Source organism: Salvelinus namaycush, chromosome 17 (assembly GCF_016432855.1).
Source record: "Salvelinus namaycush isolate Seneca chromosome 17, SaNama_1.0, whole genome shotgun sequence".
In the NCBI taxonomy this organism is placed as follows: domain Eukaryota; kingdom Metazoa; phylum Chordata; class Actinopteri; order Salmoniformes; family Salmonidae; genus Salvelinus; species Salvelinus namaycush.
The window spans coordinates 12,796,601-12,867,227 of NC_052323.1; the positions used below are offsets into that span (position 1 = coordinate 12,796,601).

Sequence of the window (70,627 nt, forward strand, 5' to 3'; positions counted from 1 at the left end):
GGTTGGTGAGCGGACCCCAGACCTCACAACCATAAAGGGCAATGGGCTCTATGACTGATTCAAGTATTTTTAGCCAGATCCTAATTGGTATGTTGAAATTTATGTTCCTTTTGATGGCATAGAAGGCCCTTCTTGCCTTGTCTCTCAGATCGTTCACAGCTTTGTGGAAGTTACCTGTGGTGCTGATGTTTAGGCCGAGGTATGTATAGTTTTTTGTGTGCTCTAGGGCAACGGTGTCTAGATGGAATTTGTGGTCCTGGTGACTGGACCTTTTTTGGAACACCATTATTTTGGTCTTACTGAGATTTACTGTCAGGGCCCAGGTCTGACAGAATCTGTGCAGAAGATCTAGGTGCTGCTGTAGGCCCTCCTTGGTTGGTGACAGAAGCACCAGATCATCAGCAAACAGTAGACATTTGACTTCGGATTCTAGTAGGGTGAGACCGGGTGCTGCAGACTGTTCTAGTGCCCGCGCCAATTCGTTGATATATATGTTGAAGAGGGTGGGGCTTAAGCTGCATCCCTGTCTCACCCCACGACCCTGTGTGAAGAAATGTGTGTGTTTTTTGCCAATTTTAACCGCACACTTGTTGTTTGTGTACATGGATTTTATAATGTCGTATGTTTTACCCCCAACACCACTTTCCATCAATTTGTATAGCAGACCCTCATGCCAAATTGAGTCGAAGGCTTTTTTGAAATCAACAAAGCATGAGAAGACTTTGCCTTTGTTTTGGTTTGTTTGGTTGTCAATTAGGGTGTGTAGGGTGAATACATGGTCTGTTGTACGGTAATTTGGTAAAAAGCCAATTTGACATTTGCTCAGTACATTGTTTTCATTGAGGAAATGTACGAGTCTGCTGTTAATGATAATGCAGAGGATTTTCCCAAGGTTACTGTTGACGCATATTCCACGGTAGTTATTGGGGTCAAATTTGTCTCCACTTTTGTGGATTGGGGTGATCAGTCCTTGGTTCCAAATATTGGGGAAGATGCCAGAGCTAAGGACGATGTTAAAGAGTTTTAGTATAGCCAATTGGAATTTGTTGTCTGTATATTTGATCATTTCATTAAGGATACCATCAACACCACAGGCCTTTTTGGGTTGGAGGGTTTTTATTTTGTCCTGTAACTCATTCAAGGTAATTGGAGAATCCAGTGGGTTCTGGTAGTCTTTAATAGTTGATTCTAGGATTTGTATTTGATCATGTATATGTTTTTGCTCTTTATTCTTTGTTATAGAGCCAAAAAGATTGGAGAAGTGGTTTACCCATACATCTCCATTTTGGATAGATAATTCTTCGTGTTGTTGTTTGTTTAGTGTTTTCCAATTTTCCCAGAATTGGTTAGAGTCTATGGAGTCTTCAATTACATTGAGCTGATTTCTGATGTGCTGTTCCTTCTTTTTCCGTAGTGTATTTCTGTATTGTTTTAGTGATTCACCATAGTGAAGGCGTAGACTCAGGTTTTCCGGGTCTCTATGTTTTTGGTTGGACAGGTTTCTCAATTTATTTCTTAGATTTTTGCATTCTTTATCAAACCATTTGTCATTGTTGTTCATTTTCTTCGGTTTTCTATTTGAGATTTTTAGATTTGATAGGGAAGCTGAGAGGTCAAATATACTGTTAAGATTTTCTACTGCCAAGTTTACACCTTCACTATTGCAGTGGAACATTTTACCCAGGAAGTTGTCTAAAAGGGATTGAATTTGCTGTTGCCTAATTGTTTTTTGGTAGGTTTCCAAACTGCATTCCTTCCATCTATAGCATTTCTTAATGTTACTCAGTTCCTTTAGCTTTGATGCCTCATGATTGAGTATTGCTCTGTTCAAGTAGACTGTGATTTTGCTGTGGTCTGATAGGGGTGTCTCTCTCCATCTACTCTCTATCTCTCTCTCTCCATCTACTCTCTATCTCTCTCTCTCCATCTACTCTGTATCTCTTCATCTACTCTCTCTCTCTATCTCCATCTACTCTCTATCTCTCTCTCCATCTACACTCTCTCTCCCTCCATCTACTCTATATCTCTTCATCTACTCTCTCTCTCTATCTCCATCTACTCTCTATCTCTCTCTCCATCTACTCTCTATCTCCACCTACTCTCTATCTCTCTCTACATCTACTCTCTATCTCCATCTACTCTATATCTCTTCATCTACTCTCTCTCTCTCTCTCCATCTACTCTCTCTATCTCCATCTACTCTCTATCTCTCTCTCTCCATCTACACACTCTCTCCCTCCATCTACTCTATATCTCTTCATCTACTCTCTCTCTCTATCTCCATCTACTCTCTATCTCTCTCTCCATCTACTCTCTATCTCCATCTACTCTATATCTCTTCATCTACTCTCTCTCTCTCATCTACTCTCTCTATCTCCATCTACTCTCCATCTACTCTCCATCTACACTTTATCTCTCTCTCTCTCTCTCCATCTACTCTCTATCTCTAAATCTACTCTCTCATCTACTCTCTCTCTCATCTACTCTCTATCTCTCCATCTACTCTCTCTATCTCTCTCTCTCCATCTACACTATATCTCTTCATCTACTCTCTCTCCATCTCCATCTACTCTCTATCTCTCTCTCCATCTACTCTCTATCTCCATCTACTCTCTATCTCTAAATCTACTCTCTCTCTCTCTATCTACTCTCTATATCTCCATCTACGCTGTATCTATCTCTCTCCATCTACTCTCTATCTCTAAATCTACTCTCTATCTCTCTCTCTCTCTCTCCATCTACTCTATCTATCTCCATCTACTCTATATCTCTCCATCTACTCTCCATCTACTCTCCATCTACTCTCTCTCTCTCCATCTACTCTCCATCTACTCTCTCTCTCTCCATCTACACTTTATCTCTCTCTCTCTCTCTCTCCATCTACTCTCTATCTCTAAATCTACTCTCTCATCTACTCTCTCTCTCATCTACTCTCTATCTCTAAATCTACTCTCTCTCCATCTACTCTCTCTATTTCCATCTACGCTGTATCTATCTCTCTCCATCTACTCTCTATCTCTAAATCTACTCTCTATCTCTCTCTCTCTCTATCTACTCTATCTATCTCCATCTACTCTCTCTCTCTCTCTCTCTCTCCATCTACACTTTATCTCTCTCTCTCCATCTACTCTCTATCTCTAAATCTACTCTCTCTCTCCATCTACTCTCTCTCTCTCCATCTACTCTCTATCTCTAAATCTACTCTATCTCTCTCTCTCCATCTACTCTCTCTATCTCCATCTACTCTATATCTCTCCATCTACTCTCTCTCTCTCAATTCAATTTCAATTCAATTCAATTCAATTCAAGGGGCTTTATTGGCATGGGAAACATGTGTTAACATTGCCAAAGCAAGTGAGGTAGATATTATACAAAAGTGAAATAAACAATACAAATTAACAGTAAACATTACACATACAGAAGTTTCAAAACAATAAAGACATTACAAATGTTATATTATATATATACAGTGTTGTAACAATGTACAAATGGTTAAAGCACACAAGTTAAAATAAATAAGCATAAATATGGGTTGTATTTACAATGGTGTTTGTTCTTCACTGGTTGCCCTTTTCTTGTGGCAACAGGTCACAAATCTTGCTGCTGTGATGGCACACTGTGGAATTTCTCCCAGTAGATATGGGAGTTTATCAAAATTGGATTTGTTTTCAAATTCTTTGTGGATCTGTGTAATCTGAGGGAAATATGTCTCTCTAATATGGTCATACATTGGGCAGGAGGTTAGGAAGTGCAGCTCAGTTTCCACCTCATTTTGTGGGCAGTGTGCACATAGCCTGTCTTCTCTTGAGAGCCATGTCTGCCTACGGCGGCCTTTCTCAATAGCAAGGCTATGCTCACTGAGTCTGTACATAGTCAAAGCTTTCCTTAAGTTTGGGTCAGTCACAGTGGTCAGGTATTCTGCCACTGTGTACTCTCTGTTTAGGGCCAAATAGCATTCTAGTTTGCTCTGTTTTTTTGTTAATTCTTTCCAATGTGTCAAGTAATTATCTTTTTGTTTTCTCATGATTTGGTTGGGTCTAATTGTGCTGTTGTCCTGGGGCTCTGTGGGGTGTGTTTGTGTTTGTGAACAGAGCCCTAGGACCAGCTTGCTTAGGGGACTCTTCTCCAGGTTCATCTCTCTGTAGGTGATGGCTTTGTTATGGAAGGTTTGGGAATCGCTTCCTTTTAGGTGGTTGTAGAATTTAACGGCTCTTTTCTGGATTTTGATAATTAGTGGGTATCGGCCTAATTCTGCTCTGCATGCATTATTTGGTGTTCTACGTTGTACACGGAGGATATTTTTGCAGAATTCTGCATGCAGAGTCTCAATTTGGTGTTTGTCCCATTTTGTGAAATCTTGGTTGGTGAGCGGACCCCAGACCTCACAACCATAAAGGGCAATGGGCTCTATGACTGATTCAAGTATTTTTAGCCAGATCCTAATTGGTATGTTGAAATTTATGTTCCTTTTGATGGCATAGAAGGCCCTTCTTGCCTTGTCTCTCAGATCGTTCACAGCTTTGTGGAAGTTACCTGTGGTGCTGATGTTTAGGCCTATTTGCCCTTCTCTCTCTCTCTCTCTCCATCTACACTTTATCTCTCTCTCTCCATCTACTCTCTATCTCTAAATCTACTCTCTCTCTCATCTACTCTCTCTCTCTAAATCTACTCTCTATCTCTCTCTCTCTCCATCTACTCTCTCTATCTCCATCTACTCTCCGTCTCTCCATCTCTGACTTCCCCTCATATCAGTAAATCCAGTACTGATATCTAACTCTCTCTTCATCCTTGACTATCCCACCATCTCTCTTTGTCCATCTTCTGCATTGTTTCACATTCCTCTCAATCAATGTGTATAAGTGTCACTGAAAAGGAATAAACTTGCAGTGCACTGCTGGTTTTAACTAACCTCAGTCATACTATTCCTAGCCTATGGAATTACCAAAGTGTGAAATCTGAAGTGACCCAGTAGACTAAAATAGAAAATATCCATAATTCAATATATTTAATAACGTGTTGATGTATGTTGACATGTTCTATTGCTTCTCTGTTGACACCATCAGTTGATCAACTTACAATGAGGACTGAAATAATCCATGAGCTTCACAAAAACATGAACCAATTATCATTAAATAATGTGTGAGAAGGCATAGCCATACAAAAGCCATCCCCTCCCCCTCCTCTTCCACCTGCTCCCTCCCTTTCCCTCTCTCTCGTTGCTGAGACCGCTGCACGCCAGGCTCGCCGACATGCTGTGGAAAACCAGCGAATACAGAGAGGTAATTCTGCCAGTGCGTTGCTAGGGCAACACCACCATCCCTTAGACTCGACCTGGTTCAGCCACACTCTCATAGCTAATGAGACACAACATCTGTGTTAGCCAATAGCATGAGACCACTTTTTTGAAAATCAAAACAATAGCCCATTATTATTTCAACCACACTGCATTAGAACACAGACTATGGGAACAGGGAAGGAACATTCGTCCCTGGTTGCGTTCCAAGCCCCATGTAAATAATGAATGGCAGCTCCCTAGTGAAGCCAAGCAGCGCACCCCAACCTACCCGGCTGGCTAGCGGTGCGCCAGAGGCGGGCAGCTCTCTCTCTCCCAGCCACAGGCACAGCCTCAGCAGCGCACGGCCCACATAATCAGTTACCACCACGGAGAGCCGGCCTTCAGACACATACTCATTCAGACAAACAAGGAGGTGGAATGGGTTCACACTCCAAAATATGTCGCTTAAAGCTTACTTCATTATTCAATGTTTTAAATGTTTTACTGCATCCGGGATAGTGTACACAGATGTTTCGTCTTAACATCCTTCTTCAGTGTGTAGGTACGATGTTCTTCAATTCAAAACAGTATTTGTGAAGAACAACAGATGGGCAGCAGGTGCTTCTAATTGGGGTTGTCACTCATCTGCCAATCAGAGACGCGGCCCCTCTGGTATACCTGTTTACACATTTGTCACAAAAGAATACAGAATTATAGGGCATGGGAGCGGGCACGAAGGGCCCCTCACAAATCAATGGCCCCAGGTGTCCGCTCACTCATACTCATTCACTGACGGGCACGCACACACACACCACTGTTGTCTTACAAAGCTACATGCCACATGATAAGACAGGCTAATAACCCATCTAATTAAAACAACACAACAGCCAAATTATTCAGTTGACATGACTAAAGGGCACAGCTAGATTGTTAGTAACCAAAACAACTTGACTGTCTGGAAAAGGGGCTGATATGATAGTGTCATAGGTTTCAAGGCTGCGTTAAATCTCCAGTAGACTCTCTTTCTGAAGGGGACGTAGCCCCACATAAGGATTATGAAAAGCCTTTGATTGCTGAAATAGCTCCATTCAAGGCAACAACACAAGCTGAAGAGGGAAATGCATGGACCAAGGCCCTGTAAATAAGGCTCAACGTACGGCTCTATGAGTATGAGGCTGAAGTTAGCCCCATCCACTGATCTACGGTCAGCATTATATTTTACCTACTTATAGTCTAAATAGTTCTCGGTCACGTGTTGGCCTGAGCATGTTCACTAATCTATGAATTACATGGATATTTTCCCTTGTTTCATTAACAAGTATCAACATTGTATCAATACAATACCAAGCCCAGGCTGACCCTCCTGAACAAGCAGACTGGAACCACCATATATACCTGAGAAAACAATCCTCTTTCCTGCTCACCTCTAACCATATAGGATCAGACCAGCCTACCTATCCAAAGTGAGTTGTTCAGTTAAAACAGATGGGGAAGTAATGGCTGTCGAGTGACATGTCCAACTAAATAAAGTCCTATACTCCATTGAGTCTCATGTTACAGCATGACAGCCGTGTCACCAACATATTACATAGGCCCGTCCACTCAGTTACACAGTCAGCTAGTTGAGACATCCATGACAGGACAAAACGGGCTATATTAGGCCACCCATAGCAGATTTTAATATATTTTAGATTGATGACCTCCTTACCTCTCCAGAAGCTCTCCTCCTGTGGTCAGGTACCACTAGAGTATTCCCATTGCTGCCCGGGACTATAGTAGAACCTATACTCATTCTGGGTCCAACTAACATGTACCGTTTGTCTCCGGATCTGTACTGGATGCTGTGACACAGTGTCCCGTCGTAATTCACATCTTGTAAATACTTGGAGGAATCGTCTGGGGGGTTGGAGCACTGCATTACAATCAACACGATGATACTGATGATAAAAAGTGCTGAAACTGAGCCCAAAGTGATGATCAAATAAAATGTAACGCTGTTCTCCTCCTCGTCTTTTACTGCGCTTTTAACATCAGAAGCTGCAAAAGCCTCTTTGGGCTCCACAACGTTGATAATCACAGTAGCTGTTGCTGAGAGTGAAACGTTCCCATTGTCTTTTACCAGTATGACCAGTTTATGCTCAGCCTCGTCGGTCTCTGTGAATGACCGAAGTGTCCTTATCTGTCCTGTATAACGGTCCAAAGCAAAGAGACTGTGGTCAGTAACTTCCTGCAGTGAAAATAATAACCAGCCGTTATATCCTATATCAGCGTCATAGGCTCTCACTTTAGTCACCAAATGGCCTGCGTTCACATTGCTGGGAATCTCCTCCACACCTCCAGTGGAACCGTTAGCGCTGACTGGATACAAGATCACTGGAGCGTTGTCGTTCTGATCCAGAATGAACACGTTTATTGTGACGTTGCTGCTTAGTGACGGAGTTCCAGAGTCTGTAGCTACAACTTGGAATTGGAATGTTTTTAAAGTTTCAAAGTCAAACCTTTTTAGCGCCAAAATGTTTCCATTTTCTGAATTTATGTTGAGAAAAGATGCCCATTTGTTCACGTCACCACCGTCTCTGAGAATATGATATGAAATAATAGTGTTTTCATTTATGTCACGATCAGATGCACTCACGGAAAATAGTGAGGCGCCTGGGTGGTTATTCTCAGTGACATAGAAAGTATAGGGGCTCAGTGAAAACTCTGGACTGTTATCATTCACATCTGATACTACAACACTAATAGTCTTTACAGATGACAGGGACGGCTGGCCTGCGTCTTTAGCAACGATTGTTAGATCATATTGAGATACTTTCTCTCTATCTAGTGGTGACTTGGTGACTACAGAGTACATGTTGTCATGTAGAGATGGCAATAGTGTGAAAGGTACGTCTTCCAATACATGGCAGAGAACTTTCCCATTGAGACCAGAGTCCAAATCAGTAACACTAATCAGTGCCACCATGGTTCCGGGCCTAGAATCTTCGGGAATTGCCTTAGAAAATGATGTTACCTCAATCTCAGGTGCATTGTCGTTGAGGTCAACGATTTTAATTTTTACGCTTTTGTCTATTGTCAGAGGAAGTTGTCCTTGATCTGATGCCTGTATATCAACCAGATAGCTATCCCTTTCCTCAAAATCTATTTGCCCTTTTACAGTTATTTCACCTGTAATGGTGTCCACATCAAAAAGTTTCCTTAAATTGCTGTTGACGTCATTGCCAAATGAGTAAATTACATTCCCATTCTGGCCACTATCTAAATCGGTGGCATTTACCTTTATGACCATAGTTCCCAAAGGAGCGTTTTCATTTACACTTACAGAATATATATCTTTAGTGAACATAGGAGTATTGTCATTAACATCCAGTACATCCACTGATATTTCGAGAGTTCCAGATCTGGGTGGTTTTCCACCATCAATGGCAGTGAGGAGTAATTTATGGCTTCTTACAGCCTCTCTATCTAGTGGCTTCTGTAAAACCAAAAACGGAATTTTACCGTCCTCACCTCGATCTTTAACTTCCAAACGAAAATGGTCATTATGACTCAGTGTATATTGTTGAACGGAGAACGGACCTTCATCTGGGTCACGCGCTGCTTGTAGCTGAAATCGCGCCCCCGGTAACCTGGACTCTGAAATCTCTAATCGTTTCTCTTTCTCGGGAAAGCTGGGAGAATGGTCGTTAACGTCTAACACCTCCACTGAGACATAATGGATCTCCAGCGGGTTCTCTAGAACAGTTTTCATGTTGATCAAACACACGCTGCTCCGTTCACACACCTCCTCTCGGTCTATTTTTCGGTTCACAGACAAGATGCCATCATTCTGGTTTAGCTGGAAAAGGGGCTCGGTCGACCCGGACACGATTCGAAATCCCCTCTCCTTCAAGGTACTCGGATCTATTCCCAAATCCTTAGCTATATTCCCCACGACAGTTCCTTCCTTAAGCTCTTCAGAGATGGAGTATCTTATCTGTGCAGATGCCACGGTCCAAAACAGAACCAAAGCAACCATGAAGACGACACTCTGCCGTCGCTCCCGCCATGCCCCGCATCCTCTTTGTTCCATGTTTTTAAGGTTAAAGAGAAATCCAGAGCAGTTTCACTACGCCTCTGCCGGCAACGTCATCTTATTCACTGCACTCCCAAATATAATCACAGCTCGGTATCTTACAATAGGTTAGCATTGAAAGGTTTCAAATGACAATTTATCCTCGAAGCTCACGGCTGTAGTCTGCTAGCGACGAAATACCAAACCAGCTATAAAGGGAGGACTCAAAAGTATGACCGATAGAGTTATTTCATAACCCTTCTTCTACTTGCGCACTGACACCATGCGTTTCAGCCTCATATTGCAGGATTGCGTATAATTAGACCCTTTACGATATTTTACTACACGAATACCGAGTGCTATTTCGAAACAAAACATTGTAAACGAAAAAACAACATTACAAACCATTGTACTGGTTAGGCAAAGATGGGACATGCATGGGGAACATCCTTATGACACGTCAGGGTGTGTATGTTGGTTGATGTTTAGAAGTTTGGAACAAGTGTCCTACATAGAACTACATGGTTTGGACTATGTCAATAAAGACTGAAAAGGCTTCTTCTATAGCCTAAGTGAAACTACAAAGTGTCTTTAACCATCTGAAGAGAGTTTTGTCACAACGAAGATGCCGAATGTACTCCACCAGTTTTCAGAACCATGGACAGCGGAAGTCCCTAGTACAGCGTCTTTTGACGAGAAAAACCCCGTGGGACAGCGCCCTCTGAGGTATACACAATATTTCTAATCGACCGATTCAGATAATAACACAAACAAATGCACGCTTTTGCCACATACAATAATGGCTATCATATGTGCCACCCCATAGACAACTCATACATTCAGTCCCTGGGGCACGGATCCTGTAACCATCAGAAATAGTACTTCGATTGAAAAAACTGAGAACTAACGAGTAGTTAGTTACTCATGACAATGTGGTCAACTTCTTACCTCTCCAGAAGCTCTCCTCCTGTGGTCAGGTACCACTAGAGTATTCCCATTGCTACCCGGGACTATAGTAGAACCTATACTCATTCTGGGTCCAACTAACATGTACCGTTTGTCTCCGGATCTGTACTGGATGCTGTGGCACAGTGTCCCGTCGTAATTCACATCTTGTAAATACTTGGAGGAATCGTCTGGGGTATTGGAGCACTGCATTACAATCAACACGAAGATACTGATGATAAAAAGTGCTGAAACTGACCCCAAAGTGATGATCAAATAAAATGTAACGCTGTTCTCCTCCTCGTCTTTTACTGCGCTTTTAACATCAGAAGCTGCAAAAGCCTCTTTGGGCTCCACAACGTTGATAATCACAGTAGCTGTTGCTGAGAGTGAAACGTTCCCATTGTCTTTTACCAGTATGACCAGTTTATGCTCAGCCTCGTCGGTCTCTGTGAATGACCGAAGTGTCCTTATCTGTCCTGTATAGCGGTCCAAAGCAAAGAGACTGTGGTCAGTAACTTCCTGCATTGAAAATAATAACCAGCCGTTGTATCCTATATCAGCGTCATAGGCTCTCACTTTAGTCACCAAATGGCCTGCGTTCATGTTGCGGGGAATCTCCTCCACACCTTCAGTGGAACTGTTAGTGCTGACTGGATACAAGATCACTGGAGCGTTGTCGTTCTGATCCAGAATGAACACATTCACTGTGACGTTGCTGCTTAGTGACGGAGTTCCAGAGTCTGTAGCTACAACTTGGAATTTGAATGTTTTTAAAGTTTCAAAGTCAAAGCTTTTTAGCGCCAAGACGTTTCCATTTTCTGAATTTATGTTGAGGAAAGATGCCCATTTGTTATCGTCACCACCGTCTCTCATAATATGATATGAAATAATTGCGTTTTCATTTATGTCACGATCTGAAGCACTCACACAAAATACTGAGGCGCCTGGGTGGTTATTCTCAGTGACATAGAAAGTATAGGGGCTCAGTGAAAACTCTGGACTGTTATCATTCACATCTGATACTACAACACTAATAGTCTTTACAGATGACAGAGACGGCTGGCCTGCGTCTTTAGCAACGATTGTTAGATCATATTCAGACTGTTTTTCCCTATCCAGTGGTGACTTGGTGACTACCGAATACATGTTATCCTGTGAAGACGGCGTTAGAGTGAACGGGACGCCATCGCTTATAGAACAGAGAAGTTTCCCATTGAGACCAGAGTCCTCATCACTGACACTGATTAGTGCTACAGTGGTACCGGGTCTAGAATCCTCGGGGATTGCGTTAGAAAAGGACGTCACCTCTATCTCGGGTGCATTATCATTCAGGTCAACGATCTTTACTGTTACGCTTTTGTCTGCTGTCAGGGGTGCAGATCCCTTATCCGATGCCTGTATATCAATCTCATAGCTGTCCTCTATTTCAAAATCGATCCATTCTTTGACAATTATCTCACCTGAAATAGCATCTACTTCAAAAAGTTCACGTAACTTACTGTTCACATTACTACCAAAATAATAAATGATTTCACCGTTTGAACCCTCGTCCAAATCCGTAGCGTTGACTTGTATGACTGTTGTGCCAATAGGAGAATTTTCATTTAGCGTCACAGAGTATGATTCTTTAGTGAAAACAGGCATATTGTCATTAACATCTAAAACGTCCACTAATATTTCTAAAGTACCAGACTTGGGAGGTTTGTCTCCATCAATGGCTGTGAGCAGTAATTTATGCCTTTTCAAAGCTTCTCTATCTAGTGGTTTCTGGAGATTTAGAATAGGGATTTTACCATCCTTTCCACGGTCTTTAACTTCTAAACGGAAATGATCGTTGTGGCTGAGTTTATATTGTTGAACAGAATATATTCCACCGTCTGGGTCCCGGGCAGGTTGTAGCTGAAATCGCGCCCCTGGTAAGGCTGACTCAAATATCTCTAACCGTTTCTCTTTCTCGGGAAAGCTGGGAGAATGGTCGTTAACATCTAACACCTCCACTGAGACATAATGGATCTCCAGCGGGTTCTCTAGAACAGTTTTCATGTTGATCAAACACACGCTGCTCCGTTCACACACCTCCTCTCGGTCTATTTTTCGGTTCACATACAAGATGCCGTCATTCTGGTTTAGCTGGAAAAGGGGCTCGGTCGAGCCCGACACGATTCGAAATCCCCTCTCCTTCAAGGTACTCAGATCTATTCCCAAATCCTTAGCTATATTCCCCACGACAGTTCCTTCCTTAAGCTCTTCAGAGATGGAGTATCTTATCTGAGCTGAAGCTCCGATCCAAAAGAGAACCAAAGCAACCATGAAGACGACCCACTGCCGTCGCTGCCTCCATGCCCTGAATCCTCTTTGTTCCATGATTTCCAGATAAGTAAAAACTGTACACAGTACTTCCGCTATGCCTCAATCTGGGGAAACGCTCTATCCATTACATTCGTGACTATAACATCAGCTAATTATCCAAAGTTATATTTATTCTGGCAATTTAAGATATTATTCTCCCCACGATGCTGCATGACTGAATTCCTCCATCAACTGAATAATCTACGAAACCAACAAGGGGGCGGACTCAAAATATGACGGGAGGAAATGTGTCAGGAGTGTTATTCTAGTTGGGTACTGACACCTTGCGATACTACGTCACATTACAATATCAGTTAAGAGTTTACATTTTTATATTTCAATACTGAAAACTACCTTGGCACAATACACATTTGACAAAACGTTACTGCAAAAGGTGTAAATATATGGGAATTCTGGTTGAATATGACATATCATGATGTCTTTACAAGAACTAAACCGTTATTCAAGAATGCAACAAGTGACACACAAGGAAATTAAATTGAGAAAGATTTATAGAGAAAGAAGAGAGTTTATATGTCATCACCTTTTGTCAAGCTTTCATCAAATAGTGCTTTGAAGTGCCCAGCGTTTCAGCACCACTGTGGCGAACAGCGCCCAGTGAGCAGCGGCTGTAAATGAATGAGCAACTTCTGTTGTGAGATCATGTGAGAAGATACAACCCCTCGTACGTCAAAACAACACAGGCCTATTTAAAATACTCACAAATGGCTAAAAATGTTACTCGAAAATCAGGCTCAATAGAGGGTACGTGATGACAGTGAAATACAAGGTTGTTTTCAACTTCTTACCTCTCCAGAAGCTCTCCTCCTGTGGTCAGGTACCACTAGAGTATTCCCATTGCTGCCCGGGACTATAGTAGAACCTATACTCATTCTGGGTCCAACTAACATGTACCGTTTGTCTCCGGATCTGTACTGAATGCTGTGGCACAGTGTCCCGTCGTAATTCACATCTTGTAAATACTTGGAGGAATCGTCTGGGGTATTGGAGCACTGCATTACAATCAACACGAAGATACTGATGATAAAAAGTGCTGAAACTGACCCCAAAGTGATGATCAAATAAAATGTAACGCTGTTCTCCTCCTCGTCTTTTACTGCGCTTTTAACATCAGAAGCTGCAAAAGCCTCTTCGGGCTCCACAACGTTGATAATCACAGTAGCTGTTGCTGAGAGTGAAACGTTCCCATTGTCTTTCACCAGTATGACCAGTTTATGCTCAGCCTCGTCGGTCTCTGTGAATGACCGAAGTGTCCTTATCTGTCCTGTATAGCGGTCCAAAGCAAAGAGACTGTGGTCAGTAACTTCCTGCATTGAAAATAATAACCAGCCGTTATATCCTATATCAGCGTCATAGGCTCTCACTTTAGTCACCAAATGGCCTGCGTTCACATTGCGAGGAATCTCCTCCACACCTCCAGCGGAACCGTTAGCGCTGACTGGATACAAGATCACTGGAGCGTTGTCGTTCTGATCCAGAATGAACACGTTTATTGTGACGTTGCTGCTTAGTGACGGAGTTCCAGAGTCTGTAGCTACAACTTGGAATTTGAATGTTTTTAAAGTTTCAAAGTCAAAGCTTTTTAGCGCCAAAATGTTTCCATTTTCTGAATTTATGTTGAGGAAAGATGCCCATTTATTATCGTCACCACCGTCTCTCAGAATATGATATGAAATAATTGCGTTTTCATTTATGTCACGATCAGATGCACTGACACAAAATACTGAGGCGCCTGGGTGGTTATTCTCAGTGACATAGAAAGTATAGGGGCTCAGTGAAAACTCTGGACTGTTATCATTCACATCTGATACTACAACACTAAAAGTCTTTACAGATGACAGGGACGGCTGGCCTGCGTCTTTAGCAACGATTGTTAGATCATATTCGGGCTGTTTTTCCCTATCCAGTGGTGACTTGGTGACTACAGAGTACATGCTTTCTTGTAAAGATGGCGTTAATTTGAAAGGGTTGTCCTCAGTTAGAGAGCAGACAACTTTCCCATTGAGACCAGAGTCCAAATCATTAACACTGATTAGTGCTACAGTGGTACCGGGTCTAGAATCCTCTGATATTGAGTTTGAGAATGATGTCACTTCAATCTCAGGTGCATTATCGTTGACATCCACAATTTTAATAATTACAGTTTTGTCTGTTGTCAAAGTAGCTGCCCCTTTGTCTGACGCTTGTATATCGATCTCATACTTGTTATTTTCTTCAAAATCAATAAGTCCTGTGACAATTATTTCGCCAGTAATCGGGTCTAAATCAAAACATTCCAGGACCTCCCCTTCCACGTCATTACCAAATGAATAGACAACTTCCCCATTAGAACCCTCGTCCAGATCAGTGGCGTTGACCTGTATGACTGTTGTTCCTATATTAGCGTTTTCATTCAGAAATACAGAGTAAGCATCTTCAGTAAAAACTGGGGGGTTATCATTGACATCGGAAACATCTACAGTTATTCTCATGTCTCCAGATCTTGGAGGTTTTCCTCCATCAATAGCTGTGAGCAGCAGTATATGGCTCTTTACAGCCTCTCTATCTAGTGGTTTCTGTAAAATAAGACTAGGGGTTTTACGGTCCTCACCTCGATCTTTAACCTCTAAACGGAAATGATCATTTTGATTTAGTTTATATTGTTGAACGGAATATATCCCACCGTCTGGGTCACGAGCTGCTTGTAGCTGAAATCGCGCCCCTGGTAACGCAGATTCTGAAATCTCTAACCGTTTCTCTTTCTCGGGAAAAGTGGGAGAATGGTCGTTAACATCTAACACTTCCACTGAGACATAATGGATCTCCAGCGGGTTCTCTAGAACGGTTTTCAGGTTGATCAAACACACGCTGCTCCGTTCACACACCTCCTCTCGGTCTATTTTTCGGTTCACGTACAAGATGCCATCATTCTGGTTTAGCTGGAAAAGGGGCTCGTTCGAGCCAGACACGATTCGAAATCCCCTCTCCTTCAAGCTGCTCAGATCTATTCCCAAATCCTTAGCTATATTCCCCACGACAGTTCCTTCCTTAAGGTCTTCAGAGATGGAGTATCCTATCTGAGCTGAAGCTCCGATCCAAAAGAAAATCAAAGCAACCATGTAGGTGACCCACTGCCGTGGCTCGCGCCATGCCCTGCATCCTCTTTGTTCCATGTTTTAGAATAAATAACGAGAATTCACAGCACTTCCACTATTCCTTCATTGGTGACAGTTGTCCATCCATTATATTATCAAATATGACAAATGTTCATGATCCAATAGTGTTTTAAGAATGTCCATTTTAAACCTTATTCTCACCACGATCCTGCATAACTGCATTCCTCTAGCGACTGAATCATCTAAGCAGCAAGTGGGCGGAGTCAAAAGCATTATGGTAATTGTTTCTATCAAGATCGTTATTGTAGTTGGGTACTGACATCATGCGATTCTACCTGACATTACACTATCGTTGAAACTCAGTAATGGAATCTTGACACGATACATATCAGATAAAACTTTACTGCAAAAGTTGTATTGAATTTTTTTTATAAGTCGGTATACACGTTACAAACCATTATGTACAATGCTTATTTTTGCTAACATAAAGCAACATTTCCCCTACTCATGTATGCAACAAGTGTCTGACATGGAAATAAGATTGAAGAAGAATAAAATGTCCACTATAAGAGCATGTATACGTCGTCACTTTCACCAGTTAAAGAGCACATTGAACTGGACAGCGTTTCAGCACCACAGTGGTGGACAGCGACCTGTCCTGAGAGCAGAGTCACTTTCAGCGATCATTTAACAGCTAATAAACCTCTTTAGCCTACTTAAAAACCTAAAATGGTCCATGCATTCATACATAGCCCTTTCTTGGTCAATGAAATACCAGACAGAAATTCTAACAAACAGAATGAGAATAGTACGCCATTATCAAACTCATGCATACGCTCTCAGCATTGCAATGGTCAGTAGGAGAATTCTGAACAGGTCGTTTTCAACTTCTTACCTCTCCAGAAGCACTCCTCCTGTGGTCGGGTGCCACTAGAGTATTCCCATTGCTGCCCGGGAATATAGTAGAACCTATACTCATTCTGGGTCCAACTAACATGTACCGTTTGTCTCCGGATCTGTACTGGATGCTGTGACACAGTGTCCCGTCATAATTCACATCTTGTAAATACTTGGAGGAATCGTCTGGGGGGTTGGAGCACTGCATTACAATCAACACGATGATACTGATGATAAAAAGTGCTGAAACTGAGCCCAAAGTGATGATCAAATAAAATGTAACGCTGTTCTCCTCCTCGTCTTTTACTGCGCTTTTACCATCAGAAGCTGCAAAAGCCTCTTTGGGCTCCACAACGTTGATAATCACAGTAGCTGTTGCTGAGAGTGAAACGTTCCCATTGTCTTTTACCAGTATGACCAGTTTATGCTCAGCCTCGTCGGTCTCTGTGAATGACCGAAGTGTCCTTATCTGTCCTGTATAACGGTCCAAAGCAAAGAGACTGTGGTCAGTAACTTCCTGCAGTGAAAATAATAACCAGCCGTTATATCCTATATCAGCGTCATAGGCTCTCACTTTAGTCACCAAATGGCCTGCGTTCATATGGCGGGGAATCTCCTCCACACCTTCAGCAGAACCGTTAGCGCTGACTGGATACAAGATCACTGGAGCGTTGTCGTTCTGATCCAGAATGAACACGTTTATTGTGACGTTGCTGCTTAGTGACGGAGTTCCAGAGTCTGTAGCTACAACTTGGAATTTGAATGTTTTGAGGGTTTCAAAATCAAAGCTTTTAAGCGCAACAATGTTCCCATTTTCTGAATTTAGGTTGAGGAAAGATGCCCATTTGTTCTCCTCGCCACTGTCTCTAAGAATATGATATGAAATAAAGGCGTTTTCATCTATGTCACGATCTGAAGCACTCACGGAAAATACTGAGGCGCCTGGGTGGTTATTCTCAGTGACATAGAAAGTATAGGGGCTCAGTGAAAACTCTGGACTGTTATCATTCACATCTGATACTACAACACTAATAGTCTTTACAGATGACAGGGGCGGCTGGCCTGCGTCTTTAGCAACGATTGTTAGATCATATTGAGATACTTTCTCTCTATCCAGTGGTGACTTGGTGACTACAGAATACATGTTATCCTGTAAAGACGACAATAGCTTGAAAGGCAAGTCTTCCATTACAGAACATAAAACTTTCCCATTAAGACCAGAGTCTAAATCATTAACACTTATTAGTGCTACAGTGGTTCCGGGTCTGGAATCTTCGGGGATTGCCTTGGAAAATGATGTCACTTCTATCTCTGGCGCATTATCGTTCACGTCAATAATCTTTACAATTACGCTTTTGTCTGTTGCCAATGGAACGGGTCCCTTATCAGATGCCTGTATATCAATGTCATAAATATTGTTTACCTCATAATCTATCAGACCTTTTACGGTTAGTTCACCAGTATTCGGATCCAATCCAAATAGTCGCAGTATCTTGTCATCTACACCATTACCAAATGAATATATAATTTCACCGTTTGCATCTTCGTCCAAATCGGTTGCTTTTACCTGAATGACAGTTGCACCGACAGGAGAATTTTCACCAAGCATTACAGAGTATACGTCTTTAGTGAAGACAGGTGAGTTATCATTAACATCCAATACCTCAACGATTATTTCGATAGTCCCAGACCTCGCTGGTTTTCCTCCATCAATGGCTGTAAGCAGTAATCTATGATTCTTAGCAGACTCCCTATCTAACTGCTTTTGTAAAATCAAAATAGGCATTTTACGGTCCTCACCTCTATCTTTAACTTCCAAACGAAAATGATCATTGTTACTCAGTTTATATTGTTGAACAGAATATGGGCCACTATCTGGGTCACGCGCCGCTTGTAGCTGAAAACGCGCCCCAGGTAACGCTGACTCAAACATCTCTAACCGTTTCTCTTTCTCGGGAAAGCTGGGAGAATGGTCGTTAACATCTAACACCTCCACCGCGACATAATGGATCTCCAGCGGGTTCTCTAGAACGGTTTTCAGGTTGATCAAACACACCGTGATCCGATCGCACACCTCCTCTCGGTCTATTTTTCGGGTCACATACAAGATACCGTCATTCTGGTTTAGCTGGAAAAGGGGCTCGGTCGAGCCAGACACGATTCGAAAACCCCTTTCCTTCAAGGTGCTCAGATCTATTCCCAAATCTTTAGCTATATTCCCCACGACAGTTCCTTCCTTAAGCTCTTCAGAGATGGAATATCTTATCTGGGCTGAAGCTCCGATCCAAAAGAAAATCAAAGCAACCATGTAGGTGACCGACGGCTGTCGCTCGCGCCATGCCCTGCATCCTCTATGTTCCATGTTTTAGAATAAATAACTAGAATCAACAGAATTTCACTATTTCTCAATTTGTGTCAGTTGTCTGTCCATTATATTATCAAATATGACCAATGGTGACTATCCAGTAGTGTTTTAAGAATGTACATTTAGATCGTATCCTCCCCACGATGCTACATGACTGTATTCCTCCAGTGATTGAATAAGCTACGCAGCAAGGGGGCGGACTCAAAAGTATGACGAGGTGAAATCTACCAGGAGCAGAATTCTAGTTGTGTACTGACACCCAGGGACGAAAATCTGATATCAACTTTGGAGGGGACAATTACATGAAAGTTTCTCAAGAGCAATTCCTGAGGGGGACACCAAAAGTAGTGCTGAAACAAATAGCCTACGTTGTAATATGTTAAATGTATATTGAGGAACCATAATCACTACTACTGGATAATTGATAGGTGCAGTAGTAAACTGAAGGGTTGTCCCAACTTGTTCAAATGTTTAAATCATAATAATTCTACTAATAAAAACAGTTATAGACGAGTTCCTTATCAGTCCAGTATGTATGCAGGTATTTGTATTTACAACCAAGGTCAGTAGGTGGTAATGGTACTGTACACTGTATGGGTGTAGTTTTCATAAATACAATGAACATGGTGTGATCTCATCTAAGACTCTCCATTGAGAACCATCACAAAGTTGGTCTCCGTATTGAATTGACCTTTAAATTTGACTTTTTCTGATACATTTATATAGTCATTAAATATGTGCCACTGGCCTGAGTCAACTACAATAGCTTTACAAGAACAAAAAGATACAAACAAGTACAGTTCTAAAAGCGAAATAACTACTTCAATGAATAACCCAAATAAATCAACCAAAATATATTTCAAAAATACTTATTTATTGTTCAGTCAGTGTCTCAACTCTTCAAACAGCAGCTATGGACAAGTATGTCACAAAAAGTATACAATTTTAAATTGCCTCTCCACTGCTGCTACAGGGGTATTTGTTGCGAAAGAAATGCAACTGCACTGAAAGAGAATCTATGTTCACCTCAGGGTACTGATCTAGAGACTCATCCAACTCCCCCGTGAGAAGCGCTCTTTCCAACTTTTGCAGGACGTTTAGACTGTCCCGGTCAAAACGGTCGCCAAACTGAACCTCCACACCATCCAACACTTAAAAAAATTCTGCCCTATAGTGATCCACTGCTTTGCCAGCAAATCGTCTTGAGTGTGTCTCAATGAATTCAATAGAGTCAATCAATGTTGTTGCTTTCTCATACAGTTCAAGGTAGCTTTCGTAATTTCTGCTGTTTACCCCACGCACTGGATAACTGGGGACTGATTGGATTTAGCTGGTGTGCTGTTACAGTTACAAAGTGGCGGTGGGTTTGGCAGTTTTGATGTGCTGTGAATTTTTCAATGGCTTTTCTCCAGTTCCTAAATCCTGCACTAATGAAGGCAGCATCCGCTCTTTGGCCAAAAGATGGCTGGCTTGAAAACCCTTGGTTACAGTGAAAACACAACACTCCTTTAATTGATGGATTATAATGTAGCCAGGGGAAATCACGAAACCATCTCTCTTGAAACGTCAACACTCTGTTGGCAAGAGTATGCAGATCTATAAATTGTGGGTGTGGCTGATATGGTTTTGTGCCATCACTGAGATAACTGGACAATGCTGTGCCACTGTTACCTATACTGGTGCTGCTGGCAACAAGGTTGACACCTGGTCCTGCCATGGCTGTGACACTGTCCTCTGAAGTCTCTCTCCCTGGCTCTTTCCCTTTCACCACCCTCACTGATTCAGTCTGTCTCCTAGAAAAGAAATAAGGTGTTTGCCGTACTCGTAACTACGGTACCCAAAACAACACAATTAATCACAACAGCAATACCATTGCCTTAAACAAATCTTAGTTCAGTCACCAGGTTAAGTTGAGAGTGGGGGTATCCATGGCGTTGTCCAATTATGTCCCTATTTTACAAGTCTAAAAAAGAGAGAACCTTTCATAATGTTGCCAAACAAAGACTCAACAAACTTACCTGAGACTCCCTGTCTCTGCCAGTCTGTCCCTGCCAGTCTGTCTCTGCCAGTCTGTCCCTGCCCATCTGTCCCCAGCTCTGCTGTCTGTGTGCCATCTGTTGCCTGCTCTGCCTAATGACATCATTGTGAAACATTTCCATTAGCATTTCACTTCTTTCTTATGAACATTTTACCAACTAGTCTTTGAGATATTAGGCTACTAGGGTTCTTACTTTGCGTTTTGGTGTACTGAAAAATACTCTGATGTCCGTCTTTTTTCTGCCATTTTTCTACCTGGCTGGCTGGCCACGCACGCACACACACACACACACACACACACACACACACACACACACACACACACACACACACACACACACAGTGTGCAGGTTATTAACAGTAGGAGATGGGCTTCTATCATCTATCATTCTAGATGGGCTTCGATCTAAAAGGGAGCTAGCTAGTCAGCTAGCAAATGTGAAACTGATTGCAGTGACAAGGGTTGACAGCTGTATGAGTTCACAATTTACACAACATATGCTGCAACCTTTTGACATTTGAATATAGTTTGTTTTATATTGGCTGGCTTCCAACAATAGCTGAATTTGCAGAGCTAGCGAGCACCAATTCCGTTTCTGTGGTGTTTGCTATTATCAGGTGCTTCAAAGTCCCCTAGCGACAATTTAGCTTTTGCAACGAGACCATTAAAGATATTTAAGACAATGGTAGAAGAGAGTGTAGTTCTGTTCAGTTTGGAGTTCAGTTTATCGCTAACCTGATCACAGGGACTCCGAAGCACTACAGCTGCATGCTGATCTTGGAATAAACTGACGATATCAGAGATTCCATCTTTGACGACGCCACATAAATGGAATAGGTACTAGCTTGCTAGCTAATGTTTGCTTTAGTTTGCGCGCTAGCTCTGCAAATTCAGCTATTGTGTGTGTGAACCCTGCCAACATAAAACAGCATCGCTATGGTGCGATTGACTGGATTAACCTCACGTTAGTTATGTGCATTGAGTGCTTTTCAGACGGTAGACACGAACCCTCTGTTACCTTGCCAGCTAAGGAACACTACATTGCATTGCTAGCTTCTCTCATTGACTCAAATTCAAATAGCTGCAAACACTGGTTGATGTTACTGTAGCTAGCTAGCAAACAGCAGCTAACCGCTAGCTAACATAGAGAGTGACCTTTAATTTAATGCAGCAAAAATTAAGACTGGTGAAGGTTATAAATGTGTTTTCTTGTATTGAGTGGTAGAAGTAAAGAAATGTCTAACATATCCTTTGTTTGAACTACTTACTGGAGGTCAGCCACCAACAACAGACACTGTCAGATTCCCACACATGCACAGTACCTGCATCATGTGCCACTGCTGGGGGGGGGGGGGGGGGGGGGGGGGGGGGGCAGAGGATCAAACCATTGTAAGGCAAAGGGAGGGAGGTCGCAATCTTTTGAAACTTAAAAACGCGCTATTAAGTGTCTATAATCAGCACAAGTGCTTTCATTGCGTATTATTAATATTATTGAAATTACATGGTTATGTTTACAGTGATATATTGGGGGGGACAAATCATATTTTCCCAGGATGGGGGAAGGGCGTGTTATATCAGTAAAAACATTATCAGTGAAGCAACATCTCAAGACATCAGCTAGGAAGTTAAAGCTTGGTCACAAATGGGTCTTCCAAATGGACATTGACCCCAAGCATACTTCCAAAGTTGTGGCAAAATGGCTTAAGGACAACAAAGTCAAGGTATTGGAGTGGCCATCACAAAGCCCTGACCTCAATCCCATAGAAAAGTTGTGGGCAGACCTGAAAAAGTGTGTGCGAGCACGGAGGCCTACAACCCTGGCTCAGTTACACCAGCTCTGTCAGGAGGAATGGGCCAAAATTCACACAACTTATTGTGGGAAGCTTGTGAAAGGCTACCCGAAACGTGTGACACAAGTTAAACAATTTAAAGGCAATGCTACCAAATACTAATTGAGTGTATGTAATGTTTACTAGGATTAAATGTCAGAAATTGTGAAAAACGAAGTTTAAATGTATTTGGCTAAGGTGTATGTAAACTTCCGACTTCAACTGTATCTTCTTACCTCTCCAGAAGCTCTCCTCCTGTGTTCAGGTATCACTAGAGTATTCCCATTGCTGCCCGGGACTATAGTAGAACCTATACTCATTCTGGGTCCAACTAACATGTACCGTTTGTCTCCGGATCTGTACTGGATGCTGTGGCACAGTGTCCCGTCGTAATTCACATCTTGTAAATACTTGGAGGAATCGTCTGGGGTATTGGAGCACTGCATTACAATCAACACGAAGATACTGATGATAAAAAGTGCTGAAACTGACCCCAAAGTGATGATCAAATAAAATGTAACGCTGTTCTCCTCCTCGTCTTTTACTGCGCTTTTAACATCAGAAGCTGCAAAAGCCTCTTTGGGCTCCACAACGTTGATAATCACAGTAGCAGTTGCTGAGAGTGAAACGTTCCCATTGTCTTTTACCAGTATGACCAGTTTATGCGTAGTCTCGTCGGTCTCTGTGAATGACCGAAGTGTCCTTATCTGTCCTGTATAGCGGTCCAAGGCAAAGAGACTGTGGTCAGTAACTTCCTGAATTGAAAATAATAACCAGCCGTTATATCCTATATCAGCGTCATAGGCTCTCACTTTAGTCACCAAATGGCCTGCGTTCATATTGCGGGGAATCTCCTCCACACCTCCAGTGGAACCGTTAGCGCTGACTGGATACAGGATCACTGGAGCGTTGTCGTTCTGATCCAGAATGAACACGTTTATTGTGACGTTGCTGCTTAGTGACGGAGTTCCAGAGTCTGTAGCTACAACTTGGAATTGGAATGTTTTTAAAGTTTCAAAGTCAAAGCTTTTTAGCGCCAAAATGTTTCCATTTTCTGAATTTATGTTGAGGAAAGATGCCCATTTGTTCTCGTCACCACCGTCTCTAAGAATATAATATGAAATAAGAGCGTTTTCATCTATGTCACGATCTGAAGCACTTACGTAAAATACCGAGGCACCTGGGTCGTTATTCTCAGTGATATATAAAGTATAGGAGCTTAATGTAAACTCTGGACTGTTATCATTCACATCTGATATAACTACGCTTATAGTCTTTACAGATGACAGGGGCGGCTGGCCTGCGTCTTTAGCAACTATTGTTAGATCATATTGTGATAATTTCTCTCGATCCAGTGATGACTTGGTGACTACAGAATACATGTTGTCCTGTAAAGACGGCATTAATGTAAATGGTATGTCCTCAACTAAAGAGCAGATCACTTTGCCATTAAGACCAGAGTCTAAATCATTAACACTGATCAGTGCTACAGTGGTACCTGGTCTAGAATCCTCGGGGATTGCGTTCGAAAAAGACGTCACCTCGATCTCAGGTGCATTATCGTTGAGGTCAATAATCTTTACTGTTATGCTTTTGTCAGTTGTCAGAGGGGCAGATCCTTTATCAGATGCCATTATGTCAATCTCATAGCTGTCTTGTAGCTCGAAATCGACAACTTCTTTCACAACTATCTCACCCGTATTCGTATTTACATCGAAAAGTTTACGTATCTTGTTTTTTACCATTTTACCGAAAAAGTAAAGGACCTCGGCATTCGAACCCTCGTCTAAATCCGTGGCATTTACTTGCACGACTGTCGTGCCTATTGGAGAATTTTCATTCAATGTCACTGAGTATAACTCTTTGACAAAAACGGGCATATTATCATTTACATCTAAAACATCAATAAATATTTCCACAGTCCCAGACCTGGGAGGTTTTCCTCCATCAATGGCTGTGAGTAGTAATGTATGTGTTTTCATAGCTTCTCTATCTAGGGGCTTTAGTAGATTTACAACAGGAATTTTACCTTCCCTTCCTCGATCTTTAACCTCCAAACGAAAATGGTCATTATGACTGAGTTTATATTGCTCAACCGAGTACTGGCCACCATCTGGATCAACGGCAGCTTGCAGCTGAAATCGTGCACCAGGTAAAGCGGACTCGTATATTTCTAACCGATTCTCTTTCTCGGGAAAGCTGGGAGAATGGTCGTTAACGTCTAACACCTCCACTGAGACATAATGGATCTCCAGCGGGTTCTCTAGAACGGTTTTCATGTTGATCAAACACACGCTGCTCCGTTCACACACCTCCTCTCGGTCTATTTTTCGGTTCACAGACAAGATGCCATCATTCTGGTTTAGCTGGAAAAGGGGCTCGTTCGAGCCCGACACGATTCGAAATCCCCTCTCCTTCAAGGTACTCAGATCTATTCCCAAATCCTTAGCTATATTCCCCAGGACAGTTCCTTCCTTAAGCTCTTCAGAGATGGAGTATCTTATCTGTGCAGAAGCTCCGCTCCAAAACAGAACCAAAGCAACCATGAAGACGACCCACTGCCGTCTCTCCCGCCATGCCCCGCATCCTCTTTGTTCCATGTTTTCAAGACAAATAGCCCTAATCCACAGCACTTCCACTATTCCTTCATTTGTGACCGTTGTCTTTCCAGTTTTTGCGTCAAATACCAAAACGAATAAACAAACAATAGTCTTATTTATGTCAATTCCAGATCTTATTCTTTCCACGAACCTGCACGACTGTATAACTCCAGGGACCGATCAAACCTACCAAACCAGCCAGGAGGAGGGCTCAAAAGCATGACGATAGTATTTCTACCAGAAGCGCTATAGTTTGGTACTGACACCATGCGATTCTAACTCGCATTGCGCTGTTGTTTAATAATGTTAGGCCTACTTTTACTAGTCCAACCCACCCAGAATGCTATATTGGCACAACGCATGGGGTAGAAAGGTCAGTGCAAGGTTAGAATAAAAATTGTCAAAGGCTCCAGTCACCCAGGTCATAGACTGTTCTCTCTGCTACCACACAGAAAGAGGTATGGGGCGACAAGTCTAGGTCCATTCATCAAATGTCCACCCGGACTATTTACATTGCCACCCCCTTTGTTTTTACACTGCTACTCACTGTTTATTATCTATGCATAGTCACTTTACTTAGATGTACAAATTACCTCGACCAAGCCTGTACCCCGCACATTGACTCGGTACCGGTACCCCCTGTATATAGGCTCTTTATTGTTATTTTATTGTGTTACTTTTAATTAAATGTTTTACTTTAGTTAATTTAGTAAATATTTTCTTAACTCTTTTTCTTGATCTGCATTGTGGGTTAAGGGCTTGCAAGTAAGAATGTCACGGTAAGGTCGGCAACTGTTGTATTCTGCGCATGTGACAAATACAATTTGATTTGATTTGATTTTGATGAATGGACTCGGCAGACCCATAATTCATATGTCTTAAAGGTTCCGTTAAATAAAATGTACTGAAGCATGCAACAAGTCTCCCATATTTAAATAAATAAAGCTATTTATGCTGTCCTTTTTGGGGGACAACACTTCATTATGCAAACAGCGTATTGAATTCCTAGAGATAGATAGAGGACTGTTTTATATATCTGTGCCATTATAGCTTCTGTGACAGCATGGGCAGCGCCATTGAGGCTACAACCTATAGGAAACCCCAGCTAGTTGACTACTTTGGCTACTTCAAAATGGCGGAAGCATGGTGGAAGCACTAAATGGTGCTGCCCATGCTAAAACGGCCGTTTGGCCTATAGAGGCCTCTATAATTCTCTATGGTTGAATAGCCCAACGTTTCAGCACCACCGTGGTGGACAGTGCCCTGCCTGCCCTGAGCGGCAAATCCTGAGTGTGGTGGTGGGGAATAAGCAGGTTAACTTCCACGTGCCAAGCTCTCAGATCATGTTACAGACACAACCCTCTGATTTAAAACATCATATTTGACCAACTCACACATAACCCTTTTAGTCAATGAAATATTAAATACATACAAATACAATGATAGCGTATATAATTCTCCAACTCAAGCATACTATCAGTACTACATGTCAATGGTCAGGTGTAAGAGCATTGTGAACTATAAATTCGTTTTCATCTCCTTACCTCTCCAGAAGCTCTCCTCCTGTGTTCAGGTACCACTAGAGTATTCCCATTGCTTCCCGGGACAATAGTAGAACCTATACTCATTCTGGGTCCAACTAACATGTACCGTTTGTCTCCGGATCTGTACTGGATGCTGTGGCACAGTGTCCCGTCGTAATTCACATCTTGTAAATACTTGGAGGAATCGTCTGGGGTATTGGAGCACTGCATTATAATCAACACGAAGATACTGATGATAAAAAGTGCTGAAACTGACCCCAAAGTGATGATCAAATAAAATGTAACGCTGTTCTCCTCCTCATCTTTCCCTGCGCTTTTAACATCAGAAGATGCAAAAGCCTCTTTGGGCACCACAACGTTGATAATCACAGTAGCTGTTGCTGAGAGTGAAACGTTCCCATTGTCTTTTACCAGTATGACCAGTTTATGCTCAGCCTCGTCGGTCTCTGTGAATGACCGAAGTGTCCTTATCTGTCCTGTATAGCGGTCCAAGGCAAAGAGACTGTGGTCAGTAACTTCCTGCAGTGAAAATAATAACCAGCCGTTATATCCTATATCAGCGTCATAGGCTCTCACTTTAGATACCAAATGTCCTGCGTTCACATTGCGGGGAATCTCCTCCACACCTTCAGCGGAACCATTAGCGCTGACTGGATACAAGATCACTGGAGCGTTGTCGTTCTGATCCAGAATTAACACGTTTATTGTGACGTTGCTGCTTAGTGACGGAGTTCCAGAGTCTGTAGCTACAACTTGGAATTGGAATGTTTTGAGTGTTTCAAAGTCAAAGCTTTTTAGCGCCAGTATGTGTCCATTTTCAGGATTTATGTTGAGGAAAGATGACAATTTATTCTCCTCTACACCGTTTCTCAGAATTTGATATGAAATAATTGCGTTTTCATTTATGTCACGATCAGATGCACTCACGCGAAATAGTGAGGCGCCTGGGTGGTTATTCTCAGTGACATAGAAAGTATAGGGGCTCAGTGAAAACTCTGGACTGTTGTCATTCACATCTGATACTACAACACTAATAGTCTTTACAGATGACAGGGACGGCTGGCCTGCGTCTTTGGCTACTATTGTAACATCATATTCAGAATGTTTTTCCCTATCCAGGGGTGACATGGTGACCACAGAGTAAATATTATCCTGTAGTGATGGCATTAGTTTGAAAGTTGTGTCTTCCATCACAGTGCAGAGAACTTTCCCGTTGAGACCAGAGTCCAAATCATTAACACTGATTAGCGCGACTGTGGTTCCAGGTCTAGAATCCTCGGCGATTGCTCTTGAAAATGATGTCACCTCAATCTCAGGAGCGTTGTCATTGAGGTCAACTATCCTTATTACTACGCTTTTATCTGATGTCATTGGTGCAAGTCCTTTATCCGATGCCTGTATGTCGAGTTCGTACTTGTCTTTTTCTTCAAAATCTATCAGTCCTCTCACAATGATTTCACCTGTTACTGGGTTCAGATCAAAGAGTTTGCGTAATTTACTATTCACGCTATTGCCAAACGAGTACATTACTAAACCGTTTGGTCCCTCGTCCAAATCGGTGGCGTTTACCTGTACAATTGTTGTGCCAACAATAGTATTTTCATTCACCAATACAGAGTAAGCATCTTTTGTATAGACAGGGGGGTTATCATTGATATCCAGTACATCTACAGTTATTCTCATGTCTCCAGATCTTGGAGGTTTTCCTCCATCAATAGCTGTGAGCAGCAGTATATGGCTCTTTACAGCCTCTCTATCCAGTGGTTTTTTTAATATTAATATCGGGATTTTGCCATCATCACCTCGGTCTTTAACTTCCAAACGGAAATGATCGTTGTGACTGAGTTTATACTGTTGAACTGAGTATTGTCCACCATCAGTGTCGAGCGCAGCCTGGAGCTGAAATCGCGCCCCTGGTAAGGCTGACTCAAATATCTCTAACCGTTTCTCTTTCTCGGGAAAGCTGGGAGAATGGTCGTTAACGTCTAACACCTCCACTGAGACATAATGGATCTCCAGCGGGTTCTCTAGAACGGTTTTCATGTTGATCAAACACACGCTGCTCCGTTCACACACCTCCTCTCGGTCTATTTTTCGGTTCACATACAAGATGCCGTCATTCTGGTTTACCTGGAAAAGGGGCTCCGTCGAGCCAGACACGATTCGAAATCCCCTCTCCTTCAAGGTGCTCAGATCTATTCCCAAATCCTTAGCTATATTCCCCACGACAGTTCCTTCCTTAAGCTCTTCAGAGATGGAGTATCTTATCTGTGCAGAAGCTCCGCTCCAAAAGACAACCAAAGCAACCATTGCCCAAAGCCTCCGTCTTTGCTCCCAGCGTGCTCCATGTCCTCTTTGTTCCATTTTTGTATATATTTAGTCCAAAAAGAATCCACAGCACGCGACACTATGCCTATATTATTAAGGAAACCTTACCCATTGGATTCCCAAATAGGATCATAGCTCATTATTCTAAAAAAGCATTTTAGTTCCGTTCAAGTGTGTATGAAATATCTTCTTGTTGCTTACGACTCTTGTCAGCTAGCTACTGAATGATAAACCAACTAAGGGGTGGATGCAAAAGTGTGACGTGAGCGTTGCTTTCAAGAGCGTTATTCTAGTAAAGCACTGACACCATGCGATGCTACCACACATTGATTGCATGGTTGTGTAAAGGACATTGGCTACTCCAGCACCAGAAGCATGTTTGGCACAAACATACAGAGACAGACAATCATAAATATACACCGTGTGTAGGCAAATGTAGGCTAATATTATCTACCCAGCAACTGATACAGATTTACAAAAATATCAAATGAAGCATGTTACTTTATCTGCACGGTATATGTTCTCCTGCAGAGCTGCGAGACATCCGAGCGTTTCAGAACCACGCTAATGGACAGCGACACACCACGAGACGCTACGCTGCGTCCAAAAAACACAGCTCTATGGCGAAACAACTTTGAATTCCTTTTAGATTGATTTAGCATGTCCCACACATACTATTCTAGAGCAGAAATATGGTATAAAAAGGACACTTGATGAATTACAAAACAGAAATGCAAGACGATTCCCTCCAGACTGTCGTGCATTACAGTACTAAAACAAATACACCAGAACACAAACCTAAACAGCAAAGCAAGTTAAAAAATGCCCAAGATAGTATGATTGTATTGAGACACTCAATGCACTGTACAGTTCAGTCTACATGGTTTATGAGGACCATGTACGATGTACGTGACTTGTATAAAAACGTATTAATCTCCTTACCTCTCCAGAAGCTCTCCTCCTGTGGTCAGGTACCACTAGAGTATTCCCATTGCTGCCCGGGACTATAGTAGAACCTATACTCATTCTGGGTCCAACTAACATGTACCGTTTGTCTCCGGATCTGTACTGGATGCTGTGGCACAGTGTCCCGTCGTAATTCACATCTTGTAAATACTTGGAGGGATCGTCTGGGGCTTTGGAGCACTGCATTACAATCAACACGATGATACTGATGATAAAAAGTGCTGAAACTGACCCCAAAGTGATGATCAAATAAAATGTAACGCTGTTCTCCTCCTCGTCTTTTACTGCGCTTTTAACATCAGAAGCTGCAAAAGCCTCTTTGGGCTCCACAACGTTGATAATCACAGTAGCAGTTGCTGAGAGTGAAACGTTCCCATTGTCTTTTACCAGTATGACCAGTTTATGCTCAGCCTCGTCGGTCTCTGTGAATGACCGAAGTGTCCTTATCTGTCCTGTATAACGGTCCAAAGCAAAGAGACTGTGGTCAGTAACTTCCTGCAGTGAAAATAATAACCAGCCGTTATATCCTATATCAGCGTCATAGGCTCTCACTTTAGTCACCAAATGGCCTGCGTTCACATTGCGGGGAATCTCCTCCACACCTTCAGTGGAACCGTTAGCGCTGACTGGATACAAGATCACTGGAGCGTTGTCGTTCTGATCCAGAATGAACACATTCACTGTGACGTTGCTGCTTAATGACGGAGTTCCAGAGTCTGTAGCTACAACTTGGAATTGGAATGTTTTAAGTGTTTCAAAGTCAAAGCTTTTTAGCGCGTAAATGCTACCATCATCAGAATTAATATTTAGGTAGGATATAGTAGGAGCGTCGCCATCACTTTTCCAAATGTTATAAGACACACGAGCGTTGTCATCTTGGTCTCTATCTGAGGCACTCATGGAAAACACAGACGCGTGTGGAGCATTGTTTTCCGGTACATAAAAAGTATACTGACTCCGAGAAAACACAGGACTGTTATCATTAACGTCTGAAATATGGACTGTGATGGTTTTGTGGGAAGACAGTGATGGGACTCCTTTATCTGTAGAAGTTATAGTCACTGTGTACACAGGCTCTGACTCTTTGTCCAATCTGCTTTTAGTAATCAACGAATACATATTTTTCTGAAAGGACGGTTTTAATTCGAAAGGGATGTTGTCTGAGATTGTACATATAACTAAGCCGTTTTCACCAGAGTCCATATCAAACACGCTGATAAGAGCTACCGCTGTACCGGGTCGTGCATCCTCGGGGACTTGGCTTGATAGGGACGTCACGTCCATCTCAGGTGCGTTGTCATTTACATCTTTCACGTTAATAACAACACTACAGTGACCAGTTAATGTAACTGGACCTTTGTCAGAGGCCTGCATGTCAATTTCATAAACACTCTGCTCTTCAAAGTCTATTAATCCTTTTACAGTGATCTCACCTGTAACATCATCTATCTCGAATAAATCGAACGCTTTGTTTTTAAGACTGTTATCAAAAGTGTATATAACCTGTCCGTTGGCGCCATCATCTATATCCGTGGCGTGTAATCTTAGAACTGAGGCACCTACGGGAGGATTTTCATATAAAGTTACCGTATACACCTGTCTGTCAAAGACTGGTGCGTTGTCATTGACATCAATCACATGTATTGTTACATTGACTGTGCCAGATCTAGCTGTCTCACCTCCGTCAAACGCAGTCAAAATCAGTCGAATTTCAGGTTTCTGCTCTCTGTCTAGCGTCTTTTTCAAAATCAGAAAAGGAATTTTATCTTCACCGCGAGTTTTAACATCTAAGTCAAAGTTATCGTTTTGACTGAGAGTGTACTTACAGAGACTATTTGCTCCAACATCAGGGTCACGCGCAGCGTCAAGAGGAAAACGCGTTCCTTGGAGCACAGCATTCTCTGCAATCTCTAAGCGTTTCTCCTTTTCTGGAAAAATGGGAGAATGGTCATTTATATCCGTAATTTCAACCTCAACATAATGTATTTCCATTGGATTTTCGGCGACGGTTTTTAGGTTGATTAAACACACACTGATTTTCTCACACAGCTCCTCCCTGTCGATGTTTCTGTTCACATACAACACGCCATTATCTTGGTTTATCTGCAAAAGACCTTCCTTAGAGCCAGATACAATCCGAAACCTTCGCTCCGCCAGTATATCCACACTGAACCCCAAATCCTTTGCTACATCTCCCACATAAGAACCTTCTTTCGACTCCTCCGCGATAGAATAGCGTATTTGACAATAAGCTCCACGGGAAAAGCACAACAAAAATACAAACGACAGCATCGCCCAGTGAGGCGCCTCTCTTCTCTGTCCGTCTATCATTTTGACAAGCCCTGTTATTTTGGAACCATTACAGTCCGCTTCATCCAGAAAAATCAAGGTGCCAAGTTCATCCACGAAAAAGATTCAAGCAAGTATCCATGCGGATAGTATTCTCAATTCCAGAAAGCAAGTGCCCATTTCACTCGACCCGGATGATTTTTAATGAGGCAACACGACACAGGGAGGGATTCAAACAAAAGGCATGTTTCTAACACTGAAAAGCAGCGACACCCTGCGCATTAGGAGAATGGGTTTCATGCGCAGCAACTCAAACCGAAACATAAATATGTGACATGTCAAATAACACTTTAAACTGAAAAGTGTTTCAGAGCAATTGTCGTGGACAGCGACCACTTTCAAATGTGGTGGTGACTCCTGATCCTCTGATTTCAAGGACAGACCCTGTGAGAGGTGGAGGTTTGTTAAAACGCCAAAGCCATACTCCGAAAAAAAACATATTAGACCCACTCAAACAAGACCCCGTAGTTCAATTAAATATATGAACTTACAAAAAAAATGGGACAATAATCTATGCGATTTCTATACAATTACAGAGACATACATGTCTTACCTCTCCAGAAGCTCTCCTCCTGTGGTCAGGTACCACTAGAGTATTCCCATTGCTGCCCGGGAATATAGTTGAACCTATACTCATTCTGGGTCCAACTAACATGTACCGTTTGTCTCCGGATCTGTACTGGATGCTGTGGCACAGTGTCCCGTCGTAATTCACATCTTGTAAATACTTGGAGGAATCGTCTGGGGTATTGGAGCACTGCATTACAATCAACACGAAGATACTGATGATAAAAAGTGCTGAAACTGACCCCAAAGTGATGATCAAATAAAATGTAACGCTGTTCTCCTCCTCGTCTTTTACTGCGCTTTTAACATCAGAAGCTGCAAAAGCCTCTTCGGGCTCCACAACGTTGATAATCACAGTAGCTGTTGCTGAGAGTGAAACGTTCCCATTGTCTTTTACCAGTATGACCAGTTTATGCTCAGCCTCGTCTGTCTCTGTGAATGACCGAAGTGTCCTTATCTGTCCTGTATAACGGTCCAAAGCAAAGAGGCTGTGGTCAGTAACTTCCTGCAGTGAAAATAATAACCAGCCGTTATATCCTATATCAGCGTCATAGGCTCTCACTTTAGTCACCAAATGGCCTGCGTTCATATTGCGGGGAATCTCCTCCACACCTTCAGTGGAACCGTTAGCGCTGACTGGATACAATATCACTGGAGCGTTGTCGTTCTGATCCAGAATGAACACGTTTATTGTGACGTTGCTGCTTAGTGACGGAGTTCCAGAGTCTGTAGCTACAACTTGGAATTTGAATGTTTTTAAAGTTTCAAAGTCAAAGCTTTTTAGAGCAGAAATATGTCCATTGTCAGAATTGATATTCAGGAAAGATGTCATATCATTTTGTGTCCCTTCGCCTCTAACAATGTGATATGAAATGGCTACATTTTCATTAAAGTCTTTATCAGAGGCGCTTACAGAGAATATGGACGCACCGGGGACGTTATTTTCCACTAAGTACAGCTCAATAGGGTTTTGAGAGAATTCTGGGCTGTTATCGTTCACATCTGATATCTGGACGCTCAGAGTTTTGAATGTGGACAGGGGAGGCTGACCACAGTCAGTGGCTGTTATTGTGATGTCATAATTGGACACAAACTCTCTGTCTAATCGTTGTTTGGTCACTAAAGAGTACATATTATCCTGAAATGAAGGTTTTAACTCAAAGGGTACATCTCCTAACAGACTACACAACACTTTTCCATTAATACCGGAGTCTTTATCAGTAACGCTTATGAGAGAAATAACAGTTCCTGGTTTGGAATCTTCAGAGACCATATTGGAAAGGGATGTTACCTCTATCTCGGGATTGTTATCATTCACATCAAGTATTTTTATGATAACCCCGCATTCGACAGTCCATGGAGGCTGACCTCTGTCTGATGCTTGCACACTAAGTTTGTACACCTCGGTGTCATCAAAGTCTACCTGGGCCTTAACTGTAATTTCACCTGTAACGCTATCCAATTCAAACACGTCATAAACTTTGCTTTTAAGGTTTCTGCCAAGAGAGTATTCAACAACACGGTTTAACCCTTCATCTAGATCAGTAGCATTTACTTTTACAACGATGGTACCAATAGGGGCGTTTTCTTGTAAAGTTACAGAATATGTGTCTTGACTAAAAACAGGCTTGTTATCATTTACGTCAAGAACAGTAACGGTTATATTTAGAGATCCTGATTTTGGCGGATTCCCTCCATCGATAGCAGTTAAAACCAATGAGTGGTTGATTCTGTTCTCCCTATCTAGAGATTTCTGTAATATTAAAAATGGTATTTTGTCCTCATCGCTATCTTTTATCTCAATGTCGAAAAAATGATTCTGACTTAATTTGTAAAAACGTACAGAGTTTACACCTATGTCCGGATCACGAGCAGTCGGAATTTGTAAGCGAGTTCCCGGAGGGACATGTTCTGCTATTTCAAAATGCTGCTCATTTTCTGTGAACATAGGTGAATGGTCATTGACATCTTTGATTTCTAACTGAACATAATGTATTTCTAGAGGATTCTCAACTACAATCTTCAGGTTCATCAAGCACACGCCAGTGCCATCACAGAGCTCCTCTCTGTCGATATTCTTATGAACATACAAGACGCCATTGTTCTGATTTATGTGGAAAAGAGCGTCCTTCGATCCAGAAACGATACGAAACCGTCTCTCCACCAAACTACTGACGTCAAGACCCAAATCCTTAGCAACATTTCCAACAACGGCTCCCTCTTCCACCTCCTCTGGAATAGAGTACCTTATCTGAGCCGAAACCTGCTCCACGAAGCACAGCAGCAAAGAGAAACGCAGAGCAACACACCAGTACTCCCATCTGCGCCTTTGTCCTCCGTCTCCCATCGTTAAACAATCAAACCCAGTTGTCAATGAGAAATTACAATCCTAATGATCAGATGGAAAAGTCGTAATGATCCATACCGAATCCAATGGTTCAGCAAACGGAAAAAAATTAAATAGTCTTTGTCTGAAATAGCACGCCTTGATTTGATGTCCCCAAGACTCTCCATGTATCTGTGGGGAACTAAACAGCACAGATAGGGGCAGGGCCTAGTATAACAGTACCAGAAAGTATCCTTGTGTTATACTGACACACTGCGGACCGATCTACCGTTTACCATGAGTACATACGGCTCGAGAACGATAGTACCTTTCTGTATTAGGATCAGCAAATTATCCACCACTATATTACAGTTACAGGCGTGTGACGAGGAAGGGTTTAGTGGGAGTAAAATGAAAAGGACTGGGACTAAATGAATGTAGAGGTCTACAGATGTAAAAGACAGGCATAGTACATACACGATTGCAAAGAAAAACAATGATCTTGTAAATCAGCACCACAGGGGTGGACAGCAATTGCATGAACGAGTTCAGTTCTCCATTACGCACAGAAAAGCAGTTTGTAGACAGGGGAATTACACTCACGTGTCATGTTGGGACCTAGTTTGTGACTAATCAGTCAACGTTTTCAAATGTCAGCATATCTCATGCCCATATAAACAAAAAACTATTTCAAGAGACTTATCACCAATTCAGCGCCATCAAGGTAGATAGCAAGCGCTAAATCTTCAGTCATACATTTCATTACGCACGATAAATACATTCAAATAACCAGCAATACGCTTTCAAAGTTTAATGCTCAAAGACAGTTCTTACCTCTCCAGAAGCTCTCCTCCTGTGGTCAGGTACCACTAGAGTATCCCCATTGCTGCCCGGGACTAATGTAGAACCTATACTCATTCTGGGTCCAACTAACATGTACCGTTTGTCTCCGGATCTGTACTGGATACTGTGGCACAGTGTCCCGTCGTAATTCACATCTTGTAAATACTTGGAGGGATCGTATGGGGTATTGGAGCACTGCATTACAATCAACACGATGAAACTGATGAGAAAAAGTGCTGAAACTGACCCCAAAGTGATGATCAAATAAAATGTAACGCTGTTCTCCTCCTCGTCTTTTACTGCGCTTTTAACATCAGAAGCTGCAAAAGCCTCTTTGGGCTCCACAACGTTGATAATCACAGTAGCAGTTGCTGAGAGTGAAACGTTCCCATTGTCTTTTACCAGTATGACCAGTTTATGCGTAGTCTCGTCGGTCTCTGTGAATGACCGAAGTGTCCTTATCTGTCCTGTATAGCGGTCCAAAGCAAAGAGACTGTGGTCAGTAACTTCCTGCAGTGAAAATAATAACCAGCCGTTATATCCTATATCAGCGTCATAGGCTCTCACTTTAGTCACCAAATGGCCTGCGTTCACATTGCTGGGAATCTCCTCCACACCTTCAGCGGAACCGTTAGCGCTGACTGGATACAAGATCACTGGAGCGTTGTCGTTCTGATCCAGAATGAACACGTTTATTGTGACGTTGCTGCTTAGTGACGGAGTTCCAGAGTCTGTAGCTACAACTTGGAATTGGAATGTTTTTAACGTTTCAAAGTCAAAGCTTTTCAGTGCGGAAATAAGTCCATTATCAGAATTGATATTCAGCAAAGATGCCATGGCATTCTGTGTCCCTTCACCTCTAACAATGTGATATGAAATCGCAGCATTTTCATTCAAGTCTTTATCTGCGGCGCTTACAGAAAATATTGACGCACCACGTCCGTTATTCTCCACTAAATACAGCTCAAGGGGGTTTTGGGAGAATTCTGGACTATTATCGTTCACATCTGATATCTGGACGGTCAGAGTTTTGAATGTGGACAGGGGAGGCTGACCACAGTCAGTGGCTGTTATTGTGATGTCATAATGGGACACAAGTTCCCGATCTAAACGCTGTTTCGTAACAAAAGAGTACATGTTATCTTGAAATGAAGGTTTCAATTCAAAAGGTACATCTTCTGACAGAATGCAAATGACTTTACCGTTAATGCCGGAGTCTTTGTCAGTTACACTTATGAGAGAAATAACAGTCTGTGGTTTGGAATCTTCAGAGACCTTATTCGAAAGAGATGTTACCTCTATCTCGGGTTTGTTATCATTTACATCAAGTATTTTTATGATAACCCTACATTCTGTCCTCATAGGGGGCTGTCCTTTATCTGATGCCATAACATCAGCTCTGTAAACTTCAGTATCCTCAAAGTCGACATTACCCTTCACTGATATTTCACCGGTATTGGAATCTAAGCTAAAAGTATCATATACTTTTCTTTTTAGGTTTTTCACGAATGAATATATAATTTCAGAATAGACACCGTCGTCCAAATCGGTAGCATTAACTTTAGCAACAATTGTTCCAACTGCACCGTTTTCCTGTATTGTCACAGAATAAACGTCCTGGCTGAAAATAGGTCTGTTGTCATTGTTATCAAGAACAGTGATTGAAATGTTGACATGCCCTGACCTTGGCGGGCTACCGCCATCGATGGCGGTTAAAACTAAAATATGTTTGCTTTCACGTTCCCTATCGAGAGGTTTATGTAATTTCAAAACAGGGATTTTTCCTTCTTCTCCAGTGTCCCGCAGCTCCAGATCAAAATATTCAGTATGGCTTAATTTATATAAACGAACGGAATTCATTCCGGAATCTGGATCACGTGCTGCCTGTAACTGGAAACCTGTGCCTGGCATAGTAGATTCTGCTATTTCCAAATTCTGGTCTTTCTCTGAGAAACTGGGTGAATGGTCGTTCACATCACTTATCTCTATCCCTACATAATGTATTTCTAAAGGATTCTCAACAACGATTTTCAGGTTTATCATGCACGCACTATTGCCATCACAGAGCTCCTCTCTGTCGATATTCTTATGAACATACAATACGCCATTGTTCTGATGAACCTGGAAAAGAGCGTCCTTAGATCCAGAAACGATACGAAACCGCCTCTCCAACAAAGTACTGACGTCAAGACCCAAATCCTTGGCAACATTTCCAACAACGGCTCCCTCTTCCACCTCCTCTGGAATAGAGTACCTTATCTGAGCCGAAACCTGCTCCACGAAGCACAGCAGCAAAGAGAAACGCAGAGCAACACACCAGTACTCCCATCTGCGCCTTTGTCCTCCGTCTCCCATCGTTAAACAATCAAACCCAGTTGTCAATGAGAAATTACAATCCTAATGATCAGATGGAAAAGTCGTAATGATCCATACCGAATCCAATGGTTCAGCAAACGGAAATTTTTTTAATAGTCTTTGTCTGAAATAGCACGCCTTGATTTGATGTCCCCAAGACTCTCTCTGTATCTGTGGGGAACTAAACAGCACAGATAGGGGCAGGGCCTAGTATAACAGTACCAGAAAGTATCCTTGTGTTATACTGACACACTGCGGACCGATCTACCGTTTACCATGAGTACATACGGCTCGAGAACGATAGTACCTTTCTGTATTAGGATCAGCAAATTAACCACCACTATATTACAGTTACTAGCGTGTGACGAGGAAGGGTTTAGTGGGAGTAAAATGAAAAGGACTGGGACTAAATGAATGTAGAGGTCTACAGATGTAAAAGACAGGCATAGTACATACACGATTGCAAAGAAAAACAATGATCTTGTAAATCAGCACCACAGGGGTGGACAGCAATTGCATGAACGAGTTCAGTTCTCCATTACGCACAGAAAAGCAGTTTGTAGACAGGGGAATTACACTCACGTGTCATGTTGGGACCTAGTTTGTGACTAATCAGTCAACGTTTTCAAATGTCAGCATATCTCATGCCCATATAAACAAAAACTATTTCAAGAGACTTATCACCAATTCAGCGCCATCAAGGTAGATAGCAAGCGCTAAATCTTCAGTCATGCATTTCATTACGCACGATAAATACATTCAAATAACCAGCAATACGCTTTCAAAGTTTAATGCTCAAAGACAGTTCTTACCTCTCCAGAAGCTCTCCTCCTGTGGTCAGGTACCACTAGAGTATCCCCATTGCTGCCCGGGACTAATGTAGAACCTATACTCATTCTGGGTCCAACTAACATGTACCGTTTGTCTCCGGATCTGTACTGGATACTGTGGCACAGTGTCCCGTCGTAATTCACATCTTGTAAATACTTGGAGGGATCGTCTGGGGTATTGGAGCACTGCATTATAATCAACACGAAGATACTGATGATAAAAAGTGCTGAAACTGACCCCAAAGTGATGATCAAATAAAATGTAACGCTGTTCTCCTCCTCGTCTTTTACTGCGCTTTTAACATCAGAAGCTGCAAAAGCCTCTTTGGGCTCCACAACGTTGATAATCACAGTAGCTGTTGCTGAGAGTGAAACGTTCCCATTGTCTTTTACCAGTATGACCAGTTTATGCTCAGCCTCGTCGGTCTCTGTGAATGACCGAAGTGTCCTTATCTGTCCTGTATAGCGGTCCAAAGCAAAGAGACTGTGGTCAGTAACTTCCTGCAGTGAAAATAATAACCAGCCGTTATATCCTATATCAGCGTCATAGGCTCTCACTTTAGTCACCAAATGGCCTGCGTTCACATTGCTGGGAATCTCCTCCACACCTTCAGCGGAACCGTTAGCGCTGACTGGATACAAGATCACTGGAGCGTTGTCGTTCTGATCCAGAATGAACACGTTTATTGTGACGTTGCTGCTTAGTGACGGAGTTCCAGAGTCTGTAGCTACAACTTGGAATTGGAATGTTTTGAAGGTTTCAAAGTCAAAGCTTTTTAGAGCGGAAATATGACCATTATCAGAATTGATATTCAGGAAAGATGCAATGACATTTTGTGTCCCTTCTCCTCTAACAATGTGATATGAAATTGCTGCATTTTCATTCAAGTCTTTATCTGTGGCGCTTACAGAGAATATGGATTCACCCCGGGGGTTATTCTCCACTAAATACAGCTCAATAGGGTTTTGGGAGAATTCTGGGCTGTTATCGTTCACATCTGATATCTGGACGGTCAGAGTTTTGAATGTGGACAGAGGAGGCTGACCACAGTCAGTGGCTGTTATTGTGATGTCATAATGGGACACGAGTTCTCGATCTAAACGGCCCTTTGTGACGATAGAATATACGTTTTCTTTATATGATGACTTTAACTCAAATGGCACGTCTTCAGATATACTAGCAAGCACTTTACCATTAATACCGGAATCTTTATCTGTCACACTGATGAGAGAAATAACAGTTCCTGGGTTAGAAACTTCAGACACCGTATTAGAGAGGGATGTAACACCAATAGATGGTTTATTGTCATTTACATCAGTTATCTTTATAATAACTCGACAATCAACAGTCAGTGGAGGTTGTCCTTTATCAGACGCCTCTATATTTAACCTGTACACCTCATTATCCTCGAAATCTACTGGACCTTTAACCCGAATATCTCCAGTAAGGCTATCCAGTTCAAATATGTCATATACTCCACGCTTTAAATTCCTACCAAGTGTATATTCAACTTCTCCATTTGATCCATGGTCTGTATCAGTTGCGTTAACCCTTACTACAATCCTACCGATATCAGCATTTTCCTGTAACGTCACTGAGAAGACGTCTTGGCTACATACAGGTTGATTATCATTTGTATCAAGGACTGTGACAGTGATGTTCAGAGTACCTGTTCTAGGCCGATTCCCCCCATCCAATGCTGTCAATAGTAATACATGTTTGGTCTTCTGTTCCCTATCTAAGGCTTTCTGTAAAACCAAAAAAGGGATTTTATCACCTTCCCCGCTATCTCGCAGCTCTAAATCAAAATGCTCGTTTTGATTTAATTTATAGGTACGTACTGAATTTATTCCATAGTCCAAATCACGCGCAGCCTGGAGTTCAAAACGAGCCCCTGGCAGTTTATTCTCAGCTATTTTGATGTGTATATCTTTCTCGGAGAAGCTGGGGGTATGATCGTTTATGTCTGTTATTTCTACAGCTACGTAATGGACTTCTAACGGGTTTTCAACAATGATCTCTAGATCTATCACACATGCAACATTTCCGACACAAAGCTCCTCTCTGTCAATATTCTTATAAACATACAAGACACCATTGTTCTGATTTATCTGGAAAAGAGCGTCCTTAGATCCAGAAACGATTCGAAACCGCCTCTCCACCAAAGTACTGACGTCAAGACCCAAATCCTTAGCAACATTTCCAACAACAGATCCCTCTTTCACCTCCTCTGGAATAGAGTACCTTATCTGAGCCGAAACCTGCTCCACGAAGCACAGCAGCAAAGAGAAACGCAGAGCAACACACCAGTATTCCCATCTGCGCCTTTGTCCTCCGTCTCCCATCGTTAAATAGAAAATGAAACACAATCCTCAATGAAAAAATACAATCCTGAAGATCAGATGGCCAACGGGCTTCTATCCACACTTTATCCAATGTTTCATCAGCGAAATAGAACACAATCCTTTATGTCTATCGTCTTGTTCTAATGTCCGCCCCGACCTATGTATGGAACAAAACAACCCAGAGAGGGGCAGGGCCTATTCTACAAAGCACCAGTCAGTCACCTTGTGTTATACTGACACCCAGCGCTCCGAGCTCCTGTTTACCACCGTAGACTGCATTGTTTTGTACATACATTTGGTTGTGACTATTTGTATTGATAAAAGCCACAGTTGCAATGGGTCCATTTTTCATTTAACCTTTATTTAACTAGGCAAATCAGTTAAGAACGAATTCTTATTTACAATGATGGCCTACCCCGGCCAAACCCGGACGACGATGGGCCAATTGTGCGCCGCCCTATGGAACTCCCAATCACGGCCGGATGTGATACAGCCGGGATTCGAACCAGGATGCAGTGCCTTAGAACGCTGCGCCATTCGGGAGCCCTTAAAGGAATAGCAATGTAAAAGGGTGAGGAAAGGTCGAGGAAGAATATAAAATGGTATTGTCACGCCCTGACCTTAGAGAGCCTTTTTATGTCTCTATTTGGTTTGGTCAGGGTGTGATTTGGGGTGGGCATTCTATGTTCTTTAGTTCTATTAGTTGTATTTCTATGTTTTGGCCGGGTAGGGTTCTCAATCAGGGACAGCTGTCTATCGTTCTCTCTGATTGAGAACCATACTTAGGTAGCCCTTTTTCCCTCCTTTCGTGGTGGGAAGTTAACTTTGTTTGTGGCACATAGCCCTTTAGCTTCACGGTTGTTATTGTATTGTTTATTGTTTTTGTCGGCGTCATCCTAATAAAAAGGAATATGTACGCTCACGATGCTGCGTTTTGGTCTACTTCATTCGACGGCTGTGACAGAACTTCCCACCACAAAAGGACCAAGCAGCGTGGTAAGGGGGACTCATGGACTTGGGAGGAAATCCTGGACGGTAAAGGACCCTGGTGGCAGGCTGGGGAATATCGCCGTCCGAAGGAGGAGCTGGAGGCAGCAAAGGCAGAACGGCATCGTTACGAGGGAACACGGCTAGCAAGGAAGCCCGAGAGGCAGCCCCAATAATTTTTTGGGGGGGACACACGGGGAGATTGGCTGAGTCAGGTTGGAGACCTGAGCCAACTCCCCGTGCTTACCGTGGCGAGCGTTATGCGGTGGAGCGCACGGTGTCTCCAGTGCGCGTTCACAGCCCGGTGCGCTACATCCCAGCTCCCCGCATCTGCCGGGCTAGGGTGAGCATCCAGCCAGAACGGGTTGTGCCAGCTCTAAGCTCAAAACCTCCAGTGCGCCTCCACGGCTCAGTGTATCCGGTGCCTCTGCCAAGAACAAAGCCTCCTGTACGTCTTTCCAGCCTGGTGAGTCCTGTGCCTGCGCCAGAACTAAGCCTCCTGTATGTCTCGCCAGCCTGGTGAGCCCTGTGGCAGCTCCACGTACCAGACTGCCCATACGTCTCCTCACTCCAGTGATGATCCATGGCAAGGAGCCTCCAGTGATGATCCCTGGCACGAAGCCTCCAGTGATGATCCATGGCAAGAAACCTCCAGTGATGATCCATGGCACAAAGCCTCCAGTGATGATCCATGGCACGAAGCCTCCAGTGATGATCCATGGCAAGAAGCCTCCAGTGATGATCCATGACACGAAGCCTCCAGTGATGATCCATGGCAAGAAGCCTTCAGTGATGATCCATGGCACGAAGCCTCCAGTGATGATCCATGGCACGAAGCCTCCAGTGATGATCCATGGCAAGAAGCCTCCAGTGATGATCCATGGCACGAAGCCTCCAGTGATGATCCATGGCAAGAAGCCTTCAGTGATGATCCATGGCACAAAGCCTCCAGTGATGAACCATGGCACGAAGCCTCCAGTGATGATCCATGGCAAGAAGCCTCCAGTGATGATCCATGGCACGAAGCCTCCAGTGGTGATCCATGACACGAAGCCTCCAGTGATGATCCATGGCACGAAGCCTCCAGTGATGATCCATGGCAAGAAGCCTCCAGTGATGATCCATGGCACGAAGCTTCCAGTGATAATCCATAGCAAGAAGCCTCCAGTGATGATCCATGGTACGAAGCCGCCAGTGATGATCCATGGCAAGAAGCCTCCAGTGAGGAGTCATGGCACGAAGCCTCCAACAACGGCCTCCAGTCCGGAGCCTCCAGCGACGGTCTCCAGTCCAGAGTCTCCAGCGATGGTCCGCAGTCCGGAGCCTCCAGCGATGTTCTCCAGTCCGGAGTCTCCAGCGACGCTCTCAAGTCCGGAGCCTCCAGCGACGGCCTCCAGTCCGGAGTCTCCAGCGACGGTCCCCAGTCCGGAGTCTCCAGCGACGGTCCCCAGTCCGGAGTCTCCAGCCAAGGTCCCCAGTCCGGAGTCTCCAGCGACGTTCTCCAGTCCGGAGTCTCCAGCGACGTTCTCCAGTCCGGAGCCTCCAGCGACGGTCTCCAGGCCGGAGGCTCCAGCGAAGGTCCCCAATCCGGGGCCCGCAATGAGGGTCCCCAGTCTGGGGCCCGCAACGAGGGTGCCCAGTCCGGGGCCCGCAACGAGGGTGCCCAGTCCGGGGCCCGCAACGAGGGTGCTCAGTCCGGGGCCCGCAGCGAGGGTGCCCAGTCCGGGGCCCGCAACGAGGGTGCTCTGTCCGGGGCCCGCAACGAGGGTGACCAGTCCGGGGCTCGCAACGAGGGTGACCAGTCCGGGGCCCGCAACGAGGGTCCCCAGTCCGGGGTCGGCGGCGAGGGTCCCCGCACCAGAGGTGCCACCAAAGTGGGGTGAGCCAGTGGTGGAGCGGGGTCTGCGTCCCGCACCTGAGCCGCCACCGCGGATAGATGCCCACCCAAACCCTCCCCAATAGGTTCAGGTTTTGCGGACAGAGTCCGCACCTTTGGGGGGGGGGGGGGGGGGGGGTACTGTCACGCCCTGACCTTAGAGAGCCTTTTTATGTCTATATTTGGTTTGGTCAGGGTGTGATTTGGGGTGGGCATTCTATGTTCTTTAGTTCTAGTATTTGTATTTCTATGTTTTGGCCTGGTAGGGTTCTCAATCAGGGACAGCTGTCTATCTTTGTCTCTGATTGAGAACCATACTTAGGTAGCCCTTTTTCCCTCCTTTCGTGGTGGGAAGTTAACTTTGTTTGTGGCACATAGCCCTTTAGCTTCACGGTTGTTATTGTATTGTTTATTGTTTTTGTCGGCGTCATCCTAATAAAAAGGAATATGTTGTCACGTTCCTGACCTGTTTTCCTTTGTCTTGTATTTATTTTAGTTGGTCAGGGCGTGAGTTGGGTGGGTTTGTCTATGGTTGATTTTCTATGTTGGGATTTTTGTGTTCGGCCTGGTATGATTCTCAATCAGAGGCAGCTGTCAATCGTTGTCCCTGATTGAGAATCATACTTAGGCAGCCTGGGTTTCACGTGTGTTTTGTGGGTGTTTGTTTCCGTGTTTGTGTTTTTCACCACACGGTACTGTATAGGTTTCTTGCTATTCCTTTTTTTTTTTTTGTAATTTAGTGTTCAGTTTTGTTATATTAAATCATTATGAACACTAACCACTCCGCGTATTGGTCCGATCCGTCTCGCCTCTCCTCGTCCGAGGAGGTGGACGAATATGAAAGCCTTTACATATGTACGCTCACCACGCTGCGTTTTGGTCTACTTCATTCGACGATCGTGACAGGTATGGAACAGTAGGCTACTAAGATGATGTAGAGGATTGGCCAACACACTTAAAAAAGAAGAGAAGGTAACAACACGCGTTCAACGGAAAACAATGAATGTACAATTCAGCACCACTAGAGATGACCTCAACCGCACCAGCCATTATGCACAGAAATGCCGTTTGTAGAAAAAGGAGTGTTGCTGGGGCCAGGTTATGACTCGTCAACTATTTTAAGAGATGTATCATCATATTTCCCAAACACCCATATAGGCCGAAAACAAACACATAAGATTATAAATGTACAGCGCTTACCTCTCCAGAAGCACTCCTCCTGTGTTCAGGTACCACTAGAGTATTCCCATTGCTGCCCGGGACTATAGTAGAACCTATACTCATTCTGGGTCCAACTAACATGTACCGTTTGTCTCCGGATCTGTACTGGATGCTGTGGCACAGTGTCCCGTCGTAATTCACATCTTGTAAATACTTGGAGGAATCGTCTGGGGCTTTGGAGCACTGCATTATAATCAACACGAAGATACTGATGATAAAAAGTGCTGAAACTGACCCCAAAGTGATGATCAAATAAAATGTAACGCTGTTCTCCTCCTCGTCTTTTACTGCGCTTTTAACATCAGAAGCTGCAAAAGCCTCTTTGGGCTCCACAACGTTGATAATCACAGTAGCTGTTGCTGAGAGTGAAACGTTCCCATTGTCTTTTACCAGTATGACCAGTTTATGCTCAGCCTCGTCTGTCTCTGTGAATGACCGAAGTGTCCTTATCTGTCCTGTATAGCGGTCCAAAGCAAAGAGACTGTGGTCAGTAACTTCCTGAATTGAAAATAATAACCAGCCGTTATATCCTATATCAGCGTCATAGGCTCTCACTTTAGTCACCAAATGGCCTACGTTCATGTTGCGGGGAATCTTCTCCACACCTTCAGCGGAACCGTTAGCGCTGACTGGATACAGGATCACTGGAGCGTTGTCGTTCTGATCCAGAATGAACACGTTTATTGTGACGTTGCTGCTTAGTGACGGAGTTCCAGAGTCTGTAGCAACAACTTGGAATTGGAACATTTTGAGAAATTCAAAATCAAAGCTTTTTAGAGCGGAAATATGACCATTATCAGAATTGATATTCAAGAAAGATGCCATATCATTTTGTGTCCCCTCACCTCTAACAATGTGATATGAAATCGCAGCATTTTCATTCAAGTCTTTATCTGTGGCGCTTACAGAGAATATGGATTCACCCCGGGGGTTATTCTCCACTAAATACAGCTCAATAGGGTTTTGAGAGAATTCTGGGCTGTTATCGTTCACATCTGATATCTGGACGCTCAGAGTTTTGAATGTGGACAGAGGAGGCTGACCACAGTCAGTGGCTGTTATTGTGATGTCATAATGGGACACGAGTTCTCGATCTAATCGCCCTTTTGTGACGACAGAATACGCATTGTCCTGAAATGATGGTTTTAATTCAAATGGGACCTCCTCGGATATTGTTAATAGGACTTTGCCGTTGTTACCGGAGTCTGTATCCGTTACGCTAATGAGAGATATGACTGTTCCAGACTTTGAGTCCTCGGATATCATGTTAGACAGTGACGTCACCTCTATTTCTGGTTTATTGTCGTTTACATCCGTTATCTTGATGACAACTCTACAGTCGACTGATAGTGGGGGTTGTCCTTTGTCAGAGGCTTGCACTGTTAATTTGTAAACCTCCTTCTCTTCAAAGTCTACTGGACCTATGACACGAATTTCACCGGTAAGACTGTTCAAATTAAATATGTCATGAACTTTGCGCTTTATGTTTCTACCAAGTGCATATTCAACTTCACCATTTTGACCTTCGTCTGTGTCAGTGGCGTTTATGTTTAAAACGGTTGTTCCAATAGGTGCATTTTCCTGGATAGTAACAGAATAGATATCTTTACCACAAACGGGTCGATTGTCATTGACATCAACAACTGTAACCGTAATATTTAGAGTTCCTGATCTCGGAGGATTGGCTCCATCTATTGCTGTTAAAATGAATGAGTGGTTTGTGTTTTGTTCTCTATCAATAGCCTTCCTTAAGATTAAAAACGGAACTTTGTCTTCGTCTCCATTATCAATTAATTCCAATTCGAAATGAGGATTACTACTTAATACGTACATACGCACAGAGTTCAATCCAACATCTGCATCCCGTGCGGTCTGGAGTTCAAAGCGCGTATCAGAAAGGGTATTTTCCGCTATCTCTAAGTGCAGATCCTTTTCAGTAAAACTGGGCGAGTGATCATTAACATCCGTTATTTCTACACCAACATAATGAATCTCTAAAGGGTTTTCAACAGCGATTTTCAGGTTTATCAGACAAGCGCCGGTGCCATCACAGAGCTCCTCTCTGTCGATATTCTTATGAACATACAAGACGCCATTGTTCTGATTTATCTGGAAAAGAGCGTCCTTAGATCCAGAAACGATACGAAACCGCCTCTCCACCAAAGTACTGACGTCAAGACCCAAATCCTTAGCAACATTTCCAACAACGGCTCCCTCTTCCACCTCCTCTGGAATAGAGTACCTTATCTGAGCCGAAACCTGCTCCACGAAGCACAGCAGCAAAGAGAAACGCAGAGCAACCCACCAGTATTCCCATCTGCGCTTTTGTCCTCCGTCTCCCATCGTGAAATACACAATTATGCACAATCCTCAATGAAAAAAAATATAATCCTAATATTCAGATAGACAATTCGTTATTATCCATACTGTATCCAATATTTCAGCACCGGAAAAGAATAGGGTTCTCTCTGTCCAACATATCAGGGTTTTCGGATGTCTGCTCAGCTCTCTTTAGAACAAACCAAATCAGATAGAAGCAGAACAAAACAGCCCAGAGAGGGGCAGGGTCTATAGTACATAGCACCAGACAGTATCATTGTGCTACACTGGCACCCTGTGGGCTGGGATTCCATCCACAATTATATGAGCTCCGAGAGATTACATACTGTAATGAAACAGCAGGGAGCAGGTCTCGAACCCTCGACCTTCTAGACCGAGGTCCGGCGCGCTATCGACTGTGCCGCAAAAGCATGCTCGTGCGGCAGAGTCGATTTCCGCGCTTATAAACCCAGGGTCGTTACACTACTCCCTCCTTTCAAAGAGCGCGTCTTCGCGCTAGCTTGCGACTCTACGTTTTACAGGAACGCGCTCACCGGCCAAGCACACGCACTGTCGTGGATGCAAGGTCCGATCACTTCTGACACCAATGTAATGAAACAGCAGGGAGCAGGTCTCGAACCCTCGACCTTCGAGCCCAACGTCCGGCGCGCTATCGACTGTGCCGCAAAAGCATGCTCGTGCGGCAAAGTCGATATCCGCGCTTATAAACCCAGGGTCCTTACACTACCAATAAATATGCATACATTAGCTATCAAATAACGAGTACAAATGGAGATGGAAGGTGAGTAGATACATTGCAAAATAACAGGAAACGCAGGTATGGTAGTAGTCTAGCATGCTCTCTCCAACTAATTAAGGGAGCTTGAAGTTCAGCACTATATGGACAGCAACCACGGCAGCTACTTTGCCTACGTATATTAGCCACGGACCAAACATGATCAAAATAAAATACATTATGGAGAGTAAAGGTTAGGGTAAGTTCTTACCTCTCCAGAAGCTCTCCTCCTGTGTTCAGGTACCACTAGAGTATTCCCATTGCTGCCCGGGACTATAGTAGAACCTATACTCATTCTGGGTCCAACTAACATGTACCGTTTGTCTCCGGATCTGTACTGGATGCTGTGACACAGTGTCCCGTCATAATTCACATCTTGTAAATACTTGGAGGAATCGTCTGGGGGGTTGGAGCACTGCATTATAATCAACACGATGATACTGATGATAAAAAGTGCTGAAACTGAACCCAAAGTGATGATCAAATAAAATGTAACGCTGTTCTCCTCCTCGTCTTTTACTGCGCTTTTAACATCAGAAGCTGCAAAAGCCTCTTTGGGCTCCACAACGTTGATAATCACAGTAGCAGTTGCTGAGAGTGAAACGTTCCCATTGTCTTTCATCAGTATGACCAGTTTATGCTCAGCCTCGTCGGTCTCTGTGAATGACCGAAGTGTCCTTATCTGTCCTGTATAACGGTCCAAAGCAAAGAGACTGTGGTCAGTAACTTCCTGCAGTGAAAATAATAACCAGCCGTTATATCCTATATCAGCGTCATAGGCTCTCACTTTAGTCACCAAATGGCCTGCGTTCATATTGCGGGGAATCTCCTCCACACCTTCAGCGGAACCGTTAGCGCTGACTGGATACAAGATCACTGGAGCGTTGTCGTTCTGATCCAGAATGAACACGTTTATTGTGACGTTGCTGCTTAGTGACGGAGTTCCAGAGTCTGTAGCAACAACTTGGAATTGGAACGTTTTGAGGGTTTCAAAATCGAAGCTTTTTAGAGCGGAAATAAGTCCGTTATCAGAATTGATATTCAAAAAAGATGTCATATCGTTCTGTGTCCCTTCTCCTCTGATTGTGTGATATGAAATAGCAGCATTTTCGTTCAAGTCTTTATCAGTGGCGGTTACAGAGAATATGGACGCACCGGGGGCATTATTTTCCACTAAGTACAGCTCAAGAGGTTTTTTGGAGAATTCTGGACTGTTATCATTCACATCTGATATCTGGACGCTCAAAGTTTTGAATGTGGACAGAGGAGGCTGACCACAGTCAGTGGCTGTTATAGTGATGTCATAATGGGACACGAGTTCTCGATCTAAACGTCCTTTTGTGACTATAGAATATACGTTTTCTTTATATGATGGCTTCAAATCAAAAGGTATATTTTCTGATATACTTGAAATCACTTTACCATTAATACCAGAGTCTTTATCTGTGACACTGATGAGAGAAATAACAGTTCCTGGTTTGGAATCTTCAGACACTGTATTAGAGAGGGATGTTACATCAATGTCTGGCTCATTGTCATTAATATCGATTATCTTTATGATCACTCTACATTCCACAGTCAGTGGAGGTTGTCCTTTGTCCGAGGCCTGAACATCTAGTTTATACACCTCTGTGTCCTCGAAGTCCACCTCACCTTTAACTCTAATGTCTCCAGTTAGCCTATCCAGTTCAAAAATATCATAGACTTTTCTCCTTAAGGTTTTACCCAGGCTGAACTCAACCTCACTATTACTTCCTTCATCTGGATCAGTTGCATTTACTCTAATAACAACTGTACCAACTCCAACGTTTTCTTGTATCCTAACATTATATGTATCCTGACTAAAGACGGGACGGTTATCATTACTATCTAGAACAACAATTGTAACATTTAGAGTTCCTGATCTTTGAGGATTACCTCCATCTATCGCTGTTAGGAGAAGCGTGTAGTTGTGGTTTTGTTCCCTATCTAGCGACTTCTTTAAAACTAAAAACGGTATTTTGTCCTCATCGCTTTGCCGCACATCGATTTCAAAATGATCGTTAGACGTTATTTTATAGGTATGAACTGAATTCATCCCAACATCAGGATCATGAGCTGCATGTAATTGGAACCGTGTACCTGGAGGGGTATGCTCAGCTATCTCAAATTGCTGTTCCTTTTCTGGAAAATTAGGTGAATTATCATTCACATCTGTGATTTCTACACCTACATAATGGACTTCTAGCGGGGTTTCAACGACTATTTTAAGGTCAATCAAGCACACGCCAGTGCCATCACAGAGCTCCTCTCTGTCGATATTCTTATGAACATACAAGACGCCATTGTTCTGATTTATCTGGAAAAGAGCGTCCTTAGATCCAGATACGATACGAAACCGCCTCTCCACCAAACTACTGACGTCAAGACCCAAATCCTTAGCAACATTTCCAACAACGGATCCCTCTTTCACCTCCTCTGGAATAGAGTACCTTATCTGAGCCGAAACCTGCTCCACGAAGCACAGCAGCAAAGAGAAACGCAGAGCAACACACCAGTACTCCCATCTGCGCCTTTGTCCTCCGTCTCCCATCGTTAAACAGACAATTAAGCACAATCCTCAATGAAAAATTACAAACCTACTGATCAGATGGACAACTCGTAATGATCCATACTGAATCAAATGCTTCAGCACCGAAAAATAATACACCTATTATCTGATTATCGTATACACGTCTTGTTCGGGTGTCCACACCAGTCTCTCAGTGTGTGAAACAAAACGGCCCAGAGAGGGGTAGGGTCTAATCTACAAAGTACCAAACTGTCTCCTTATGTTACACTGACACCATGTGGTCCGGGATTCTTGTCCACCCAACAGGCTACGATGAGCTCCGTGTGTGTCGTCTGTATCGAATCCAGTAAATACGCCGATATCAGTAAAAATACAAATAAAATAACGAGTACAGATAAAGGGGTGTTTAGATAGGGGAGGAAGAGAAACATACTAAATCGAAGGAATGCACAGGTAAATAACAGATAATACACCTCAGGCAGTAGCCTATCCTAGCATGCACTCACCAGCTAACCTAAGACGTGAGCTTGGAATTCAGCACCATGGACAGCGCCCCCTACAGCGAGTTTGCGTATGGACATTACGCACAGACGACAATATGCGAGCACACACATTCACTCAAAATATGTCTCTTTCTCCGACTTAATAGGCAGTAACGGATAAAGACAGTTCTTACCTCTCCAGAAGCTCTTCTCCTGTGGTCAGGTACCACTAGAGTATTCCCATTGCTGCCCGGGACTATAGTAGAACCTATACTCATTCTGGGTCCAACTAACATGTACCGTTTGTCTCCGGATCTGTACTGGATGCTGTGGCACAGTGTCCCGTCGTAATTCACATCTTGTAAATACTTGGAGGAATCGTCTGGGGCTTTGGAGCACTGCATTATAATCAACACGAAGATACTGATGATAAAAAGTGCTGAAACTGACCCCAAAGTGATGATCAAATAAAATGTAACGCTGTTCTCCTCCTCGTCTTTTACTGCGCTTTTAACATCAGAAGCTGCAAAAGCCTCTTTGGGCTCCACAACGTTGATAATCACAGTAGCTGTTGCTGAGAGTGAAACGTTCCCATTGTCTTTTACCAGTATGACCAGTTTATGCTCAGCCTCGTCTGTCTCTGTGAATGACCGAAGTGTCCTTATAGATCCTGTATAACGGTCCAAAGCAAAGAGACTGTGGTCAGTAACTTCCTGCAGTGAAAATAATAACCAGCCGTTATATCCTATATCAGCGTCATAGGCTCTCACTTTAGTCACCAAATGGCCTGCGTTCACATTGCGAGGAATCTCCTCCACACCTTCAGTGGAACCGTTAGCGCTGACTGGATACAAGATCACTGGAGCGTTGTCGTTCTGATCCAGAATGAACACGTTTATTGTGACGTTGCTGCTTAGTGACGGAGTTCCAGAGTCCTGGGCAATGATGTGAAACTGGAATGTTTTGAGGGTTTCAAAGTCAAAGCTCTTTAGTGCATAAATGTTACCGTTGCCTTCATTTATGTTTAGGAAGGAATTCACGCTTTGTCCAGTGCTCCCACGGTCCAGTGAATATGTAATGGCTGCATTTTCTCCTTCATCAAAATCAGAAGCGCTTACAGAGAAAATAGGCATGCCGGGTTTATTGTTTTCAACTACATAAAATGTGTAAGGGTTTTCAGTGAAACGTGGATTGTTATCGTTAACATCTACTACCTCCACTTGAATGACTTTAGTTGATGTCAAAGGAGGGGTTCCTAAGTCTTTAGCCGTGATGGTAATATCATACCGAGCCACAGACTCTTTATCAAGGAATGCATTCGTGACTAACGAATAGAAATGCCCATCGGGAGAAGGCTTCAGATCAAACGGTAAATCCTTCGGTAAAGAACAGACTACCTGTCCGTTCACACCCGAGTCCAGGTCCGTCATCCCCATTAGCGCTACCACGGTACCGGGAGGTGCGTCCTCAGGGATCCGGCTGGACAGAGAGGTGACGTCAATCTCGGGCCTGTTGTCGTTCACGTCTTCAACTCTGACGAGCACGTTGCAGTGTGTGGAGAGAGACACCGCTCCTGTATCCGCTGCCAGTATCTTCATCTCATACACTTGCTTCTCCTCGAAATCAAGGCCTCCCTTCACTTTTAGCTCTCCTGTTTTACTGTCCAACTCAAAGGGCTCAGCACCCATAGCTCTAAATTTGCCTCGCAAAGAATACTTGACCTCGCCATTTAGACCCTCGTCCGTATCAGAGGCATTCAATCGAATTAAAAATGTCCCCGCAGGTGCACTTTCCTTTACGGTTACTGTGTATTTCTGCTTGTCACACACGGGTGCATTGTCATTTATATCAGACACAATAACTGTGATATTAAGGGCTCCTGTTTTGGGTGGCTTGCCCCCATCTAACGCTGTTAACAGCAACGTGTGTTGAGAAATAAGCTCCCTATCCAATGGTTTTTGTAATACTAGAAATGGGATTTGACCGTCTTCACCAAATTCTTCTGTTTCCACACGAAAATACTGGTTGTGGCTTAAGGTGTAAGACTGCAAAGCATTTAAGCCTACATCTGAGTCGTGTGCTCCCTCCACTTGGAAGCGTGTCCCTGCCAATGCCGACTCTAGTATTTCCAAATTATATGTTTCCTCAGGGAATTTAGGGGAATTGTCATTTACATCTATTATCTCTACTGTCACTTGGTGCATTTCTAGCGGATTTTCTATCACTGCTTTTAGGTTGATGAAACACGGCGTGTTTTTTACGCACAGTTCCTCTCTGTCTACTCTGTGGTTCACTAACAAAGCACCATTTCTCTGGTTAACCTGGAAGAGCTCGTGCTTTGTTCCAGACACAATGCGAAGATTCCGGTCCGCTAGTCTCGAGGTGTCGAATCCCAGGTCTTTAGCTATATTCCCAACTGCCGTTCCGACTTTCAATTCCTCTTGAATGGAGTATCGTATCTGTCCGGAGATTCCTTTCAAATGAAGAAAAAGAAGAGCAAAATAAGGAAATGCCCATCCACCTAACCACCGTCTTTTCCGGGTTTGTATCGCCATTGTATGCTAGAAAAACTAGACTATAGGCCTAACGCAGAAATGCTCAAATCTGAAAGCACACAAATAAATTCCGTATCAGTGGATCGCACTACAAGTGTTTGTTATTTCTATCGTCTTGCCATTTAGAATAGCGCTCTTTAACGTCCGCCCTGATGCTGCTGTCTCTCTGCAGCTACTGAATGTCTCATCCCTTCAAGAACGGCCCTATTACGCGCCTCTATTACCCGTTTATGATGTAACAGCACCATCATGCGTCTGGGCACCTTGTGGTTCTTAACCTGTAGGCCAATACCGTCATGCCCTGGCTTTGAAGTAACTGTCTTTCCATAACGGATCGACCTAATTGTATCACCTCTTACAATATACTGTCCTTATTTAATGAGCAAAATACTGTCCTTATTTGATTAGCAATATACTGTCCTTATTTGATCAGCAATATACTGTCCTTATTGAAATTTATTGAAAAGTATATATATATAAAGGGCATGGGTGACAAAAACAGTACACTGGGATTCACAGGACATGTTTCCAATGGCACAGTTAAGCAAAACCAATAATTACAAAAAACAGGCTGTTTTACATTTATACTTTGTCTTTGATCAGCAATATACTGTCCTTATCAGTGGTGGAAAAAGTATCCACTTGTCATACTTGAGTAAAAGTAAAGATACGATACATATACAAAAGTATGTGGACACCCTTCAAATGACTGGATTCATTTTTCAGCCACACGCGTTGCTGACAGGTGTATAAAATCAAGCACACTGCCATGCAATCTCCATAGACAAACATTGGCAGTAGAATGGCCTTACTGAAGAGCTCAGTGACTTTCAACGTGGCACCGTCACAGGATGCCATCTTTCCAATAAGTCAGTTCATCAAATTTCTGCCCTGCTAGAGCTTCCCCGGTCAACTGTATGTTCTGTTACTGTGAAACGGAAACGATGGCTCAGCCCCAAAGTGGTAGGCCACACGAGCTCACAGAACAGGACCGCAGAGTGCTGAAGTGCGTAGTCCATAAAAATCGTCTGTCCTCGGTTGCAACACTCCCTACTGAGTTCCAAATTGCCTGTGGAAACAATGTCAGCACAATAACTATTCGTCGGGAGCTTTATGAAACACAAACCTAAGATCACACAAGCCTAAGATCACCATACACAATGCCAAGCATCAGCTGGAGTGGTGTAAAGCTGGCAGTTATTGGACTCTGGAGCAGTGGAAACACGCTTCACCATCTGGCAGTCCGACGGACGAATCTGCGTATGGTGGATGCCAGGAGAACGCTACCTATGCATAGTGACAACTGTAAAGTTTGGTGGATGCCAGGAGAACGCTACCTATGCATAGTGACAACTGTAAAGTTTGGTGGATGCCAGGAGAACGCTACCTATGCATAGTGACAACTGTAAAGTTTGGTGGAGGAGGAATAATGGAATGTGGCTGTTTTTCATGGTTCGGGCTAGGCCCCTTAGTTACAGTGAAGGGAAATCTTAACGCTACAGCATACAATGACATTCTAGACGATTCTGTACTTCCAACTTTGTGGCAACAGTTTGGGGAAGGCCCTTTCCTGTTTCAGCATGACAATGCCCCTGTGCACAAAGCGATGTCCATACAGAAATGGTTTGTTGAGATCAGTGTGGAAAAACTTGACTAGCTTGCACAGAGCCCTGACCTCAATCCCATCGAACACCTTTGGGATGAATTGGAACGTCGACTGTGAGCCAAGCCTAATTGCCCAACATCAGTGCCTCACCTCACTAATGCTCTTGTAGCTGAATGGAAGCAAGTCCCCGCAGCAATGTTCCAACATCTAGTGGAAAGCCTTCCCAGAAGAGTGGAGGCTGTTATATCAGCAAAGGGGGGACCAACTCCATATTGATGCAAATTATTTTGGAAGGAGATGCTCGACAAGCAGGTGTCCACATACTTTTGGCAATGTCATGTATTCTAATAGAAAATCACTCAAGTAAAAGTGAAAGTCACCCAGTTAAATACTACTTGAGTAAAAGTCTGAAAGTATTTGGTTTTAAATATACTTAATTAAGTATTAAAAGTACATTTAATTTCACATTCCTTATAAGCAAACCAGATTTCATTGCCAGGGGCACATTCCAACGCTCAGACATAATTTACAAATGAAGCATGTGTGTTTAGTGAGTCCACCAGATCATAGGCATTGTGTTTAGTGAGTCCGCCAGATCAGAGGCATTGTGTTTAGTGAGTTCGCCAGATCAGAGGCATTGTGTTTAGTGAGTGCGCCAGATCAGAGGCTTTGTGTTTAGTGAGTCCGCCAGATCAGAGGCATTGTGTTTAGTGAGTCCGCCAGATCAGAGGCAGTAAGGATGACCAGGGAGGTTTACTTGATAAATGCGGGAATTGTATGGCGTAAAAAGTACATTATTTTCTTTAGGAATGTAGTGGAGAAAAAGTAAAAGTTGTCAAAAATATAAATAGTAAAGTAAAGTACAGATACCCAAAAAAACTACTTAAGTAGTACTTTAACATATTTTACTTAAGCACTTTACACCACTGTCGTTATTTTACCAACAATATACTGTCTTTATTTTATCAGCAATACACTGTCCTTATTTTATCAGCAATACACTGTCTTTATTTTATCAGCAATACACTGTCTTTATTTTATCAGCAATACACTGTCTTTATTTTATCAGCAATACACTGTCTTTATTTTATCAGCAATACACTGTCTTTATTTTATCAGCAATACACTGTCTTTATTTTATCAGCAATACACTGTCCTTATTTTATCAGCAATACACTGTCCTTATTTTATCAGCAATACACTGTCCTTATTTTATCAGCAATACACTGTCTTTATTTTATCAGCAATACACTGTCTTTATTTTATCAGCAATACACTGTCCTTATTTTATCAGCAATACACTGTCTTTATTTTATCAGCAATACACTGTCCTTATTTTATCAGCAATACACTGTCTTTATTTTATCAGCAATACACTGTCCTTATTTTATCAGCAATACACTGTCTTTATTTTATCAGCAATACACTGTCTTTATTTTATCAGCAATACACTGTCTTTATTTTATCAGCAATACACTGTCCTTGTTTTATCAGCAATACACTGTCTTTATTTTATCAGCAATACACTGTCCTTATTTTATCAGCAATACACTGTCTTTATTTTATCAGTTGTTATACTTTGTGGGAAGCCTCTATAATACCACGAATTTCAGCTTACTCACCACTATTTTTTAAATTATTACATCCTCTATTCAAATACATTAAACATTTAGATGTGATAGATAGTACAAGTAATGCAGTCAGTGTGTCACAATATTAAAATTATAGATATCTACATTTTTGCCACTTCAGCTTTCCTAGGTTTGTCTTGTGTAGGTCTATAATGGGTTATTTGAACAACCCATCCTGTTCTGCTATTGCAACAGTAAACAGCGACACCCTGTGGCTGAGAGTGCTAGGTTCATTCAGTAGAGACAATTGAATGTCTTCTTCCCCGACACATGCGTAATAGATAGTATGTTAACTGGCTGCATGGCCGAACAGTAAACGCTGACAAGACCATAACAGTCTGAGCAACCCAAATTCATGCCCCCCCCCCCCCCCCCCCCCCCCCCCCCCCCCCCCCCCCCCTCTCCAATTCCTCCTCCATGTCTCTCTCCCTCCAACAGGTCATCTCGAAGATTACTGCCATGACATGTGTATTGTGAAACGGTGAGATAACGAATTGACCTACTTTTAAACGCTGCTTTATTTAGCCTAAATCACTGCACTGAATGCTTTGCAGATGCTGTATGCGTTACCCGGATGCTGCATCGGGAGCTGAGGGTCTTGTCAGAATATACAATTACAGCTGCTTCAAAGCGCACCAGGAGCCACTGCAAGCAGGCAGCGCGTTGCCATGGCAACAGAGCTCCGCGAGGCATGTCGCTGTCTGCGGTTCTGAACGAAAGCAGGCGCAGAGAGAGAGGGGAAGAGGAAGAGATCAGGGGGTGTGAGGGGCAGTGCCTGCTCTAGACAATGACATCTACGGGTATGTTTTATTTGTCCCGCTCTCCTAATTTGTTCTGAATTCTGTTACAAGGTTCATGTAATGTTTTTTTTCCCGTTGCCCACCTTCTTAGGTCTATACCCCCCTCTTATCGCCTTGGATTTGTCACAATGAGAGGCATACTGCTCTGCTGTCACCTGGATACAGGGGAAGGAACCCTCTCTCCGCAGAGGTGGCACCATATGTCCCAGAGTGGTGTGGCGAAAAAAAATCTGCAGCCCATATTTGCCTTATCTGGTAACCGAACTAGGTAAAACTCTGGTATAACGTGGTTCATCTGTTGTAAAAACGTTTAATATGGGCTATGATTGGACCAGACTTTTTCTAATCAGGTCACATGGTTTTAAAAAAACTCCTGGAAAAACTCCTGGCCTTGGGAAGATGAGAACCCTGTCAAACTGCAGCAACCTTGTACTTATGAATTATATTTTAAAGAACGACTAAGGGGGTTTCCTATACACAGACACAGAGAAAGCAACATGATTTGACAATAAAACTCACAGGGCTGAGCAAGCTTTATGCAGGTTTGCATCGTGTAGTCCTGCCCTATGCAACTGTAGGCCTAATAAAACATCATCTGTCACCTATTGTGTTTATTGATTCATTACAGTTAAACATTTCGGATTGAAAAAGTCTAGCTAGCCTAGTCAGCCCAATTTTGAATATAAACCAAACTTGATCCTATTCACATTTTCTCACAAACAAATGGGCTATAAATAATTCGTTAACCCTGGCCAGAGGGACAGGGCGCGTAGTAGGCTAGACTATGCAGCTGCTGATGTTAGTAGCCTACAGTTGATCAGACTGAACATAGTCTAATTCCCATGTTATCACGCTTACTAAATAAATACCGGAGGAAAGTGGAGAGCGCGCCTTGAGCTTTGAGCGTTGTGCGTGGCACCTGCAATTTCCGTGAATGTGATTGGTCAAGACACGCAAAGAGCATGCCGCAGAACTCAGTTGTGAAGGATATGAGGTATCGGTCTAAAAAACAGCACCCTGCTCCTCTTTAAACACTTTGCGTCGCTATATTTTATTAAACTAAATCAAAAGTGGTACGTACACCTGATTGAAAAGTGCTGAGGCAAATGCCGCCTGGCCACACGTTTTCTGGCAGCACTGCTATTGTTCAGCCAAGGGAAGATAAAGACGTCCTTGTGCAAATACACTGGAAGATTTCAGCACAGTACATGCCTAGATGTATGATAGTCATGGTGTGTCAATGCATGTATAAAACTAAAACCATATTCAACCTAATCTTCTACCAAACACTAGCCTCACACCAGACAGGAAGATTTCAGCACAGTACATGCCTAGATGTATGATAGTCATGGTGTGTCAATGCATGTATAAAACTAAAACCATATTCAACCTAATCTTCTACCAAACACTAGCCTCACACCAGACAAGAATACCCCCCCCCCCCCCCCCCCCTCTCTCAACCGAACAACACACACACTTACCGTAAACCCCCTAAAACATACCATTCTGGGCTATGTATTTCTATCCTGCACTACCCCACCTTCACTTCCACTCTGTCACTTGATCGCAGCCCTGAGCATCAAGCCCTCCGCTGTGTGTGAAGGCTCATATACGGCCTAACATTAAGAGTCAGAGGCAGAGGCAGAGTGGATGGCGGCACCATGGGCCTATTGTGATGGATTTCGCAGCGACGGAGAGGAACGGTGAATAGTGTTCAATGTGGTTTCTGGGGTCTCACATTCGGAAGGATTACCGTTTAGTTTGGTGCAGTAGAAGGGGAAGAAACCAGACTCTTAAAAAGAGACAAGGCAACACCGGGAAACATTCTGCACTTAGCTTATGAGCTCTCCTGCGGGCTGTGTGTTGTTAGCGTGTTAGTCTGTCAGTGGCTCACAGCAACACAGCAGCAGTGTAGTCATATACAACAAGTACAGGCAACCTGGGAGTATCCGATCTGGGTCAGAAGGAGGGAGACGGAACACTCTGGAACACACCGAGGGGGTTTGTTTATCTGGCCCAGGTTAACCCGGTGGGAGGAGTTTGAACCGGGTGAAAAGTTGTTGCATTGTTTTTGGATCCGGGGTGCCTCCCGGGCGTAAGCGAGGTCCTCCACTCTGGCCGTAGGCTGAAAACAATAGTGACGTAATCAAGCACGTGGAGTGATGAGTAGGATTCTGTTTTCACGTGCTAAAGGGGTGGCAGGTAGCCAAGTGGTTAGCGTTGAGCGTTGAGCCAGTAACTGGAAGGTTGCTAGTTCCCTGAGCATAAGCCATCATTGTAAATACACATTCGTTCTTAACTGACTTTCCTAGTAAAATAAAGGTTACATTTAAAGAAGGGATTTATGTAGATAAAAACACTTTTTCTGCCTTCCTAATGAAAACTATTTTGAAAAGTAAAACATGTATTTTATAAATGTTGTATGTTTCTGGAAGATGCACCATGCTGCCTTGTTGACAACATGACAGAGCGGCGCAGATTACTGTTTGATTTGAGAAGGGTGCTCTTCCCTCCCGGTGTTCGCCCGATGACGTGATGGGCCATTGCCCGGTTCAACTCGGGCCAGAGGGATTTTTGGTGGCATCTCCAAGACTAAAAACAAGGAGCAGTTCTGTCCTGTCCTGTCTGAGAAAGGAAGGTTGAGATAAAAATAGGCGTCAACGCTCTGTTCCTCCAACAGACAGGATTCTTTACTGCTAATAATTGGGTGTTTCATAAGCAGAGTAAGTGGCTGTACAGTAGCACTACCCTTGTCACACCCTGATCTGGTTCACCTGTCCTTGTGATTGTCTCCACGCCCTCCAGGTGTCTCTTATTATCCCCGGTGTATATATCACCTATGATTCCTGTCTCTCTGTGCCAGTTTGTCTTGTTTGCCAAGTCAACCAGCGTTTTTCCTTGCTCCTATTTTTCCCAGTCTCTGTTTGTTTCTAGTCCTCCTGGCTTCGACACTTGTCTGTCCTGACTCCGAACCCGCCTGCCTGACCACTGTGCCTGTTCTGACTACCAGCCTGCCTATCGCCTTGTACTGTTTTGGACTCGGATCTGGTTTCTGACCCCTGCATGGCCTGCCTCGAGACTGCCTATCATCTGGTACTGCTTGGACTCTGACCTGGTTTATGAACTCTCGCCTGTCCCCGACCTCCCTTTGCCTATTCCCTTTGTTATAATAAATATTGGAGCGCTACCATCTGCTGCCTGTGTCTGCATTTGGGTCTCGCCTTGTGCCCTTATAACCCTGGTGGGTGTTACACTGTGACAGTGGAGAGGAGTGGTTAACCAGCAATACAGTGTAGAGGAGTGGTTAACCAGCAATACAGTTGAGAAGAGTGGTTAACCAGCAATACAGTGTAGAAGAGTGGTTAACCAGCAATAGTGTAGAGGAGTGGTTAACCACACTGTAAAAAAAAAAGGATACACTTATATTTAACTTTCGTTGTGTAGAATAATAGAAAATGTCAGTAAATGCGAAATACATTAAACTTCCTGTATTTTTACAGCCATGCATCCCTTTTTCACCACAATAAGCTGTAGAAATACAATAATATACATTATAAAGAAACAACAATTTTTACCATTGTTTTATGGATATTTACTTTAGTTTTACATTTTAAATGCAGATAATTATAGGAAAAACTATTTCTGATGTGTATAAACAGTATAAAACTATGCAAGGGAATGTAAAAAGAATGCTATCGTCTGTGATTGTGCTGATATTGATCAGTACATTACAAATATTAACTGTAAAATTATGAGTATTTACAATACCGCAATGACAGTGAATGCATATTATTTAACAGACTGTTATTTAAATTATTAAGCCAGTTATTTTAGTATTTATTAATAGCAAAGTGTTTCGATGTTTAAGAACAGCATGAAGCTATGAAAGAAAATGTACAAATAATTACATTGTGATTTTAAAGATATTGTCTGTAAAAAAAGTTATCTTACATTAATATACTTCAAATGTTACATGTCATTTTCTTTGTTTGAGAATAATGGTCAGATGTTGCTAAAATTACAAAGATACATCTACATCCCTGGTGGCTCTGTGGTCTATCTAAGTCTGCGTTAGTTCGAATCCTGTTCGCGGCATTTCTAGAACACTTATTTAAACTATTTACGTTAAGTATTTAAAGTTGCCTACTTTTACCAGTGTGTGATTGTGCTTACATGTTTCTATGTAATGTAGGTAGACTGCATTCTACCTCGACTCTCAGGTAGAAGACCATGCTATATTGTCATTTTTCTTTACATTAATATCACCACCAGCAATTTCGTCCTCACCAGAGTATGATTCATTATGATCCAGCATTCTCTTCCATATCAGACACTTCCTCCTCTATTTCAAAGTCACCATCCTCTACATCACTCTTCGGAACTATTAAAAAGGTTAGTGTAATTAAAGACTAGTCAATATTTCACATTGAATTTTGTCGTTTCCGTTAGAAACCATTTGACAAGGATTCATTATCACTTTGGAGGCGTCATTCAAACGGCGGCGCACACAACTGGCGCCAATTGAATGCAGCAGGTAGCAGCTTGGCACACGCATTGATAGGAGAGCGGATATATATCATACCAAGGTGAGCATTACCACCAAACTTTTGCTTAATTGTTTAACATAACGTTTAAATATTTGTCGACATTGCTAGATGTGCAGCTCATTAACTTTGTGTTGTATATGCTAGCTAATATCGTGGAGTTTGTGGTTGGCTGCTCACACGTCGTTAGCAAGATAGCTAACTAATACTACCCAAGCTAGCTACCAACCAGACCTTAGCTAGCTAGCAGCAAGCCAGATAAGATAAGCACACGTTTTTTGTAACATATCATATGTTGATGTTACACCCCTGAACAAGGGGGGAAAGAATCACAATTGTGATACGGAATGTTTACTTATTGAACTTTTAGTGCAATGAGAAAAAAAACGCGAATTCTCCGTGAACTTGAGTGGAGACCAGAGCAATCGATCTCAGGCTCATAGATTAAGAGCATTTAGTAGATCACAGATTAACACTTTTACCCACGACAACATAAAGTAATCAACATAACGTTTACACATTCCTCTCACAATTCGTACCCTTTGTATGCTTGACGGATTTTAACACAACATTTATATAATTATCAATCTATCAACTAATACTGAATGCATGATCTTCTTAACCTTAGATGTTTTAAGATCCTCACATACTATGAACTTACTAATACTTTTTAATGTATAACAGGCTATTAGTATTTCCTTTAACCTGTCACACTCTCCCCGACAAAATAAATGTTGTCCCAACATTACCAACATTGTCTTCTTCAACAGTCTGTATGCACTGGACCTCGAAAATCCTCTTCTGTAAGGTAGTACTTGAGCAGAGGTCAAGGGTCACAGTTCAAATATAACTAACAAGTTATTCACAGTCCATATCTGTTGACCAGCTGTATAACATAAACAGTCCTTTCTCATACTATTGATCAACAGTCCATCAATTTTAATGATCTAAATGCATAGTCTGCAAATTGTCTCGTGACAGTCTGTGAAATCAGTCAGTAGTCCATGGTCAAACATGTCAACTCTGTTGCTGAAGCCCATACATGTAAGGTGGCTGAAAGTAACATTGCTGTAGTGATGGCAGCCATGGAACCAGTCCTGGTGCAGAGTAGACAGGAAACAACTGTGGCTGTATACTGTAGCAGGAAGGGATACCAAGCTGATCATAGGTGATACGTCTTGGAGGGTGTCTCTCTCTTTGTGGCAGCTGGTAGGCTGGTTCCTCAGGTTCAGCAGCATCAGTTAATGAAGGAAAGGCACTTGGTGGACGATCATCAGGCAAATTTTCAGCAGGCAAGTTCATCTCCTCAGCAGGCAGGTCTTGAACTGTTGTTGTCTCCTCCAGCCGCTTTTCAACAAGAGGCTGTGCTGGTAGCGTATCAGGGACTGGCACCACAACTGTCTGTTTCACTGGTGGGGGCCTGTGTTCCCACTCTCTCGCTGGTTCAGCATTCCTCTCCTCAGGTACTGTAGGAGATGTGGGAACCTGTAGCGGCTCATGATGACGGTCATATTCATCCCCGCTGTCTTCATCAGAATCTAGAGGATGTGATGCAGGCTGATGTCTCCTTTCTTTCTGACTTTTGTCATCTTTGGTCATTTCTGGTTGTCTCTCAAAAGGTAAGTGGTCACAGGACATGAGCAGGTTTCTGTGCAGGACCCTGGAGCGTCCCCTACTCTTTTCTGGTCTCAATTCATAAATCGGCAGGTCTGAACCCATTTGTTTCACTACTGTGTGAATTGTATCTTCCCAATAGTTACGGAGTTTGCCTGGTCCTCCTCTTGGTGTCAGGTTTTTAATCAGAACTCGCTCGCCAGGCTGTAGCACTGAACTCCTAACTTTAGCGTCATAGTACTTCTTACTTCTTTCAGCGGCTTTCTGAGCATTTTCATTTGCAATGGCGTATGCTTCTTCCATCCCTCGTTTCCAGTTCTCCACGTAGGCTCGATGGTTACTGGAACCTGCCTCTGTGCACAATCCAAAGAGCATATCAACTGGAAGCCTGGGTGATCTCCCAAACAGAAGATAAAATGGTGAATAGCCAGTCACTTCGCAACGGGTGCAGTTATAGGCATAAACCAGTTTGTTCAGAGACTCCTTCCAATTTGACTTTTGTGTCTCAGTTAGTGTCTTTAACATTTGCAACAATGTTCTGTTCATGCGTTCCACTTGACCGTTCCCCATCGGGTGGTAGGGTGTTGTTCTGGACCCCGCCATGCCACTGAGTTTCTTTAACTTTTTATGGCTGCAGGGGCAGTATTGAGTAGCTCTGTTTAAGGTGCCCATTTCAAACGGCCTCGTACTCAATTCTTGCTCGTACAATATGCATATTATTGTTATTATTGGATAGAAAACACTCTCTAGTTTCTATAGCCGTTTGAATTATGTCTCTGAGTGGAACAGAACTCATTCTACAGCACTTTTCCTGATATGGAGTGAGATTTCAGAAATCTTGGACTCTGGTCCCAGGTCAGTTTTAAAGTCCCTGTAAATGCTATGAGGATACAAACACTGCCCACGCCTTCCTCTAGATGTCAGTAAGTGGTGACAATTTGAATGGAGTCGATTGCGCAATCAGGGCCTGTATAAAAGGCCAAAGACCGGATGTACCGTTCTTTTCCTGCTGCGCCTGACGCACGACGGACGTCGGACCTGCTCTCTTTCCAAGCTTGGGTTTAGCCACTTATATGTCGCCGGTCATGTTTTTACTCGTTATAGGTGTTAAAAACATCATAAGGTAGTTAATTTAAACTGTTTTATAGCAATTTATATCCGTTTAGTGCGATTTTGAGGCATTGCTTTGTGTTGCGCTTTGAAGCGCCGGGCACGTTTCGGGGTCCCGGTCGAACATTAGTGGGCATTTCGACGGACAAGAGGACATCTTTCGACCAAAAGAAGATTAGACCCAAGAAAGGATACATTGCCCAAGATTCTGATGGAAGATCACCTCATAGTAAGAAATATTTAAGATGATAAATCGTTGTTCTGTCGAAAAATGTTAAACGCACATTCCGCCATTTTCTTTGGTATAGCTTCGCTTGGCGAACCCTGTATTGCACAGTAAGGATAATTTTAGAAATGTAATTCAGCGATTGCATTAAGAACTAATTTGTCTTTCGATAGCTGTCCAACTTATATTTTTTTAGTCAAGTTTATGAATAGTTAATCATGAGACAAGATCACTGCTAAAGATGGCGCCCGACATTTTCAGGCTAGTTTTGCTAGTATTGTCATTGTATAACCACGGTTTTTTGTGGCTAAATATGCACATTTTCGAACAAACTCTATATGTATGTTGTAATATGATGTTACAGGAGTGTCATCGGAAGAATTCTGAGAAGGTTAGTGAAAAAATTAATATATTTTGGCGATGATTACGTTATCGCTCTCTTTGGCTTGAATCAATGCTCGGGTAACGTTTGCACATGTGGTATGCTAATATAACGATTTATTGTGTTTTCGCTGTAAAACACTTAGAACATCTGAAATATTGTCTGAATTCACAAGATCTGTGTCTTTCCATTGCTGTGAGCTGTGTATTTTTAAGAAATGTTTTATGATTAGTAATTAGGTAATTCTCGTTGCTCTCTGTATTTATTCTAGTCGAGTTGTGATGGTGGGTGCAATTGTAAACTATGATTTCTACCTGAAATATGCACATTTTTCTAACAAAACCTATCCTATACAATAAATATGTTATCAGACTGTCATCTGATGAGGTTTTTTCTTGGTTAGTGGCTATCAATATCTTTATTTGGCCGAATTGGTGATAGCACCTGATGGAGTAAGAAACTGATGGAGTTAGAAAAGTGGTGTCTTTTGCTAACGTGGTTAGCTAATAGATTTACATATTTTGTCTTCCCTGTAAAACATTTTAAAAATCGGACATGTTGGCTTGATTCACAAGATGTGTACCTTTCATATGTTGTATTGGACTTGTTAATGTGTGAAAGTTAAATATTTAAAAAAAATATTTTTTTGAATTTCACGCCCTGCACTTTGAGCTGGATGTTGTCATAGGTGTACCGACCTCGGGCTTGCAGCCATAAGATTAACTGATGGAACAACTGATTTTCAAATTCTCCCCCTTGGTCATGGTGGATGCGGGACGGGAACCCAAACTTCAGGGCAAAGTCATTGAAGATGAGATTTGCAGCAGTTTTACCTGACTTTGATGTGGTGGCGTAGGCTTGAGTGAAACGTGTAAAATGATCAACAATCACGAGGATGTACTCATATCCCCCTTTGCATCTGTCGAGATGAAGGAAGTCTATACATACCAGTTCAAATGGCTGTGTTGTCACAATGTTTGTCAGAGGAGCTCTTGTTTCATGGGCTGGCTTTTTCTGCTTGACACAGCTACAAGTTTTAGTCACATAGTGCTCGATGTCAGATTGCATATATGGCCAGAAGAAGCGGTCACGTACTAGTGATACAGTGCGGTCTGTACCTTGGTGTCCCATGTTATTGTGCAACTCTTCCATCACTTTACCTTTGTACTGCTCTGGTAGAACTAACTGCTTGCGGGCTGTAGTGATTCTGTACAGAATGCCATCACTGTCTATTGTCAATTTGTCCCATTCTCTGAATAGGCATTTTGTCTTTGGACTGAATTCCTTTTGCTCTTTAACTGGCGGTTTGAAACCAGACAGTTTGAAATTGAGCACAGGACGGATGACCGGATCAGATTCTTGTGCTTCTCTTATCCCATCTTTTGGGATCGAGCTGGTTGTTGCAGTGGTTGTCTCACCTTCAGCTGACACTGACATAGCTGCAGCTGAAAGTGACCAAGGTACAACAGCCTCTTTCTGTACCTCAACTGCTTGTATCGTGGCGGCAATGGTGTCTGGTGGAAGCTCCTCAGAACATTCTCTCATCAGTGACTCTACATCCAGTGGCATCCTTGACAACGCATCTGCATCACCGTTCTCTCTGCCTGGCCTGTACTTTATTGTAAAGTGGAAATCAGCCAATTCTGAAACCCACCTGGAAGTGGTTGCGTTCAGTTTCGCAGTAGACAGAATGTAGCTGAGCGGGTTGTTATCGCTGTATACAGTGAAGGATGGTGCATAGTACAAATAATCATGGAACTTATCAGTGATTGCCCATTTTAGAGCTAGAAATTCTAGCTTGCCCGAGTGGTAGTGATAGTTCTTCTCAGCTGCTGTTAAGGTTCGAGAGCCATAAGCAATGACCCTAAGCTTCCCATCTTGCTTTTGATAGAGAACTGCTCCCAAGCCTTGGTGTGACGCATCAGTGTGTACAACAAATGGCTGAGTGAAATCAGGGAAACCTAAGACTGGCGGGTGAAGCAAACACTCAATCAGCTGTTCAAGTGCCTGTTGATGCTGGTCAGTCCACTGGATTGGCTTGTTTGAGGGCACCACATGACTTAGTTTCTTTGTTTTTGTTTTCCGTGGGTGGTCAGGTAATTTCTCTGAAATTTCTCTGCTTTCAGGAGGTCATACAGGCAGCTGGCCCTCCTAGAAAAGTCTTTGATGTACTGTCTGTAGTAAGTGAGTAAACCAAGCATTTGTCTGAGCTGGCCCACAGTCCCTGGTCTGATTTCTTTCAATGCTCTTACTGCTTCAAAATCGGCTGGGTCAACTCGGCTGCCCTCTGCAGACACTACTCTGCCCAAATAACGGACCTGGGGTTTAAAGAGATCACACTTACTTGGTTTGAGTTTAATGCCATACTCTCTGAGACGCCTCAAAACTTTTCGCACATCATTCACATGGCTGTCGAAAGTTTTACTGAAAACAAGCGTGTCGTCCAGATAAGGAATGCAGATGTCATCCCGGAGCCCTTCCAAACACTCCTCCATACACCGCTGAAAAGCTGCAGGAGCGTTCATGAGGCCGAATGGCATCCGTATCCACTCATAGAGTCCCCACGGGGTCACAAATGCTGTCAGTGGTCTGCTTTCTTCAGAGATGAACCCCTGGTGATAAGCTTTTCCCTGATCTAAGAGGGAGAACCAGGAATTACCACCTAAACTGTCCATGATGTCTTGGACCCGAGGGATGGGCTGGCGGTCGGGATGTGTCTTTCTGTTCAGGTCTCTGTAATCTATGCACAACCGGAGGGTCCCATCCTTCTTACGAACGCACACGACAGGTGAAGAATATGAAGAGTTTGACTTCCTAACCCAGCCCTGGGCTATGAGGTCATAAAGGTAACCCTTCATCTCCTGATACAGTGGCCTGGGCACTGACATGTATGTGCGCTTGACTGGTTCAGAGTCCTTTAGAGAAATAGTCATTTTCAATCGTTCAATGCAGCCAATGTCATTGTCTGATCTGGAGAAGGAGTGACACTCTTCTCTAAGCATTTGCCTAACAACCTCTCTCTGCTTTTCGGTTAGGTGAGTTAAACCTACTGGTGGATCCCACTGTTCAGTAGCAGTACATGGGGTTCGAACGCTGGTGTGATTCACTGTGGCTGGGGTGACAGTTTTTTCAAAGACTTGGGCAGGTAACACAGTCATAATGGTTTGTACTGTACCGATTATTGTGCGTCCTAGCAGGGCAATGTCGTGGTCAGTGGGGTTAGAGACATCAAGCCTGATAACTGGAAAAACACCTTTCCTGACTCTGACTAGTGTGTCAAAGAACTCAAGGTCGTCTGGCCACTGCGGGTTCAGGTCTGGCTGGAAAAGCATTGTCATGTCCTCTTTGAAAGGCTGGGAAGCTACGCGGCACTCAATCTGAATGCTACTGTGTTTTGGGATAGCAACCTTCTCTTTCTTGGTTTTCACTGCGTATTCATCTGTCTGTTCTGCGCTAACAGCCTGTATAAAAGCACTCACCTTGTTTCTTTTGAGGCTTGGGAAAGCTGTTCTTATTGTACTGTATCGTTTAGTCTTTTCGGTCATTGTCAGGATGTGCTCGATAACATTGAAACCTATAATGGGATGAGATAGGTGACAGCCTTTCATTACCAGCACTGGGATGATCAGTTCCTTTGTTTCGTCAGTTTCAGAGGCCAGCCGAAAAGTTGTTTCAATCCATCCCAGGTACGGCATTTCAGTCCCATTTGCTGCAGTCAACCTTAGATCAGCAGGTGAGTCCAGGATTTCTGAAACATCTCTCAGCCTTGCGTTTGGGAGAGATTCCTCTTTCCATCGTTCATCAATGACCGATACCTGAGAGCCTGTGTCCCATAGAGCTTGGAGGTGGTGGCGATTCAGGTGACACTCAATAAGGCACTGTCTGCCGACTAGCGAGGTGACCTTACGGGGGTGGCAACCTTGAGCTAGGGATGGTAAGGAGTGGGCATTTTCCTCTGTGCAGGAAAACCTTTCACTGGTAGAGTTCATTTTCAGGTGAGTG

General features: G+C 43.1%; 12 protein-coding genes across 12 annotated transcripts; all 12 read right to left on the reverse strand.

Moving 5' to 3' along the window:
• Positions 1 to 5,899: 5,899 nt before the first annotated feature.
• LOC120061937 (protocadherin alpha-3-like) lies at positions 5,900 to 9,347 on the reverse strand. The gene is made up of 2 exons (XM_039011721.1): positions 6,984 to 9,347; positions 5,900 to 5,953 (listed from the first exon to the last, which is right to left on the reverse strand). The coding sequence occupies exons 1-2, from the start codon at positions 9,345 to 9,347 to the stop codon at positions 5,900 to 5,902; spliced, it is 2,418 nt and encodes an 805-aa protein (XP_038867649.1).
• A 918-nt stretch (positions 9,348 to 10,265) lies between these two features.
• LOC120061938 (protocadherin alpha-3-like) lies at positions 10,266 to 12,641 on the reverse strand. The gene has a single exon (XM_039011722.1). It carries the CDS (start codon positions 12,639 to 12,641, stop codon positions 10,266 to 10,268), a length of 2,376 nt encoding a protein of 791 aa, XP_038867650.1.
• A 782-nt stretch (positions 12,642 to 13,423) lies between these two features.
• Positions 13,424 to 15,745, reverse strand: LOC120061939 (protocadherin alpha-3-like). Its single transcript, XM_039011723.1, has one exon. The coding sequence runs from the start codon at positions 15,743 to 15,745 to the stop codon at positions 13,424 to 13,426; it is 2,322 nt and encodes a 773-aa protein (XP_038867651.1).
• Positions 15,746 to 16,625: 880 nt separating this feature from the next.
• Positions 16,626 to 18,947, reverse strand: LOC120061940 (protocadherin alpha-8-like). The gene has a single exon (XM_039011724.1). The coding sequence runs from the start codon at positions 18,945 to 18,947 to the stop codon at positions 16,626 to 16,628; it is 2,322 nt and encodes a 773-aa protein (XP_038867652.1).
• Positions 18,948 to 23,089: 4,142 nt separating this feature from the next.
• Positions 23,090 to 25,471, reverse strand: LOC120061941 (protocadherin alpha-8-like). Its single transcript, XM_039011726.1, has one exon. It carries the CDS (start codon positions 25,469 to 25,471, stop codon positions 23,090 to 23,092), a length of 2,382 nt encoding a protein of 793 aa, XP_038867654.1.
• A 1,532-nt stretch (positions 25,472 to 27,003) lies between these two features.
• LOC120061942 (protocadherin alpha-8-like) lies at positions 27,004 to 29,325 on the reverse strand. The gene has a single exon (XM_039011727.1). It carries the CDS (start codon positions 29,323 to 29,325, stop codon positions 27,004 to 27,006), a length of 2,322 nt encoding a protein of 773 aa, XP_038867655.1.
• A 515-nt stretch (positions 29,326 to 29,840) lies between these two features.
• On the reverse strand, positions 29,841 to 35,572 carry LOC120061943 (cadherin-23-like). Its single transcript, XM_039011728.1, is given in 5 exon segments — positions 29,841 to 29,876; positions 30,286 to 32,557; positions 32,559 to 32,633; positions 33,014 to 33,042; positions 33,212 to 35,572. Coding segments are annotated over 5 exon segments (4,773 nt in total).
• A 789-nt stretch (positions 35,573 to 36,361) lies between these two features.
• On the reverse strand, positions 36,362 to 38,749 carry LOC120061944 (protocadherin alpha-3-like). The gene has a single exon (XM_039011729.1). It carries the CDS (start codon positions 38,747 to 38,749, stop codon positions 36,362 to 36,364), a length of 2,388 nt encoding a protein of 795 aa, XP_038867657.1.
• Positions 38,750 to 39,537: 788 nt separating this feature from the next.
• LOC120061945 (protocadherin alpha-3-like) lies at positions 39,538 to 41,925 on the reverse strand. Its single transcript, XM_039011730.1, has one exon. The coding sequence runs from the start codon at positions 41,923 to 41,925 to the stop codon at positions 39,538 to 39,540; it is 2,388 nt and encodes a 795-aa protein (XP_038867658.1).
• A 4,042-nt stretch (positions 41,926 to 45,967) lies between these two features.
• On the reverse strand, positions 45,968 to 48,352 carry LOC120061946 (protocadherin alpha-8-like). The gene has a single exon (XM_039011731.1). It carries the CDS (start codon positions 48,350 to 48,352, stop codon positions 45,968 to 45,970), a length of 2,385 nt encoding a protein of 794 aa, XP_038867659.1.
• A 950-nt stretch (positions 48,353 to 49,302) lies between these two features.
• On the reverse strand, positions 49,303 to 51,696 carry LOC120061947 (protocadherin alpha-3-like). The gene has a single exon (XM_039011732.1). The coding sequence runs from the start codon at positions 51,694 to 51,696 to the stop codon at positions 49,303 to 49,305; it is 2,394 nt and encodes a 797-aa protein (XP_038867660.1).
• Positions 51,697 to 52,189: 493 nt separating this feature from the next.
• On the reverse strand, positions 52,190 to 54,712 carry LOC120061948 (protocadherin alpha-8-like). Its single transcript, XM_039011734.1, has 2 exons — positions 52,352 to 54,712; positions 52,190 to 52,231 (listed from the first exon to the last, which is right to left on the reverse strand). Exons 1-2 carry the CDS (start codon positions 54,710 to 54,712, stop codon positions 52,190 to 52,192), a joined length of 2,403 nt encoding a protein of 800 aa, XP_038867662.1.
• Between the last annotated feature and the right edge of the window lie 15,915 nt (positions 54,713 to 70,627).

Excerpts from the sequence above, each read along its gene's own strand:
- LOC120061938 (XM_039011722.1), bottom strand. The coding sequence starts at position 12,641 with ATGGAACAAAGAGGATTCAGGGCATGGAGGCAGCGACGGCAGTGGGTC.
- LOC120061940 (XM_039011724.1), bottom strand. The coding sequence starts at position 18,947 with ATGGTTGCTTTGATTTTCTTTTGGATCGGAGCTTCAGCCCAGATAAGA.
- LOC120061947 (XM_039011732.1), bottom strand. The coding sequence starts at position 51,696 with ATGGGAGACGGAGGACAAAGGCGCAGATGGGAGTACTGGTGTGTTGCT.
- LOC120061942 (XM_039011727.1), bottom strand. The coding sequence starts at position 29,325 with ATGGTTGCTTTGGTTGTCTTTTGGAGCGGAGCTTCTGCACAGATAAGA.
- LOC120061948 (XM_039011734.1), bottom strand. The coding sequence starts at position 54,712 with ATGGCGATACAAACCCGGAAAAGACGGTGGTTAGGTGGATGGGCATTT. Across the intron at positions 52,232-52,351 it reads GGAGAAGAGCTTCTGGAGAG|GGGGCGCTGTCCATGGTGCT; the intron begins GTAAGAACTGTC and ends AACTCGCTGTAG.
- LOC120061946 (XM_039011731.1), bottom strand. The coding sequence starts at position 48,352 with ATGGGAGACGGAGGACAAAAGCGCAGATGGGAATACTGGTGGGTTGCT.
- LOC120061939 (XM_039011723.1), bottom strand. The coding sequence starts at position 15,745 with ATGGTTGCTTTGATTTTCTTTTGGATCGGAGCTTCAGCTCAGATAGGA.
- LOC120061937 (XM_039011721.1), bottom strand. The coding sequence starts at position 9,347 with ATGGAACAAAGAGGATGCGGGGCATGGCGGGAGCGACGGCAGAGTGTC. Across the intron at positions 5,954-6,983 it reads GGAGGAGAGCTTCTGGAGAG|GTATACCAGAGGGGCCGCGT; the intron begins GTAAGGAGGTCA and ends ATGTGTAAACAG.
- LOC120061945 (XM_039011730.1), bottom strand. The coding sequence starts at position 41,925 with ATGGGAGACGGAGGACAAAGGCGCAGATGGGAATACTGGTGTGTTGCT.
- LOC120061944 (XM_039011729.1), bottom strand. The coding sequence starts at position 38,749 with ATGGGAGACGGAGGACAAAGGCGCAGATGGGAGTACTGGTGTGTTGCT.
- LOC120061941 (XM_039011726.1), bottom strand. The coding sequence starts at position 25,471 with ATGGAACAAAGAGGATGCGGGGCATGGCGGGAGAGACGGCAGTGGGTC.